The 72,089-nt window shown below is 40.1% G+C and overlaps 1 protein-coding gene across 6 annotated transcripts; it reads left to right on the top strand.

Moving 5' to 3' along the window:
* Positions 1–19,491: 19,491 nt before the first annotated feature.
* On the top strand, positions 19,492–67,667 carry LOC124118018 (E3 ubiquitin-protein ligase Midline-1-like). Of its 6 annotated transcripts, XM_046480052.2 has the most exons (11): positions 25,224–25,304; positions 28,974–29,051; positions 35,507–35,619; positions 52,759–53,385; positions 54,474–54,569; positions 55,715–55,945; positions 57,988–58,010; positions 59,660–59,787; positions 60,852–61,003; positions 63,558–63,768; positions 64,524–67,667. In XM_046480052.2, the coding sequence occupies exons 3-11, from the start codon at positions 35,518–35,520 to the stop codon at positions 64,820–64,822; spliced, it is 1,869 nt and encodes a 622-aa protein (XP_046336008.1). In that variant the 5' UTR covers positions 25,224–25,304; positions 28,974–29,051; positions 35,507–35,517; the 3' UTR covers positions 64,823–67,667. The 6 variants fall into 6 exon arrangements, with proteins under 6 accessions (XP_046336011.1, XP_046336008.1, XP_046336005.1 ...); XM_046480055.2 differs by lacking the exons at positions 25,224–25,304; positions 35,507–35,619 and adding an exon at positions 19,492–19,751; XM_046480049.2 differs by lacking the exons at positions 25,224–25,304; positions 28,974–29,051 and having other exon boundaries at positions 34,705–35,619.
* The last annotated feature ends 4,422 nt before the right edge of the window (positions 67,668–72,089 follow it).

The following is a 72,089-nucleotide window of genomic DNA, read 5'->3' as shown; positions in this document are numbered from 1 at the left end:
TTCATCGTTCCGGACTCCTATGGTGATAATATTACATAATTTCTCCGTCCGATTTTGTATAATTATATTGTATGGCGTATGAAAATAACATCATGTCGCATTAAACTGGAATATATTGATTCCATTCCTTTTCACTTCTTGTTTGGCTGAATTTGGTTAAATCAGGATACTGTACTGTTGTTGCCAGGAAATTGGTGTTAAGTTTTTGAATTTTTTCTGTGTGACAGGGCCTAGTGGTTTAAGCTTTGGCTCAATAGGCAGAACACATGGGTTTGATTGACTACATTGGTACAATGTGGCAACCCATTCATGGTGTCCCCCTGCTTTGGTACCGCTTGAATAAAGCAGTGCAGGGCCATACATACAAACTCGTTCGCACTTCGTGTTGTTTAGCGTTTCCCAACGACACTGTACTCGGCGACTTGGAAATTATTCTTTACTTTCAGGATTTATCATTTGTCTTGATGAAACCATGACTATCACTTACTTGTGGTGTTTGTGAGGTTTGATCACTTAACTGTTCGCGCAGCAACACAAAACAAGGCATACTTACACTATCATAGGTGACACAATCTGCCCATGGGCCCAATGGAAAAGATTTCCTCCCTTGCTCACAGTAACTGTTGTCTGGTGAAAGTTACAGTCTTCAGTTATGACAGGTTGGCTGAGCATACTAACACTGTGGCATCAAAGTGACCTATCGATGATGCAATTTTCTCTATTCTTGATTTCACTATCAACAAGGATCCCTGAATGGAGGTGTATGTTCAAGATCACAATCCACGTCATCACATCTTATCCCACCCCATTCCACCCAATCCATAATTTGTGTCTGGAGAGAGGTGTGATTCTGATTACTCCCCCAAATTGGTGCCGTTTTTTGTGGGATTGAACAGAATTTCCAAAATGAACATCCACATATAAGTCTGACGTCGCCTGCAGGTAAGGCTTACGTACCGCTAACACGATGACCTTCCTCTGCATCAGTCTCTCCATGGAAGTACGAATAATCGTGCAACCTGATACGTAAACATATTTGTTATATAATGGATATTAGTTTCTATTCAATAAACCAATACTGTACACTTGATATCACGACCCAATGTACATATGAGGTTACCTAGAAGCGAGGTTGATTTTCCCACTTAACTACCAAACTTGTGTGTTACGTTCCCAAAACAAGGGACGATAATGTGTATCATTCCTAAAGTTGCTTTGTATGATAAATAGGTAGGTTTACGAACTATATCATTGCATTTTTCTGAAATCAAAACTGCATTCTAAATGCAAAACTCTCTACTCCTTTCCTAGAGCTATGTTTTAAAGAAAGGCCATTGAAGAGAATGCTTCGTTTTAAAGTTCGACTAATGCAGTCAATGATACCCACAGATACACGCATATAGCTAGGTGAAATTGTTTTCAATAATACCTATGGAGCTAATTACTTAGGTAGTACCAATTGTTCCATTGTGTTCATTGTTTGCGGGGGCACGGGTGGCCCAGTCGTCTAAGGCGCCGCTGCTGTTCAGTGTTGCGTCCCTTGGGCTCGCCAGAAACCTATGATTGCTGGTTCGAATCACGGTTCGCCCCGATTATGTTTTTAGGTTTGTCAGCACCATACTCATGGGTTTCACCGAAGTGGTAAACATCTGAGACCTGCACCACTTGGGGCTTTCCTCCCACATTAAGCTGACTGGAATATAACTGGAATGCTGTTTAAAGCGGCGTTAAACCAAACTCACTCACTCACTCACTCACTCATTGTTTGCGAAGGGGTCCTTATGTCGTCACCCCCCATTAGTTAATATGTCACATACGATTTTATGTGAAGGCGTTCCAAAATGAGCAACTTAGAAAATGTCTCTACTTGAGAAACTATGTGTAATATAAAGAATAAATAACTGGCAACTCGGAATCAAGATTATCTTTCCTTCATGTAACTACTCCTCCGACTATTCATGTTACTACTCCTGCGAGTATTCATGTAAATTCTCCAGCGATTATTTATATAACTACTCCTGCGACGATTCAGGCAGCGGTCAAATTAGGGATTCTCCTCGGACATCGTGTTGATCACTAATACGTCAAATAAGAAAAAGTGTTCAACCTGTCTACGATAAAACTTTGTGAAAAGGTCAGTTTGCCTTTGAAGAACACCGACAGACAGACAGAGTTGTATGACGTTCTTTGAAATCTTCGTCAAAAGAGTAAGCTTTATTGAGCTTCAAAGATGTGATATGTACACACCAAAGGCAGGAGCTGCTAGAATAATGCTCGACATGAAGGGAAAGTTTACTATTGGAAAGTTGAAGTCATCACACTGGTCATACAGTCTTGTGAATCGGTTTCTGTCACTCTAAATATCTGTGCATATACCTAAATATGAAACAGATGAGGCGATTTCACAGGTCTCTTGGCTATTTGACCATTACTGAACGTTATGAGGTCCTCTATAGACCTAAAAGTTGCGTTAAACTTCTTTGCCAAATTTCCGTCTTTTGACTATGCCAATCCTTTTGTGTAACGAATACTTTCTGTGAATATATAAAGTGCTTTGTTCATTATGGTTAATCTTAAAGACAAGTATATGGTTGTACATGTGCTGGACTCTGAAATATGTCTCTCTTAATATGGATTGTTTTTGGAGTTTTGGAATCCAGTACAAGAAGGGTACGTCTTCAAAGTGCAGAGGCAAACCAAAAGTTCATAGTACTGATGCCTGTTTTTGATTTCATTATTTGATGTGTCACTTATAACAAGTTCTTTGAACAAACATTTAATTAATTGTGCTTGCATGTGGTGTTTATTTTTTGTGAACACATGTCAGTTGGAATAACTACAAATTGGTCTAAAAACAAGCAATACACATATAGCCAATGATACTCCTGTATCCGAAACCCGACTTTGTCTGAACTAAATTGATTGATTTGTTCTTCTGGTCTCATCACAGGTTGTCATGGCAATCATGTCGCGGTTGCTGAAAATGAATGAGAGATGTTACTGTTTTTAGTGTACAGAGTTAAACATATCGTCAAATATATATGTACTCACCAACTCCAGCTCCATGCCAATGATAAAGCACTTAGAATTAGTCATCGAGCGTCCATTTCAACTACTGCTTAATACCAAAAAGGAGACTTACTTGTGGCGGTTTCTTTGTCACAGGTTTCTTTCTACATTAGTCTTAGATGGTATTTATACCACGGGTGTCCTTTGTAGAACGAATATTCTATTGTGACGTATTTAGGCCACGTACTACAGTAAGTCCTCAAAGGGCCTTTTGGTATCACGCGATGCCTTTCCTTATATCAGCACTATGGAACAACAAAATATTCTGCTGGGTAAATTCAAATTACGTCGAGCTCACCTCAGTATTTTTCTTGATCAAAATCGTGCCGATGACCCAGTCATTATGCTGGAACGCATGCATCTTCTGGAAATTCGCCATATTGACAACAATCTGAAACAAGACAAGATGAATCAACACTTCAGTGACCTTCTGATGAGAACAAGCTCGGAGTGGCATAACTTTGTCACGTGATCGCGGGCCAGCACTATACCCGTGCTCTTGGGTTCCACCAATCGGACAAACGTCAAGGACATGCATACTCTCGGATTTCCGCCCACATTAAACTGACACGTCGTGATATATATAAAGGACCTTGAATTCATTAATCACTGATACCAGGGATATCCTTTTCAAACTTTGAATAGCTTGATGTAAAAATAAGCTGACGGTGCGGGGTGTTGACGAGGCGGAATTGGATGCAAGTTCGCACGTCCTTACCTTGTTCAGGAACCATGCGTTGTCTTCGCTACATCTGCCTGTGGCGCCAGTACCATGATAAATGAGTCAGCGCGGCAAATAAAGGCGTTGTTAATCTCTTCATACATTGAAAGTCGATCACCTCGGATTTAACTAAGTTACAGCAGTGGCTTTACTTTGCCTTCAACAATGAACCTGAATTCGGAGAAGGTTAAGACTAGACACTGTTTGAATAAGTAAGACAAGTTCTATGGATGAACAACGTCTTTATAACAATTTGTGCGACGTTTCGATGTAGATCCATCACTTGCTTGATAAAGGTGTTAGGATCTGCACCGAAACGTCGCACTAATTGTAATAAAGAAGTTGTTCATCCATAGAACTTGTTTTACTTCATCACACCAACTTTAAAATGCCACTGAAAGAAGTTACTGTTAAAGCAGTTAAGAGAAAAAAAATTTTTCATGAGAAGATCTAGCTATGCGCAAATTCGTTACATAGGATGAGTTTTGCCATATGACTGTTTGCACTGTCTATATCTACATCCTCTGATGTCATCATGTGAGGACAAAGACCTACTCGTGTTCAAACATTTGCAAAGAGACACCTCAATCTCCAAAAATATTAGTTGTTAACACATTTTAGCCACACATACTGACACACGTATACATTTAATGCTAACGTCCAACACATGGTGTGTTGAAATGATAAAACTCCAGTCAACTTAAACATCTCAACCAGGGGATTCTGAGGGCAACATTTACGTCCAGGAACCTGTAATCGACTACTATGAAAGGGTCGAGCCCCCGTGTAATACTAAATTTACAAGTAGAGACATCGAAGTGAGTTTCAAAGAAATGAGTTTAATATACAAATAATACAACTTCAAACACATTGAAAGTTCACACGGTCATCAAAAAGTTTACAAACACATCTCAAAGAACCGAAGAAAAAACAGTCAATGCTGATAATCAAATTCGACAACGAAAACATATGTTATCTTCAATAGTTTAATCAAAAACAGATATATAAATCAAAGCAGAAAAAATGACGAGATTAGTAAACATTCAAGTCCCAGGAATACATACTGTGGCGTGATTTGAATCAGGTGATTGCTGATATTATGCACTTATCTTGACACGCCCACAAAGTCGGTAGCCAATGAACGGAGAGTTCTTAGGACCTGTCAATCAATGTCAGAGGCGAGAAGAACAGCAACTGTCAGACTGTACCTAACCGTAACAAATATGTCCAGGAGAAGGCGGCTGTTTCAAATGACATGGTCAGTAACAGCCAAATTCAAACATGAGTTCCCTGAGAACCGGAAGACACATTTGGAAAAATGCAAGCAAATGAAACCCGAAGACTTGAAATTTGTGGAACCCAGACGAGCGGGAAAATCCTGGCGAGAGTCGGCCTGCACGTTTGAGTTGTTTGCTGTTTCTTTCCTTCTCTGTCTTTGGCCTCGAAGGGTGGTTGGAACGATGAATATGCATGACTTTCACATGAAGGCACGTGAATGATCACACAGGTGAGGACAATGATTACCCGGCATTCCGTAATGGTATGAGTAATCCGCTTCGGTGGGCGTGGCTTAATTTCTTACATTCATTGGGAAATTAATACAATAACACAAAACCATTTCAGGTAATCAGAATACAGGAGACCCGTGGGGATCCGGGGTAGAATAGGTCTTCAACAACCCATGCTTGCCGTAGAAGGCGCCTGTGCTTGTCGTAAGAGGCGACTAACGGGATCGGGTGGTCAGGCTCGCTGACTTAGTTGATGCATGTCATCGTATCCCAATTGCGTGGATCGATGCTCATGATGTCAATCACTAAATTATGTGGTCCAGACTCGATTATTTACAGACCGCCGTCATATGGCTGGAATATTGCTGAGTGCGGCGTTAAACAACAAACAAACAAAATACAGGAATTACAATGAACACAACAAATATTTTTACAATTTGCAAGATACACCTGCGAAACAATGCCCTGTGACGTCAGGCTATCAACAGCGTTGCTTGGGTCATCTAGTGTGCATAAGCTCCTCTCAGAGATCATCTCTGCACGCAATGTCAATCATCCTGTGTTGCCTTTTTGCTCAGGGACACTTTTGTGATTGTCTTCCAACATTGGTTTTATGCGTGTCAGGTTATCTGTCATTAAAAGTCACCGGAAAAAATCAGTAATCCTTCCAGTTGTTATGTTACAGACATGTGTTCACGAATGACTTTCAAATAGTGATGACACCAGATGTTCATGAAAATGCAAGTCCTTTATTCACCTGACAAAAACACGGTAATATATGGTACAAGTCAAAATATACGAAAGCCTAATGGTGCCATTTTGGTAGCATGTGTATTTTTTATCGAAATTTCTCGTGATTTCAATAATTGGTATGTTTTCTCGAAATTTCGTTGCTTAGAGTCTTTCTCGTAATTTCTATTATTTGCTCGTTATGTCAAATTGTTATAAAAAACACGAAATTTCGAAATTTTCTCGTTACTTCTATTACTTTCTCGCCTCTTCAGTTATTTCATCTTTATTTCAGTTATTTTCTCGTTGTTTAGAAATCGTCTCGTTTCTTCGATTTTTATGTCGTAATTTCGATTAATGTCTCGTAATTCAAAAAGAATTCGAGTGTTTCTCGTTACTTCGATAATTTTCTCGTAATTTCGATTCTTCCGAGAAAATATCAAAGTAACGGGGAAGAACTCGAAATTTCGATTGAAAGTAAATGAATTATTGCTACAAAAGTGGCAAAATTAGGCTTTCGCAAATACGGGAATTACATCAGGCAATTTTTGCCACTGTTGCGTTAAATTGTCTTCAAATGTCTACCACAAAAGGTTTTGAAAGCTTTAGTAAAGCCTTGAATGCTGTTACTTCAGAGTATATATTGTTGTAACAACACTAAATTTACAAATACAGTAATATTGCTGATATTTGCTATCTGGGAATACAAAATGTTAGACATAGTCTGTGTGATATTGCAGATATTAAGGCTAATTGTTCACTATGAAATGTCATTAAAAATGAAAAACATTATTTTCCATTGTCCATTATAATTATGCAGAATAGTGAAGTCATGACATGCATGTATTACGAAATACCCTTTTTGAAATCATTATTTGTAACAGAAAACATAAAGAATTCAGGTTAGGGAAATATTTTCATACTGTATTAATATTTGTGGTGACATAATGCAAGTGTGCTACAGCATTGTATTATAGGGATGTGGGGATTTTGGTTTATTTGGAGGGAAACAATCAACACTGATTGATTTATGGAACGTTAAAACCCTGATCAAACAACTTTTCAGCAAGAGACGTAAGAGGCCCTACGAACATTAAAAGAAAAAAAAACTTTCCAAAGCTACAAGGAATATCTCGATTGTACGGTTCCGACTATATTATAAGCTTGTACTGATGAATAACAATCACATAGTAATCATACCAGATGTTCGCGAAAAGGTGAGCGTATCCTGCCCCACCGGTGGCCCCCTGTTACAAACACATGCAAAGGCAAGCCAATGGTTCACTTGAAAAAACATACGGTACAAGTCAAAATAGGGCATTGCATCGGACACAATTTTTCTCACTTTTCTAATTTGTCCTCCACATGTCTACCATAAAGCCTTTTAAAAGCTTTACCAATTTACGGGCAAATGGCAGAGCGCAGCCCCAGAGGATGTATATATACCAGATCCCCTGCAAATGTGGCCACCAATACATTGGAAAAACCCTAAGACTCCCTTAACATCAGACTCAAAGAACATCAGACCTCTATCAACAAACTAGACCTGACAGGACGATGTGCTCGGGTCTTTGAGGAACTAATCATCTGTTAAGTTTTGGTCAATGTCTAAAGTTGAACGTGAACGGCCGCTTACGATGCTTTTTGCACATACGAATAACGATGTCATGTCTAGAATGTAATAGGCGGACTTTAAGAGCATTTTATATTGATGATCGTTGTGGCTCGATCTCAGAGTGCGTCACTGAGTCGGATCTCTTCAGTACACATAAACGGTTACGTCTATTTATCGACACCAGCATTAGGGAAGAGAATTGACATGACACGTAATGAAATGTTTTCCCTTACACTTCTGTAGCAATGATTATGTCACTGCAATAAAATCGCAAAATTTGGCTCGTTTTAATTACTGGGTGGACACATTCAACAAACGTATTAATTATACACAATATCATACAAGCACAGCTGCCAGCTTTCTCGTTGCCGGGGCGTCGGGTAGCCTAGTGGTTAAAGCGTTCGCTCGTCACGCCGAAGACCCGGCTTCGATTCCCGACATGGGAAGAATGTGTGAAGCCCATTTCTGGTGTCCCCCGCCGTGATATTGCTGGAATATTGCTAAACGTTGCGTAAAACCATACCATTATCCCGATTCCATTCTCACTCCCTTCCGCGCGCTATCAACTTATACCCTGTTTCCCTGACATTATAAAGACAGTCGGTATTAATTTGTTTATCTATTAGCAGTTGAATATTAGGTTAACCATACCATTTTCTCATTGTTCACAGAACCATAATGACGGTATAGGGGTAGGTTATTTTGAAACAGAACAATAAAAATTGCTGTATAATTAAGCATTTTTATATAATATTATATACAACACCCATGTGTAGCGAAAGCCCCTTGTGTAGTTTTCTTCAAATTGACAGAAACCTGGCCTACTGTTTACACTCATGGAGGAATGTACTTTTCAGTTTCTGAGATTGTGGATGGCGGACTTCAATAGCATAAGTTTTGATGTATGAAAATGAAATATTGGTATCTATATACTTTCATTGTGCTTTTAGATGCCTTGATAAAGATAAGATAAATCTATCAAATGTATATTAACATAGACTTAGCGACTCTATTGGATATTATAGCTAAAATGGATAGAATTATCATAAAAACGCCCGCATGTTATCAGAAATGAGCGGGCCACTGTAACTTGATAATGCCCTCATATTACTTGACGATGGGCCATTATCACGCCCGTTGTTAGGTGACGTCATAGGATAGGGATAGGTGACGTAACGTTCAATAGTGACGTCATCTGGTTTGTTCTATGACGTTTCCATATTTGTAAAAGTGGGTCAGTGACATTCGTGTTGATTGCAGTAAATGTTTCAAAATCGACATTGTTGTTTCTTTTTATTTGATAACAAATTCCATCCATTTTAGCTATAATAACGGTAACGCTATTTTTCAGGGCATTATCATTTGCAGAAGCCCTCGGTCTTTTCAACTGCCCTCCTTCGTCGGGCAGTTAATGGAAGACCTCGGGCTTCTGCAAATGATAATGCCCTGAAAAATAGCGTTTCCCTTATAATATACTATGTAGACCATGTTAAACCTTTTAGACACACAATGGATAGCACCACTTCATACTGCTCTGGAAGAAACAAAACGTTTGGCAAAATCGACAAAGGATACAGTTTCCTACGTTGGGTCCTTAAATATATTTAAATGTGATATTGCAGTATTAGGATGTTATAGACCGCTACGTGGTGTGTTCTTCCCTAAAGACCTGCATGCGACTTATTTTTTATGTTTATTGTAGCTGACCAAAACATTAATGACGATATACTTTAATAATTTCCTGAAACACTTAACAGTGTAATCGGAGTTATCTAATGCGCTTTGTTTGTATATCGGAACTATGATACCACCTGGGAACTTTTCCACGTTCTAACACAGGGATGAATAGTAAGTCGAGATATACTAACAATAAACCAGTATAATGTTTAAAATATTCAGGTAAACTGTCTTGGAATTATTACTATGATATTTTGAATGCTATCATCTCTTACCTCGTGTACCTACCAGGTGTGATCAGACCGTATCTGATATGGTACTGTATAGCTGATTTCTTGTAAGTGGTAGGAATATTATTGAAAACGTTTTGGTCAAGCACAAAAGCAAAGGAATATATAAAATGAAATTATTTTGAGCATCATAATTGTTATTATTCATATTTAATGGTAGGTCAATTATTTATAACATATTATATATTTATAACACTTCATTCATCTGCAAGTCAGAGAAGTCAGAGAAGGAAACGTTCCGTAAAGTTGAGGATTCTGTCATTCCGTTAAGCGGCATCGATCTGAACTCGTCTTCTGAACTCGTCTTCTGAACTCGTCTTCAGCAAACACACCACTATGTTTGGACGAGTTTCGCTCCGAAGAAGGCTTTCAATGGGACATTTCTCCGATTAGCAATTATCAGTACGGTCTTCTGATTTCTGATGTTGCCATTAATGCCAGAAGAAAATACGCCTCGGGCGCAAAGCGAATACTATAGTAAGAAAAGGAACATGTTTGGTGAACCGCGACATCTTTTATATAAATATTCAGTCATTAACAACAAAGCCTCGAGGGTATGCATGTTCGTGTCTTTGTTGCTGCAACAGATTCCGTGGGTCGTAATTGGAAAGATAGTGATGAAAGTTATGAGTGGATCATTCCAACTCAGTGAAGACTCCAAGTGTTCACAAGAAGGGTAAACTTGGCTTGCTCTACCGGTAGCTCTCGCAATTCACACAAGTTGTGAGTTGTGAAAACTCCAAGTAGAGGTGATAGCATGCGGCATAGCATCAGGCGACGTGTCATACTCTGAATGTCTGCCATAAACGTTCTGGAATGACGTAACCAGGTCAAATATAGACAGTGGCTGAAGACAAACTATCTATCTATCAAGACTTGGACATCGATCAGTCATCAAGTGAATGAGTAGGATATTAAGACTCTCGTCATCACACCTAGAATCTCACCATTCCACTCATACACTCGCAAGCACACCTAGACTCTAGCCATCACATCTAGACTCTCGCCACCACACCTAGACTCTCGCAATTAGACCTAGACTCTCGCCATCACACCTAGACTGTCGCCACCACACCTAGACTCTAGCCATCACACCTCGACTCTCGCCACCACACCTAGACGCTCGCCACCACACCTAGACTCTTGCCATCACACCTCGACACTCGCCATCACACCTAGACGCTCGCCACCACACCTAGACTCTTGCCATCACACCTCGACACTCGCCATCACACCTAGACTCTCGCCACCACACCTAGACGCTCGCCACCACACCTAGACTCTTGCCATCACACCTCGACACTCGCCACCACACCTAGACTCTAGCCATCACACCTCGACTCTCGCCACCACACCTAGACGCTCGCCACCACACCTAGACTCTAGCCATCACACCTCGACTCTCGCCACCACACCTAGACGCTCGCCACCACACCTAGACTCTTGCCATCACACCTCGACACTCGCCACCACACCTAGACTCTAGCCATCACACCTCGACTCTCGCCACCACACCTAGACGCTCGCCACCACACCTAGACTCTAGCCATCACACCTAGACTCTCGCCACCACACCTAGACGCTCGCCACCACACCTAGACTCTTGCCATCACACCTCGACACTCGCCATCACACCTAGACTCTCGCCATCACACACCTAGACGCTCGCCACCACACCTAGACTCTTGCCATCACACCTCGACACTCGCCACCACACCTAGACTCTAGCCATCACACCTCGACTCTCGCCATCACACCTCGACTCTCGCCACCACACCTAGACGCTCGCCACCACACCTAGACTCTTGCCATCACACCTCGACACTCGCCATCACACCTAGACTCTCGCCACCACACCTAGATTCTCGCCATCACACCTCGACACTCGCCATCACATCTAGACTCTCGCCACCACACCTAGATTCTCGCCATCACACGTTGACTCTCACCATTATACCAAGACTCCCGCCATCACACCTAGACTCTCGCCATCAAACCGAGACACTCGCCGTCAAACTGGGACACTCGCCGTCAAACCGAGACACTCGCCCTCAAACCGAGACTCTCGCCATCACACCTAGACTCCCGCCATCAAACCGAGACACTCGCCGCCACAAATAAACTCCCGTCATTACATCTAGACTCCCGCCATCAGACGTATAAGACGTACAAGGTTTTAAAACTTATTTACGAGTTACTCCGCGTATTGTACAATTTGATCACGTTGCACAATTTCTTAAGTGTTGAATTCTAAGGATATTTATCTGTTTACTTTATGTTTATAAGAACCTTTAACAAAGCAAACGTGACATATACCCAATGAATCTGTTGACCGAGCCTTATACAATTTGTCCTGATAATTCCATATTAAAAGGACGTTCTTCGCATAAAATATTTTTTAATACTAAGAAAGCATACAGAGAATAATCACATTCTAATGGAACACGTCCGTCATAATATAATATATGTGTTTGTTTTGCTTTCTGTTTGAGTATTTGATTTATGTTAAAATGTCTAACAGGTGCCCGACGATTAAAGAATGACAAATATATTTTCGGTCAATTGAGGTATGAATCGAAAACCCGATGGGCAAACTGTATGAATCCGGTATTTAATTATATTGAAATAAACAAGCTCATTTTCTATCAATTTAATGACAATATTTGCATGGTCAAATCAGTCATTTAATGCAGTAGAAAACGTTTCAACACTCTTCTACACATTTCCTATTAGCAATGTACGAAAATTAAATGAGATATAAACATTGATCAATGTAGCAATGTCGTCTTTCTTTCTCCGACGTCGTCAAACACATGAAACAAGTCATGACGTCAAACAAAATGCTCTCATTTCTTTGGCAATTCATTAAGTTGATTAAATGACCAATACTCAGTCAAGTTGGACCTACACAATCAGGTGAATACGTGAATCCAGGGACTAATATTCATGCTAGATAGATAGGGCCATCAATTTCGCTATTACTTCCTTTTATAATTGGGCCGCCTCCGTGGTCTAGTGGTAGAGCGTCCGCCCGGAGAGCGGAAGGTCCGGGGTTCGATCCCCGGCCGCGTCATACCAAAAGACGTTAAAAGATGGTACTTGATGTTACCCTGTCTGGCGCTCGGCATTAAGTGGCTGAAACAAGGACTGGTCGGGAATTCATGTTAAACTGCGGCATGGTATCTCAGTGTGCTAGCACTATAAAGCGGCATCAGTCCATACTAGTACAAGCAGCCACACACACACACACACGTGCATGCACGTCGCTATATAAGTGCAATAATCTTGGACGCCACGTTAAACCCCATTTCACTTACCTCGCCTCCTTTTGCAATGCCATTATGCTTTGTGATGGTGGCTCTAATATAAGCGTAGACGGTGTCCATATCGTTTTTTATGTTGGAATATAGTGGTTAATCGTGAACAAAGCAATACGAACATATGTTGTTATCCACCAAATTCTAACCAAATGAGTGAGTGAGTGAGTATGGTTTTACGGTGCTTTTAGCAATATTAGCAATCGAACCCGGGTCTCCGGCGTGACGAGCTTACGCTTTAACCCGACCGCCCTCTTACCAAATGAGCCAAGTTAGAATGTAATAACTGGTTTTCGTCTTTTGTGGCAAGGAATTTTTTTATATCGCGTTTCTTGACGTAAAACATAAGCATAAAATTTGACACGGTAACTGCATAAAGCTTTCGTCGTCAGCAGAGCAAAATACTCAGCGGATTTGCTGAAAATGAGTTCACGCCACTTCTAAGTCTTACAAGAACCGTTTCATAATTCGAGTAAAATTAATTTATTATTACTTTGATGACATTCACAATGTAATATAGATTTAAATGATTCATAAAATTTCATTCCGTTGAAATGTTGTAATGGCTTTACAGAAAGCATTTGAACACTTGGGCTTATTCTGACTGAATGTTACACGTCCTTGTCCATATTACCTTGGTGTAACACTTTAAGGCCTATGTATCTATAAGCCTTTACACATTCTATTGGCATATTGCTTATATGCCCAGCGTTCATACTTTGAAAGACTTCATTTTTCCAAATAATATTTTGTTTCATTTTGTCACGACTAATATCAATGCCCTATTTACTGGAATAAATATATCAGGACAATATATCTGATCGCTTTTGTGGTCGCAGTGTTGTGTGAGCAACCAAAATACGATCATCAGCAAAATGCAGTGCAATTACATTTGACATATCTTCTGTTGTAAGAGTTCTTTGATAAAGATAGAAAAAAGATGTGACTGAGTATACACCCTTGAAGGACACCGTTTAAACAGGGAAAATAGTCGGAGGGTCCTTTACCACCATCAGTAACGACTGCTGCCTTGACACTGTGACACATACTGTTAATGACATCATAAATCCTACCATGTATACCTTTTCGCAACAACAAATACAAAATATTTTTCGATTTACCATCTTAAAAACCTTTTTCAAATTAATATAATGCACAATAATACTTCTTTGTAAGAGTGGCGTGTGTTTATGTGCAATCGCCTGTAGAATACTGAACCCGCCTTGATATTCGTCAATAAAATCCATATTTCCTTCCAACTTCGTTAATCATTTATTACGAATAGTAGAGACGCAGAAGAAGCAATACGTCTCTGTTATTTTCAGGCCACTATGCTTGTCGTAAGAGGCGACTAACGGGATCGGGTGGTCAGGCTCGCTGACTTGGTTGATGCATGTGTCTCAATGATGCTCATGATGTCACCATGGCCACTCACCATATTGTCTGGTCCAGACTCGATCATATACAGACCGCCGTCATATAGCTGGGCTATTCCTGTGTGCGGCGTTAAACAAGAAACAAACAATCATGTCGAGCTAATCTGCAGGCTAAGCAAGTTTGCGATAAGTTCTTCAAGCATCACATTGGTCCCGTGTTCACTGACCTAACGCGTGATGATCACCGTGATCCCATGTACATTCTAATAATGTCTGATTCAAACTGCTATTATTTGCATCGTCGTTAATTACTAGTCGTGAACTGAAACTTGCTGACGGACCATGGGCGGTCTCACGGACACACACACACACTCACATACATACACTCACACACTGCTATTATTTGCATCGTCGTTAATTACTAGTCGTGAACTGAAACTTGCTGACGGACCATGGGCGGTCTCACGCACGCGCACACACACACACACTATTATAAACAACCAATTCGTCAAACCACACATATGCACATCGATCATGTACAGTTCACATTGAGTGAGTGAGTGAGTATGGTTTTACGACGCTTTTTGCAATATTCCAGCAATATCACGGCGGAGGTCACCAGAAATGGGCTTCACACATTGTACCCATGTCGGGAATCGAACCCGGGTCTTCGGCGTGACGAGCGAACGCTTTAACCACTAGGCTACCCGACCGCCCCCAGTTCACATTGAACAAACGATTCCGTTGCTCGTTTACCATTCAATGTACAGAGGCGGATCCAGACGGGGTCCAGGGGATCCGGACACACACACACACACACACCAACACACACACCAACACACACACACACACACACACACACACACACACACACACACACACACACACACACACACACACACACACACACACACACACACACACACACCGACACACACCGACACACACGCCACACACACACAGACACACACACACACACACCACACACACCAACACACACAGACACACACCAACACACACATACCAACACACACACTTTCTCTCCCTCACACACACACACACACACGCACGCACGCACACACACTATTATTAACAACCAATTCGTCAAACCACTCACTAGCATACATACACTCACACTTTAACACACACACACACATCAACACACACCCTCACATACATACTCACACACATACACTCACACTTTAACACACACACACACACACACACACACACACACACACACACACACACACACACACACACACACACACACACACACACACACACACACACACACACTATTATAAACAACCAATTCGTCAAACCCCACATGTGCACATCGATCATGTACAGTTCACATTGAACAAACGGTTCCGTTGCTCCCGCACACCATTCAATAAGCAGAGGCGGATGCCGAGGGGGTCCAGTGATCCGGACGCCACCCCCCTAAACAAAATGTTGTATGTTGTCATTCCGGGTTTTGGATATTTTGGACCCCTCCCTTTTAAGAGCACTGCATCTACCCATGATGTGTGCATTCACTCGATCGGGATTCCCGTCTACATATTCCGACCAGAATATCGCAGTGTACTTGGAACTTGGTCACATACTGCAGTACCGAGATGGTCTCTCTTGGAACGTATCGTTTGCTTTAATGCCTCCTCTGGTTTTTCACTAAACGCTTGACGATTTTTTCTGCTTGTCTCTCGCACATGTGAAAACAGCAACGACGCAGTGTCTCGTATTTCAAAGACATGTTTGTCACACACGTATTGCTTGGCATTCATTTGATATCTTATCATTCATCACGATCAACGTCCCCACATCGCGTGCCTCCGCCACCTTAACACTACCCATACAAAACCCCTCTGTTAGCTCACTACACTGCACGATAGGTTTCGCTAGGGTTCATTATGCTGATCGTAGTTTGTGTGAAAGCTTGCAACAAAACAACCATTTGCTATGAGATTTGAACCTCGCGAACTCAGCCAAGCCTCCGTTGTCCGTCCATTATAGCTTAACCGATCCATGCGATAGAAATTTACGATAGGCATTTATCTAGTTCGCTATAGGAGAGTAACAAGCTGATTACGTACAGTTCTGGCTCTACTGCTTGTGAGTGCACTTGGAATCAATACTAGTGGTTAAAGAGGGTTAGGTAACCTTGTTGCAAGCGTGCACGTTGTTTCACTGCAATGTCCTGGTGTCATATGAGTGCACATGCATTGGAGTACATTCCAATCTGAGAAGAAACCCGCTGCTACTGTAAGTAATTATGTATATCAGATATATAAACAGCTTTAAGGGACGAGATGCGTTGATAATGGTGTATACATGCGATTTGAGTGTCAGGCCAACTGCCCCTGAAGCGTGCCAACTGAAAAACAGAAAACCCAGTTTCCGAGGAGTTGTCCGAGGCTCATTGTCCGTGGGAGAAATGGCCGAGACATAAGTATGTGATACCACAAGGATCACCACCGGCCACTCGGATTGTTCCGTTATCTAGGAACCGCGAATCCACCCCCAGGATCCCGTGCAACACGCGCTATCCACTCTCCACCTGCTTACATACATGTGGTAAAAGGCGACAATGCTTGTCGTCAGAGGCGACTAACGGGATCGGGTGGTCAGGCTCTGCATGTCCTGTCCTACTTTGGTCACCACTTCCCACACAATTTACATAAGAAAGTGTTTGTTTGTTGCCCTACGTCATACTACAGTACTCTTGCAGAACAAACCCATCCTGTGAAGATCCGGGGTAGAACAGGTCTTCAGCAACCCATGCTTGTCGTAAAAGGCGACTATGCTTGTGGTAAGAGGCGACTAACGGGATCGGGTGCTCAGGTTCGATGACTTGGTTGATACATGTCATCATAACCCAATTGCGTAGGTCGATGCCCATGATCTCACTCACAGGATGGTCTGGCCCAGACTCGATTATTTACAGACCGACGTCTTGCAGCAGGAATATTGCTGTGCGCGCAGTTAAATAACAAACAAACAAACATGTATATCTATTAAAACAAAGAAAATTTAGCTGGATCAGTCATGTAGGTTCTGTTAGTTGTCAATGCATTAGGGTTATAACATGTGAGATTGTCTTAAATGCGATCATTTGATAAACATTGTGATTAACCTGTATTGAACTATTAACAGTGGATTTGCTACATACATATTCACGTGAGCGAACATGAATACAATTCATGCTGTTATGTCAGTCAATGTGTTATTATGCGAGTCATCGGAAGACTTGTCGAGTCTGCTTTTCCAATCAAAACATACTCTCCTTGATGTATGTGACAGCACAAAGTAAACAAGGCTGGTGTGTGTGTATCGTGATTCAGATATGCCCGGCACATTGAAGCGACTGTAAAATATATATATAAACCGCGGCATGACCTCATGTGGTTGTCAATGGGACAATCAGGCTCGATTATCCAGTGTACTATAAGCATTACTGTGAAAACAGAATGGTGGGTGAGTGAGTGAGTGAGGTGGGTTTAACATCGCTGTTAACAGTATTCCTTAGACGACTTGGCGATCGGGTATCTTAAAGGTGAATATATACACAACTTTATAACTACCCCATTCGGTTATATCCGAGCACTGGTGGCCCAGTCGTCTGAGGTGCCGCACTTCGCTGTGCAGAGTTACGTACCTTTGGCCACCAGAAACCTGCGATCACTGGTTATGTTTCTAGGTTTGTCAGCACCATACCCATGCTCGTGGGTTTCATCAAAGCGGTACACGTCTGAGACCTGCATCACTTCAGGCTGTCCTCCCACATTAAGCTAAGTGATATAACTGGAATACTGTTAAAAGCGGCGTTAAATCAAACTCACTCACTCCAGATACAGCATTCAGAGTCAGTCAAAAAGGAATGGGTTGACATTCCAACAGTTCTAGTGTTAAAGGGAGACTAAACGCGGGTCGGTCAAGGTTGAATCAGATCGTTTCTTGACACTATACCAGTTTTTTAATTAAAAAGTTAAGTTCACAACATTATGCTTTAATTCCAAGGTATTGCACAATCTACGCTGAAAATAAACACCAAGAAGTTTTTTTAAGGGGTGCTATGTTTAGAAATGATTTAAAGACGATTTATTTGATATGGCTCAGAAGACATACGCATACATGTATCACATATTTCTTTGATGTTTTTTTATCCGCATTCATTAATAGTTTCGCAATCTAGTGACTGATATTGTGTGCAATGATCTTCGCCGATATCGCTGACACGCAATCGACTATATCAAAGATCCTGACCACGTGATCCATGAAGTTCCCCTCTTACTGGGAACAGTACTAACCCAATTCTACTCCCACGAGGGATGTATCGATTAGGGGGCACGGGTGGCCAGTCGTCTAAGGCGCCGCGATTCGCTGTGCAGAGTTGCGTCCCTTTGGCGCGCCAGTAACCTATTATTGTGGGTTCGAATCCCGGTTCGCCCCGATTATGTATTAGGTTTGTCAGCTCCATACCCGTGCTCGTGTGTTACACCGAAGTGGTAAACGTCTAAGACCTGCATCACTTCGGTCTTTCCTCCCACATTAAGCTGACACGCCGCGACATAACTGGAATACTGTTAAAAGCGGCGTTAAACCCAACTCACTCACTCACATATCGACTGACTAAATAAAAGCATAGTACTTCAAACAAAAGACACGGTTGTGGCTGTCTGACGGTATCTTGTTTTCTGGGTCTTTTAGAGAGAGACGTAACTGTCAACGCCAACGAAACATTATTTATACCCTTTTTTATAGGACATTTTGACATTTTTTACTGCCCCCAATTAATTTTGTGGAACGATTCATGTCACGTGTCACGGTTGGGGATGGGGTGAAAAGGGATGCAAACCCCCTTTCAGAATCGCCCTAAACATTATTTATGGATGATCAGGTATTCTAAGTGAGTATATAACAACTTTATGCCTATCTCATTCTGTGATATATGTTCACGAAGATTACACGATTACAGCCCAACAGAGACCATAAAATAGACTTTATGGTCACTGGGCCAGGCACTGACAAATCTCAAAATGCGACCCTCCTGCCACTAATATATTCCATCTCGACGTAAAAAAGTGAAACCGTGTTTGGCACCGCAAACCCTGTGACCCGGAAGTGAAACGTAATATGTGGTAAACTTTAACATGATGGCATTTCCGGTGCTGCACAATAACAAAGTCTGGGACAAAAATAGACAATCCTCGTGCATCGCAGTATCAGAACTGCGCACCACATTGTAGATATCCATAGACAGATGGACAAGTAATAGCCAGAAGTGTGCCATACACGTGATGCTGACATCACCATGCACGTGCGGGTGGGTCACGTTTGTCAGCTAGTAGACGTTGGCACCGCCGGAGCGCAGGTTTGAGACCAGACATAACTTGGTGAATTGAAGAATTTCAAGACTATCACTCAAAGCAACAGTACACAGGCATAGGTTAGTATTTGATAGTTTGTTTTCTGTAGCACTATCGGACTAATTGGGCAGCAAGAATTTAGCAGTCGATGTATGAGCAATCAGTCAATCAGTCCAATGTTTAATTAGTCTTTATCAGATCGCTGCAACATGTGGTGGCAGTTAATGGGTTGTCATCAGCAACAACCAAATCTATCTTTACCCGGTTGTCATGTCATATGAAATGCGTAGAAATGTAAGTCTGACTCCCTACATGGCTAGTTATTTCCAAAACGAATTTTTCTTTCAGTTATGGCATTTCCTTGTTTGTTTGTTTGTTTGTTTTTTTATGCCTCATGCTGCCAATATACCATCTATATGACGGGGGTCTGTAATTAATCGAGGGGGCACGGGTGGCCCAGTCGCCTAAGGCGCCTCGATTCGCTGTGCAGAGTTGCGTCCCTTAATTGTTTCTAGGTTTGTCAGCACCATACCCGTGCTCGTGGGTTTCACCGAAGTGGTAAAGGTCTGACACCTGCATCACTTCGGGCTTTCATCCCACATTAAGCTGACACGCCGCGATATAACTGGAATACTGTTAAAAGCGGCGTTAAACCCAACTCACTCACTCACTGTAATTAATCGAGTTTGGACCAGACAATCCAGTGATTGACATCATGAGCAATCAACACAATTGGAATATGATGACATGCATCAACCAAGCCAGGGAGCTTACCCACCCAATCCTGTTAGTCGCCTCTTAAGACAAGCATAGACTGCTGGGGACCTATATTCTAATTCCCCAACCGCCAAACCAGTGATTGAAAGCATGAACAAATCACAGAGTCTGACCACTGGATTCCCATGTTAATCGGCCCGTAGTGCATGTCAGAGGTATCCAGTCAGACCCGGATTCCAACAGAGTGATGGACCTTCACCTACCCATGTAGTGTGCGTGGAGTCCCGTCACTCTCCATGCTCACAAGAAATGCCAGTTGTCAGTTTTATAACCACTTCCAATAATTTCCGAAACAATTCAAAACAAAATCCTCATTTTCTTTAAATGTGACAAACATAGTCACCTTTTACGGCAAGCATGGGTTGCTGAAAACCTATTGTCACCCAGATCTTCACGGGTCAGCAGTTCCTTGTAAACATATTAAAGGCACTGGGTTTATGATAATTAGGAACAGTCCCAGAAAGTTTGAATCAGGTCATCCGTAACCCTCTTTGTTGTTTAATATCTTGAATTGTAGGTCAATCTGTCATTGTCATTATTACACAGAGACAATGTCTTGGTGACACACATGGCACTATAGTTATTAATATGTATGGCTGAACATTGGCAATAGACTATGGAACATAAAATAATTGCACATTCATCTTTATTAGAGAAGATTAGGATGAAACAATAACATATATAGCATGTAACATGGTGTCATCACTGACTGGTTACACATGTGGAATGAGAGTGTTGTGTTGGACCAGCTGTCATTGATTGCCTGTACAGGATAGAGGGAGGAATTCCTTACATACATGTTCGTCTGGGGCTTTTCATTGAACACTTGAAGCTCTCGTAAAATCAGTCCAGCGTGCTTTGTTTTCTTGTCTCAGCATATGTCTGTAACAGCATATCAGGCCTCAGGGACGTTTTCCCACCAGGAGGAGGTGTGTGGGTGGGAACACCTGGTGCCGGGAGATAGGTGGTGCAGGGTTTGCCCTAGCCTCTTAAAAATGGGGTCATTATGACTTCTTCGCTGTCCTACAGGGAGTCATAGGTCTTTCGTAGGGTCATTTTCACAAAATATTAAAAAGAGGTTACATTTTGTTTTGTAATGAATTTAATGTTCAATCTAAAACACATTATCTTGTCTCTCTAATCCTGAAGTTTAAATCATGTTTTAGGTAGTGATCTAATCTCTACTCAGGTGTTATCTAATTAAATGGAATGTCTAATCAGAGCTACAGATAAGCTGTGTATTTGCGTAAAATACCCCCCAAAAATATTCAAAACCCAATTACTTACAATTAGCTTGCATACAGGAACGCATGTATTAAATGAATATCTCAAATGTATAAAAACAGCATGCGTAAATACCCAATGAAGCTTTTTCAGCATGCATACAATTGAGCTAATTTCCGAAACACAATTACGAGCTAATTTACTTTCAGAGTCAAGCCTATAATTAGAACCCTTATATACATCTAAAACATAATTTTATTTTATTTTAAATCTCAAAATGTTAACTTATTTTGGGAAAAAAACAATTGAGTGATAAACAGATGAGTGAAAAAATATTGGTTACCCAATGAAAAATGTAATAACCCAATTAAAATAAAAACCTTTGGGTAAAAACTCAATTGCTCAAACTGTTACCAGGAGCTATGTCCAATATTAGTTATTATGTTTGCAGATTACAGATTGCTATAGACTAATAAGGCAACTGCTATATATTATAATTCTTGACATGATGACGGATCTCAACAACATTTTTACCTGTAAGCCAGGTGCCAGGTGTACTACAGCCCCTCAATACACTCCCCGTCTGTGAGCTAGGCGCCAGGTGTACTACAGCCCCTCTATACACTCCCCGTCTGTGAGCTAGATGCCAGGTGTACTACAGCCCCTCAATACACTCCCCGACTGTGAGCTAGATGCCAGGTGTACTACAGCCCCTCAATACACTCCCCGTCTGTGAGCTAGATGCCAGGTGTACTACAGCCCCTCAATACACTCCCCGACTGTGAGCTGGGCGCCAGGTGTACTACGGCCCCTCTATACTCTCCCCGTCTGTGAGCTAGGTGCCAGGTGTACTACATCCCCTCAATACACTCCCTGACTGTGAGCTAGGTGCCAGGTGTACTACAGCCCCTCAATACACTCCCCGACTGTGAGCTAGGTGCCAGGTGTACTACAGCCCCTCAATACACTCCCTGACTGTGAGCTAGGTGTCAGGTGTACTACAGCCCCTCAATACACTCCCCGACTGTGAGCTAGGTGCCAGGTGTACTACAGCCCCTCAATACACTCCCCGTCTGTGAGCTAGGTGCCAGGTGTACTACAGCCTCTCTATACACTCCCCGACTGTGAGCTAGGTGTACCACAGCCCCTCAATACACTCCCTGACTGTGAGCTAGGTGTACTACAGCCTCTCAATACACTCCCTGACTGTGAGCTAGGTGCCAGGTGTACTACAGCCCCTCAATACACTCCCGACTGTGAGCTAGGTGCCAGGTGTACTACAGCCCCTCAATACACCCCCCGACTGTGAGCTAGGTGTCAGGTGTACTACAGCCCCTCTATACACTCCCCGACTGTGAGCTAGGTGTACTACAGCCCCTCAATACACTCCCTGATTGTGAGCTAGGTGCCAGGTGTACTACAGCCCCTCAATACACTCCCTGACTGTAAGCTAGGTGTACTACAGCCCCTCAATACACCCCCTCACTGTAAGCTAGGTGTACTACAGCCCCTCAATACACCCCCTGACTGTGAGCTAGGTGCCAGGTGTACTACAGCCCCTCAGTACACTCCACGATTGTGAGCTAGGTGTACTACAGCCTCTCAATACACTCCCTGACTGTGAGCTAGGTGTACTACAGCCCCTCTATACACTCCCCGACTGTGAGCTAGGTGCCAGGTGTACTACGGCCTCTCAATACACTCCCCGAATGTGAGCTAGGTGTACTACAGCCACTCAATACACTCCCTGACTGTGAGCTAGGTGTAAGGTGTACTACAGCCCCTAAATACACTCCCCGTCTGTGAGCTAGGTGCCAGGTGTACTACAGCCCCTCAATACACTCCCTGACTGTGAGCAAACCTCACTGAGTATAATGTTAAGTTGGACTGAGTTGACCAAGCCATGTCATGAACACTCAAAGAAAACTGGAGCATTCATATACAAATACTCAACAGTGTCTGGTGGATTCGTGTTGAGTTACAACCCCCTCTACACACTTGATGATAAACACACTACATTATTGTGTCTGGGGTGTACTTGATAGATTTATTTTTGTTGCTCAACATCTCACTCAACAATATTCTAGCTATATGACAACAGCCTGTTAATAATCATGTTTGGGTGTGATGACATGCTGTCAATCAAGTTGCCGAGTCAGACCATCCAAAGAGTGAGTGAGTGAGTATGGTTTTACGCTGCTTTTAGCAATATTCCAGCAATATCACGGCGGGGGACACCAGAAATGGGCTTCACACATTGTACCCATGTTGGGAATCGAACCCTGGTCTTCAGCGGAACGAGCGAACGCTTTAACCACTAGGCTACCCGACCACCCCCATCCAAAGACGTATATATATATACGTCTTTGGACATTCCTATCTGTTTAGTCACCTCTTTTGACATGCAGGGGGTTCTGTGGACCTATTTTAACCTAGCATCCCACAGGGAAAGGAAACATTGTTTTGGTAAAGATTTTTCATTTGTTTAGTTTAATTTACTTTTGTTTAGTTTTCCTTGATTAAAACTTGTTGTGTATTATGTCTGTCTCAAGAATTTTGTCTCCTTTGTTATCATTAATGCTAATTATAAATCTTAGAAAATATGAACTCTGGTGCAATTTGATTATACACCTTTCAAAGGTTTGGGTTAAATAAAGTTGGTTGGTTGGTTGGTTTGTTGTGTAATTCCGCACTCAGCTATATTACAGCTATATGACGGCGGTCTGTAAATAATCGAGTCTGGACCAGACAATCCAGTGATTAATATCATGAACATCGATCCACGGAATTGGGATCGATGACATGCATCAACCAAGTCAGCGAGCCTGGCCACCGGATCCCGTTAGTCGCCTTTTACGACAAGCATAGTTGCCTTTTACGGCAAGCATGGGTTGCTGAAGACCTATTCTACCCCGGAATCTTCACGGGCTAGTCTGAGGAGTGATAATATACAAGGAACATGTGATGATCCGGGTTAGAATGTGGTCTTCAGCAACCCAGACTTGTCGTAAGAGGCGACTATGCTTTTCATAAGACACGACTAATTGGATTACAACATAAATATAAAGAAATACATGAATAGATAAGACACCTCAAAGAAGAGACAAGGCTATGTCAGGTATTATAAATTCTCGTACATTAACTCCTAACTAGTCTAACATGGGGAAGTGGTACCTACGTAGTGTCTGATTACAGGTATTGAAGAACATCAATTACCAGAGCCTTGTGTGTGAAGTGTGAAGTTGCCCGGAACCAGTATTTCCTCCGACATCAAACACCTTTAATGAGAGGCTTCAGTCCTGCTCTAACAAATATTTTACTGAACCTTAAACGTCTTGGACGGCAAACAAGCAAAAACTGTCTCTTATGTGAGCATTCGGTAGCTTAAGTACATCAGGTTTCCAAGTCCAACTCACAATGGTGGCTGTTGGTCTATTGTGTAGTGCTAGCATAAATCACTTGTGTTTGGCTTTCAATGAAGGTTGTTATTTCCCGGCGAGAATGTTGATTTGTATTGCAATGTTGTGTTTATGACACTAGAGCAATAAGAACTGGGAGGTTAGTGTGGTGTATCTGCTCAGACAGGCAGTCGGAGGATTTACCTCAGCTGGACAATATCTTGTCACATAGAGGTAAGGAAACAGGGCTTTGCTTGAGGTGGTGGCTATCATGGATAGGAATGAGTTTGGTCAGATTTCCCACGGGTCAATTCATAATTACTATTTTTTGTTCCTGTAAAATTAAGCATGGACCGGTAATCCATGGGACTGGCATCCTGGACCGGCAAATATAGTACCTTTGTTGATGAACAAAACATCGGCGATATTCATATTGGTATATTTTTTTCGAACAAAGTCAGTTTGTCTGTTAACATCAGGGTTTGTTTATTTTTAATGCAAGGAAATAAAAAATTTCTTTTCTATATAATATAAATTAATATATATTTGTGGTGACTTAGTCTTGAAATATTCAAAACCAAAAGAAACTTGTGACTGAACTTTATGTGAATGAGGTGTAGATCTAAGTTACTTCAGCGATGACCTCATTGCACTGAACGTAATTTTCATGTTTTTTTATTTGTCCACCAGGACTGGGAGTTTAAAAAGCCAGCGGGAAAACTGGGTGTGCTCCTCAGATTTAGATGTACCAACAAGAAAACAACTTTTCAGTTCAGAAAAAATGTGATCTGAAATTCTGTTCAATCTGTCTTCATTGAGATATTCATTTTTTGTTTGTCAGGTTTTACTTGAGGGAGAGTACATTTGTCCCTAGTATAATGTGAGAAACATCATCACAAGGTATATTCTTTAGAACAAATGTGATTTCTTAGTGTTCCATTAAGACACTTGGACACTATGCTCATGGTGACTTCAGCAGTGGTATTGATACCCTACTGATACAAGGATACTTGTATAACTCGTGGGGCTGCAATCAGGACCCATAGTGAGTCAGTGAGTGAGTGAGTTTGATTTTATGCCGCTCTTAGCAATATTCCAGCAATATCACAGCGGGGGACACCAGAAATGGGCTTCACACATTGTACCCATGTCGGGAATCGAACCCGGGTCTTCGGCGTGACGAGTGAACGCTTTAACCACTAGGCTACCCGACCGCCCCTCAGGTTGCAGCTTGTTGTGATAAATAGATCGCGATGCAAATTTACTGCAGGCCTTAAGGACCCATTCAGATTTGGGCCCAACGCAAAGTCTACATCTTTAAATGAGTACACCATGGCACATTTGATAAAAAAAACCTCACTATTTATTTCTGTGGTAGAATAGGTCTTCAGCAACCCATACTTGCCGTAAAAGGCGACTATGCTTGTCGTAAGACGAGAGTAACATGTTTTGGTGGTCAGGCTCACTGACTTGTTTGATGCATATGTCATCGTATCCTAATTGGGTGGATCGATGCTCGTGATGTCTGTCACTGGATTGTCTGATTGACTGGATTATTTACAGCCCGCCATCATATACCTGGAATATTGCTGAGTGATGCATTAAACAACAAACAAACAAACAAATATTTTTGGATAAATCGATCATGTTTTACCCAACAGTACTTTCAGATTCAAACAGAAAATATTCAACATGTTGAGCATGTACAGGCACATGAGCAGACAAGCCTAGCAGCCTATAGAAATAGTCCTACAATGTGTCTTAATGTCAGTGTGAAAAGACCCATGTTTGTAGATTGTATGTCCAAGCATTGGATTATTTTCTTGTGTCTATTGCCTGTGGTAGGACAGAGTGAACACGCTATTCCCCTCACCCCTGATCCCATCACGTGGGTTGTATTATCACAGATTTCCCGCCTGAGCTGGGATTCACAATCATGCTTTGTCTAGTTAACAGGAAAGTAGTATATTTCATATCAAGCTGTTAGCAAATTTGTTTTGAATTATGGAAAGTCTTTTGAAAGGAACAATCACTAATCCAGTGGCAGCGGCCATTTTGAATATGTTGTGATGAGATTAAGTTGGTAGGTGTTCACTTGCAAGGCTGTAGTTAACTTGTTTTGACGGGGGGGGCAAATATTCGTAGAAGTATCACTTGTCCCCAACTTGATTCAAATAAAACTGTTTTCTATAAAAAAATTAGGGGGGGCAATGGCACTGACTTGAATGTAGTACAGGTGGACGGACATGAGATGAAATGTGGAATTCTCTCACGTACTATGACCCATACCGCCTGTGTTAAATCCTAGGACATAGGACATGTCTGTGAATATTCATGGAACTTAGATTCAGGATATTTAGAAGGTGTGGCTGATGTGTTGAACCGGTTAATTGAAGCCCTCTAACAGCTATAGATAAAAATTAACTTGCTTAATTAAAGTACTGAAAATAGTATCAAAAGGTTGCATTGAAAGAATACAAAAAGTTGAAATCTGTACGTCAGTGTAGTCCCATCTGATGCAGCAGCTTCTGCAGCGGTCGGGTAGCCTAGTGGTTAAAGCGTTCGCTCGTCACGCCAAAGACTGGGGTTCGATTCCCGACATGGGTACAATGTGTGAAGCCCATTTCTGGTGTCCCCCGCCGTGATATTGCTGGAATATTGCTAAAAACGGCATAAAACCATACTCACTCACTCACTCACTCACTCACTCACTCACTCACTCACTCACTCACTCACTCACTCACTCACTCACTCACTCACTCACTCACTCACTCACTCACTCACTCACTCACTCACTCACTCACTCACTCACTCACTCACTCACTCACTCACTCACTCACTCACTCACTCACTCACTCACTCACTCACTCACTCACTCACTCACTCACTCACTCACTCACTCACTCACTCACTCACTCACTCACTCACTCACTCACTCACTCACTCACTCACTCACTCACTCACTCACTCACTCACTCACTCACTCACTCACAGCCTATGTGCAGCCTATGTGCAGCTTTAAGATAAAATGTGACCAACCATAACATAAGGAACCTCATGGGTGAAAAATCAAATTTTGACTTTGTATTATGTTTTAAAACTAAAGTATCTTGGGGCCATCAAACATTTGGACTCATTTCCCGCAATGTCCCATTTTCAGACTTACGACTGTTTGTGTAATGAGACATTTAAATGTCTGATTACTTGAAAGAAGACATGTATGCTGAAATGCTTTGAAATTCTGTTTGTATTACATTACAAACCTTCGAGAGGAAAATTCAATATTCTTTTACAGTCTGCACACATGGCGATTTATGTGGAAGTAAGTTGACATCAAACTTCTTACTTTTTGACGTCACAGTACAATTGTGCCTTTCTTCCTGGCAAGTCACCAATGTTAAAGAATGCTGTCTGTTTTTCAGGATGATTACCATATTTGACATAATAAGCGCCCCGCTCCAATAAGCGCCCACGGTGAAATTTGTTAATATATTGGCAAGTGAACAGTCCCTATTAGCACCCCTTCCGATTGATCAATGTACACAAGACTTATTTGTTAGCATATAATATGCACTTGTGTGTTATATGCACCCTTAATTATGGGCAATTAAATTCTGGAAAAATATATTTGTCAGCAGGCTGTCAGCATAAACCACAAAATTTATCTCTCAACTGTTTTTTTTCTCACCAAATTGATATTCTTTTAAGAGCCCCCTATTTCTAATTTTGAGAGCGCCCCGGGCGATTATTATGCCGAATGCGGTAGTATGTGTTGTGTGTTTGATTGTGAAGTCTTGTATCAAGATTACTCCAATCATAGAACCTGTGACTGGAAAAGGAACAGATGAACAAATTTACTGCAGGAATTCTGGTTTTTGTATAAAATGTTTATGTTCTTTTCAGATCCTTCAGTGCTCAATGATGAAGACATACACAACAGTTCCAGGGGAGACAACTGGTTCTGATTAGGACATATTTCAGGTAGGGAAATATCTCTATGTTTGAGTTTGTGAAAATATATATGAAATTACAGGGTTTTACCTTGAACTACAAATCTAGCATTTTCCCGAGGCAAGTGAGTTAACTGACTATAAAAGTCCAGTTTCCACCCTTGCCGAACTAGGCGGGTATTGGGTATTACAGAGTTACATTTTAGCTGGACTAACGAGTCTATGCATAGCCCAATCAAAATCGCGTTACGAAATCGACAACCGGTTCGTAGACTGCCATACAGATTTCGGTCGATTGCAGGATTTGCAAAGCATGTGCACCGCTAGCTCGTCAACAGATATTTTCTAAATCTTTTCATGGTTTTGATCAAGGTGCTCACTTGATTTGATGCACTTCGCGATGTAAGACTCATTTTATCACAATATATAGATCTTGATTATCGATCAGATCGTCTGACTGGGCACTGCAGTTTTGTTTGAAGCAAAATTAATGCAAGTGATACGAGAGGTGGAATCTGATTGGTCCATGGATGAGGCATAGAAGGGACATAATTCGTTATAACCAATGGTGGCGCTACGATTGAGCCCAGGAATTCCAGCCTAGTTCGGCAAGGGTGGAAAGTGGACTCTAAAGTCAGTTAACTCTCTTGCCTCGGGAAGATCCAAATCTAGGAGTCCAGAGAACCCACGATTACTAATTTTGTGGGTCCTCCCAGGAAATATGAAGGTCATGTGATGTAATGAAATGGTACAGTGTACGCTTCTGTAAGATTTAATAAATAATAAAAAAATATTAAATAAATTGTCAAGAATTTTGTACAATGAATATTATTGTATGTCCCTCAGTAGGCAATATATATTTTTCTGCATCCATTCTATAAATTTGTGTGTACTGAACACACATTCCTGCAACATGTAAAACCTGAATTAAACCCAAAGTATGGAAAATATGCATTATTTTGTGACAGTTGGATATTTCAGGCCCATACAAATTCATTGGTAACATTATCATCATTTAGTGGTAAAATAACCAAAATTCTGTGGCTAAAATTCAAAATTCTGAGGTAAATATGGGGTAAAAACATAACAATGCCCCCTCAAAATTAATAAAAACTCATTTCACTAAATCTCGAATCCAAATCCGAAACGAAATAATTCCTCAAAATGTCATTATAAAGAGTTTTTATTTGATGAATTATGCTAATAAATATGCATAGTGTCACAAAATCACTTTCAAATTTGGTTCGTGAATCACATGTTGAGTGTCATTCAAGTTCAAAATTTGATAAATGTCCTTTGATGAGTCTTGCTGAGATTCCACTACCGACAGCTTATTTGTGTAACTGAATAAAACAACGTTCACATGTGCAGAATTTGGGAAATATGAGTTACATAGAGCTATGGTGTTACTGAAGTTTCTGGTCCATCACTTGATTGTCTGGGTTTGTACTGTTTGTTGTGTAACGCCGCACTCAGCAATGTTCCAGCAATATGACGGCGGTCTGTAAGTAATCGAGTGATTGACAACATGAGCATCGATCCACATAATTGGGATATGATGACATGCATCAAGGAAGTCAGCGAGCCTGACCACCCGATCCCGTTAGTCGCCTCTCACGACAAGCTTATCACCTTTTATGGCAAGCATGGGTTGCTGAAGACCTATTCTACCCCGGATCTTCGCAGGCTGGGTTTGTACTGCAAGAGTACTGTAGTATGACGCAAGGCAGCAAACAAACACTTTCTAATGTAAACTGTGTGAGTGGTGGTGACCGAAGTAGGACAGGACATGCAGAGCTCCAGAAAACTTTTTGAGCAATTGAGTTTTCACTTGGAGGTTTCTATTTTAATTGGGTTATTACATTTTTCATTGGGTAACTCAAAAGAATATAAAAAACACCCCACTCTTTCATATTCACTATAGTAATGTGAAACAATTTGGTGTTGTTTAACTTCTTGTGAATAGTATATTTTTATCCCACAGATGACATCCTTATTGGCTTGTTAAAAGGGTTTACCTTATTTGGTCATGTGGACTTTAGGTCTGTAAGTCTGTGGTTCAAATCCAATCACGGGACATAATATGGCTGCTACATTTGCCATAGTTTGGGGATGGTAACTTTGGTGTTCCCGCTGGTTTTTGAAACTCTAAAAATTACCAGTCCCCCCTAATTTTTGCAAGTCCCAACTTTCAACAAATAAAAAAACGTATGAAAATTATTTGGTTTTAATTCCTTCATCATCATGTTCAGTGCAAAGATGTCATCTCTGAAGGAACTTAGTTAGATCTATACGTCACTCACACAAACTTCAGTCACAATTTTCTCTTCTTTTTTAATATTTCGAGACAAAGTTGCTACAAATGGATATTTAACCTAGAAATAGACCAGGGGAAACCCTTATGGTAAAAAACAAGCTGACTTTGTTCGAAAAATGTACTTATATGAATATCACCGATGTTTTATTTAACAACAAAGATTTATAAGGTACTTTATTTGCCAGTCCACAGGGACTGCCAGTCACATGAATTACCGGTCCAAGCTTAATTTTACAGGTAATTATGGAAATGCTGAAATAACTTGCACTTTCCTCCACAGTATAGGGCTCCATTAGTTGTCTTCATATCTAGCCTAAAACAGTCACCCTTAGCCTTGCTCCAAGGCTGTACTGAAAGATAAGTCCATGGATGTGCAGTAATTCTATCCTCCTAATAGGCAAGTCTAGATACGTGGACAGTCAAAGGACTCCAGTCTCTTATAGGGACAACTTGTTTTTATTATTTACATAATCTAGAAATTATTTTGAAACTAATAATTATTGCCTTAGGGACTTGTGCAAGTCTAAGTCACCCTTCACAACATATATTCAAGAAATTGTAAGGGAGGTAACTCTGAATATCGTCTGACATTTAATGATGAACTGACTGACTTTAAATACAAGGTGTATTTTGGACTAAGAAGAATGAAAAATGATCATTAACAGTATGCTTGTCATTTTATTCCATCTATGCATAATGTGTGGTCCAGCATTCATGTTCGTGATATCACAGAGTGGTCACTAAGTGATGTATTATTTGCTTGTGGTTCATGGACAATCGTGATACATTGATAGTTCAATCAGTTTCTCGCTCATGCCTATGGCAACTGTTGCCTAAATGCAGTTTGGTTATGAAAACGTTTGTGTACTTTGCATACCTCGGACACAGATTATCATTAATCAATAAACACGGCAGTGCAGAATTTGGATTGCACCCAGATTTTATTCCAGATCGGTGGCTGTTCTTTCTTGCAAATTGCACATTAGGGATAACAGAAAATAAATATTGTTAATGTTAATCCCATATGCATCAAGGTTTGACTGCATCAATGGTGGAAATAAATATTTATGTGGAACTGGATGTCGTAAATCAAAACCAAATAACGGCTGATCAATCTTTTATTTACGATCATGGTTAAATTGTCATTTTGAATGAATAAGTTATAGTGTATGCTAAACACAAGGAGTTGTTATGCATGTATTGATCATGTGTAGCTCACAGGCAGGTTATGTTCATCAGGATTCCACATGGTTTCTTCAGTATCTACTCCCTCGGTCTTGTTTAGTGAGTGAGTGAGTTGGGATTTAATGCTGCTTTTAACAGTATTCCAGTTATATCATGCGTGTCAGCTTAATGTGAGGGGAAAGCCCGAAGTGATGCAGGTCTCAGACGTTTACCACGTCGGTGAAACCCACAAGCACGGGTATGGTGCTGATAAACCTAGAAACATAATCAGGGTGAACCGGAATTCGAACCCATAATCATAGGTTTCTGGCGTGCCCAAGGGACACAACTCTGCACTCTGTGCGCCATAATCATAGGGCACATCATAGGTTTCTGGCGTGCCCAAGGGACGCAACTCTGCACTCTGTGCGCCTTAGACGACTGGGCCACCTGTGCCCCCTTGTTTATTGGGTATATTTAGACAGTGACAAGATTTTGGAAAAATATTCAGCATTCAGTTCTGTTTCGTTCTATCCATGTGCTTCCCCAAGTGTATCACACGTCACATAAGCCAGTACTTAAGTTATCATAGATAAGTAATAGGTAATGGACACTTGGCAAACTAGAGGCCGTGGGTAATTAGCGCTGATAGGTGAAAGGATGGACATCAGCTAGGTTATTAGCACGGACAAAGATCAACACAGATCTGGTTGAAAAGATAGTTGTTTTAGTTGTAGCAAAATAACTTATATAATATGAATATCACATGCAAGTTTCGAGTTTAGGTACATTTCAATTTCTAACCAAAATTCCTTTACAAAAATGCATTCTACTCAGAACAAACTTAGCATTAAGGCTTGCAGCAAGGTTTCTTTAAAGTGAAATGTTATGCCTTGAATGTCTTTTACAAGTATTATGATGTTTTGCATGTTGTGTGCGAGTGTTTATTGATTTATGTTTGGTGTGATATCAGGCCTCAAAGTTTAATTTTTTACCAAGTAGCCATATGACTACAAGTAATTTTTTTCCAGGTAGACAGTGGTAAAATAAAAAAGTCAAGCCAATATTGTAGGTAGCCTAAAGCATTTGAAATTATCTTTTATCAAATAACTATTATATGTACAAGTCATAGCACTAGTCTTGGAATTGTATATTAGTGGAAATTATTGTCAACTAAAACAAAATGCTGATTACAATATGTATTTGTGTTCATTGTCAACTTTAGGAGGAATAATTTGTGAGTACAATTATTAGCAGATGTGTTATCTATTTTTGTGTTTAATCATAGCAGTAGAATTTAGTTGACACAAGATATTTTTCAAGGTAGTCATTTGGCTACCTCTGAATTTTAGACAGTAGACAAATTGAAATTCAGGTCGCATTGGCCACCGTTTTAGTCGCAACTTTGAGGCCTGGATATAGTTAAAGTCATGCCACGTCGGAGCTGTGAAACATTATTGAGTGTATGCAGCCAAAGGTCAGGATCACCTTGCTAACTCCTGGTGATTGCCTAACAGCAAGTCCCTGATCAAACAAGTTGATGTAGTGCTTTCAATTACCAGTAGGAGCTAAGTTCAAACTTGTCCACATCACGCTTCTCAGATCTACACAGCATGATTAATCTACTAGATTAAAAGTTGTTAAGTATGTTTTTGTGACAAAAATCATGCTTTATTTGGTGATAAAAGTGTCAAATTGTTTTGGCTAAAGGAAAGCATTAAATTTTGTGTAACATTGATTTAGATATATTATTTGCTTAGCTTAGCAAGTTATAGTATTACCTTGACCATTCAAGAATGATTAATATATTTGATTATAATTTGGCTTAGTAAAAAATAAATCATCCAGATGTTTGAAGAATTGGGATTTCAACCTAACACCATTTAATCTATAAACCACCCTGTGCCGATGGTAATTAGTCCGAGCCATTAAATATTTACATTTTAACATAGAACTTAGCAACCAATAACAATTAAGCCTGTGAACAGTGTAGTAGACCTCTTTTACTTCAAGTATTGATTTGTTCAGTCTTACCATGATAGAAAATGCTTACACACAAATAGATCTAAATGGATCAATTGATTCTGAATGGATGACAAATGTTTCCCAGGCACGACAGACTCTGCATGTGACATCGGATGTGTTATTGATTGGTTGGTGGTTGGTCCATACTTTTGCTGATGAAATGATTTGATGCCGTCCTTGTCATTAATTTTTCAATTCTCACATCTGAGGTGTAAAGGTCTGATCTGTGTGAGCTGAACAGGGTCCAATTCAAGGATTCATTGGAGTGAAGATAGATATATGTGTGGTTAAAGAACGTGTTCTGTGAGCCGAAATGTGGGATGGATTATGTTTGTGAGGATATGATTTGTGGGGATGATAAGCAATATTTGAGCTGGTTGTCCTGAGAACCTACAGATATATGGAGGTCATGACGGACTGATGCTCAGCAGGGAGTCAGCCAAGGCGGATGTGTTTGACCCTTGTTTTTAATGAATTGTGATCGATTTTGTGGAATCGGACTGTGTGTCCAATTATTGTGTGGACAGTATGCATCAATATATAGGAATCTAATATAAAACCACTTGATATTACAAAATGTATGAAATTCCCTCAGGAGATGAAGTTGTTTGCGTCACAAAGTCAGTTTAATATAACATAAATTCTGTAGATATTATCTCATTGCAGACACATTTATGTTTTTTATTGATTGCGTGGGGACACAAATATTGATCCAACAGAATCAAGTCAAGTGTTATCCTTTTCCATTAACATGACAATATGTGTAGGTTGTATTGACTTTTGATATTGATGGAACCATTTAAAGATAGCTGGAGGGCACAGCATATGTCATACCAAAGTGAACTTGTCAAGAATTGATGCTGATTGAGGCAACTACTATTAAGGTACAATGTGGATGATGCCAATATGAACTGTTAAGCTCATTAAAGATGTGTGCTGATTGAAGCAGCTGTTGTCACTGTTCCTCTGCTCCATGGCAGCGCCGACTTACATGTATCATTTATGGAAAGTGTGGCGGACTGAGGCATTGCCGTTGCAATACACAATGGACCTGCTGGACTCTCCCCACAGACACAGGTCCTCCCTCATCTCTGTAAGTATCTTCACATAGCCAGCTTCTCTTAGAGGCTTCACTGCAACAAATTTGATAACAATTGCGAAAATGCTTTTGTCAGACCTGGGGAAGTAGATCTATGCAAGCAGTATATAGAATAGGTAGTTTGTTTTATTTGTTTCCTCAGTAGTTCATGTTTTGCTACTTAACCATTTTTTAATATTTCCTTTGCAACGATTTTCATCATTTCTGATCTTTATGTGTCATGTTTTTTGTTTTTTTATGGCATATCATAACACCCCTTTGGGACTCCGAGGCAGAATTGGTCCCTTGTACCCGATTTTTGTCTCCCCATGGGAATTCCTTGGGATAGAATAGATGCCAGATTTCACCACGGTTGTCTCCCTGTGGCTTTCCCAGGATAAAATAGATCACCAGTACTCCATGCTTGCCTCCCAATAGTGACTGCAGGTGGGGTCCTTGGGTTGGTTGGTTAGATTGTTGTTTAACGCCACACTCAGCAATATTCCAGCTATATGATGGCGGTCTGTAAATAATCAAGTCTGGACCAGACAATCCAGTGATCAATATCATGAGCATCGACCCACGCAAATGGAATGGATGACATGCGTCAAGGAAGGCAGCGAACCCGACCACCCGATTCCGTTAGTCGCCGCTTACGACAAGCATAATCATGTTTTACGGCAAGCATGGGTTGCTCAAGACCAATTCTGCCCCGGGTCTTCACGGGTCCCTTATGATGGAATAGGTCACCACCACCCTATGCTTGTCTACCTTGGGGATTCCAGGGCAGAATTGGTTCCCAGTATCCTTTGCTTGTCTCCTCATGCTTGTCTCCTCATGCTTGTCTCCTCATGCTTGTCTCCTCATGCATGTCTCCTCATGCTTCTCTCCTCATGCATGTCTCCTCATGCATGTCTGTCGTGGCCAGTGAGGTTTCCCTGGGGCAGTATACATCCTCAGTGGGAGTCTGTGAGATAAGTTCTTCTGCCCTGTAGTCCCCACAGGGAGAGAATCACTGGCTACTGGGGACCTATTCTATCCTGGATTCCAACAGGGAGACAAGCATGGGGTACTGGAGACCCGTTCTAACTTGGAATGTAAACAGGAAGAGAATAAATGGGTACTTGGGGAATTATTCCAATCTGGATTCCAACAGGGAGACAAGCATTGGGGCCCCCTTCAAATCTGGAATCCAAACAGGGAGAGAATCAATGGGTACTTGGGGACCTATTCTACTCTGGATTCCCCACAGGTGAGAAGTAATGGGGGAACCTTTTCTATCCTTGAATCCCCACAGGGAGACAAGCATGGGGTACTCAGGGGACCTATTCTATCCTTTAATCCCCACAGGGAGACAAGCATGGGGTACTTCAGGACCTATTCTACTCTGGATTCCCCACAGGGTGAGAAGTAATGGGGGAACCTTTTCTATCCTTAAATCCCCACAGGGAGACAAGCATAGGGTACTGGCGACCTATTTTAGGACTTGGCATATTGTGTGTCATCATATCCATCATAGATGTTTGGGTGTTTAAAAATTTCAGTGATATTCTGGAATATTTCTGATTTCAACATTAAACACACCTCACTCACTCACTCATGGTTGTGAAATCCAGAAAGCAGTAAGCGTGTTGTTGAGGAACGTTGTCATGTGGTATATTGACTGTACACACATTGGCACATCCACTATTGTTCAGTATACCCATCAGTGGGTCATATATCATTGTGGACACAACAAGCATAAGTGTTCCTATATATTATCTGGCTGTGCACACAGACAGTAATTCGTGCCTGCTTGCTGGGGGTTCATGGCTTCGTTATTTACACTTCTTTGTTTGTGTTTCTTGAGTGATTTGCCATATGACACCCTCGACTACCATTTGTATGGTGTCACTTTTTTTATATTGACTTTTCCCACCCTTGTTATTATTCCCTGCTCAAACAAAGTTTTGCAGGGGATGAGTAGAAACAGGCTATAGTATGTCATGTCTTCAGAGCGTAACTCATTACCCATTAATATTTTGAGAAACTTTGTATACACATCAGGCTTGTGCTGAACTGGTGCATTTGTCATTCTGGAATTAACTAAATATTGCATTTTCAAGGAAACAAGTAGGACTTGGGTTCAATGAGGGTATGTTTCTAGAACAGTACAAGGGGGCACGGGTGTCCCAGTCGTCTAAGGCGCTGCGATTCGCCATGCAGAGTTGTGTCCTTGGGCACGCCAGAAACCTATGATTGCATGGTTCGAATCCCGGTTCGCCCCAATTATTTTTCTAGGTTTGTCAGCACCATACCCATGCTCGTGGGTTTCACCGAAGTGTTAAACATCTGAGACCTGCATCACTTCGGGCTTTCCTCCCACATTAAGCTGACACGCCGTGATTCAGTGGTCAGACTTGGTGAATTGGTTGATTGTATGACAGGATCGGACGTTGATGGAAATATCAATTACTTGTCTGGATCATACTCAGTTATTTTTCTAATAGCTGGAATATTGCTTAGTGCAGTGTTAATTAACAAAGACACTTAATCAGACTGGTAAGGCATATTGACAAGTTTGTTTTCATTTTCGATTACAACTCACTGATGGTCAGGAATAAGTTACAGATGAAAGTGAGTGTGGTTAATGTCACTTTGAACAGTATCACGTGTATCACTTGTATCAGTACGGTGCAGGTCTTAGACCTAGAAACATCATCAGGTTGAATCTGGGTTTCAAACCCACGACAGGTTTCTGGCACTCCTAAGGGATGTTATTATGGACAGGTTTAGCTCAGACACCTTGCTCAAGACAAGCCCATATTTCAGAAACCTTGTGCAAGAGAAGCCCTTAGTTCAGACACCTTGTGCAAGAGAAGCCCTTAGTTCAGACACCTTGTGCAAGACATGTCCCTAGTTCAGACACCTTGATCAAGACAAGCCCTTGGTTCAGACACCTTGCTCAAGACAAGCCCTTATTTCAGAAACCTTGTGCAAAACAAGCCCCTAGTTCAGACACCTTGTGCAACATAAGCCCTTAGTTCAGACGACTTGTGCAAGACAAGCCCTTAGTTCAGACACCTTGTGCAAGACAAGCCCTTAGTTCAGACACCTTGTGCAAGACAAGCCCTTAGTTCAGACACCTTGCTCAAGACAAGCCCTTAGTTCAGAAACTTAGTGGAAGAGAGGCCCTTAGCTCAGATGTCTTGCTCAAGAAAAGCCCTTAGTTTGGAAACTAACCTGAAATCAACCAGACAATATTTATCTATTTTTTATATTCCCCCCAAAACTGTGTAAACCAAGAAATTCAATTGGTCTGGCCTCATAAAAAAGATCACATGCAATTTCTGTTTGATTTGTGCAGGCTGTTCAACTTATCACTTCAAGTTGTGCAGCTTATCAGAAGCAATAAATAATCCTGACCTAATAAATATATTTCTAAACATGTCGTGCTTAAAAAACAGTGTAATCCAAATAAAAGTTCTGTCAATTCCTAGGAAGTTTGTACCAAATAAACAATTTGGGTGACCCCCAGTCGACACGCTCCTCCCTCACAGGCCCGTGTTTCCAAGTGGCTTGTTTGTGTACCTTTCCAGTTAACAATAGACCGTTATACCACCTTGGTGAAAGCCAAGAGCTTGATTACTCGGGGAGTTTTCACTGATGAGAGGCGGGTCCAGATAAACCTGTTGAGAAAGTCTGTGATCGGGTGTAATGTGTGCAGGTAGACGGTGGGCAACAGTGTAGTGTTGGACTTGATGTTCAAGTGCTGCTGTGCGGCTTTGTGTTGGAACAGCATGGTGGAGAAGTGAGGTCAGTATTGTGGAATATTTAGCAGCAGGTGGGAGTGTTAGTTTGTGATTGTGATCTGAATTCTGTGTGGATTTGTTCGGGTCATGTCACGGTAAGACTTGTCCAAGGTTGATGTGTTCTGGTATTGGTTATTAATTAGGATGTGAAACGTTTTGTGTACAGATTTATTTTCTTTCATAGGATTATTCTGAGTTTTTCGTATATGTACAACTGTCTTGGTTTAACTGTGACAGATCTAAACCTCCTAATGTGAACATTTTCTGAAGTGGAATTATACTTCACCTATCTCCATGCTTGTTAATGTGGATGTCTGGCTTATGTAGAAAAGTTTCACCTCTATACATAAAGCTGAGATGTTAGCAATGTGATTTTAAGTTTGAACTAGTTCACCTTGATACAATATATCCTGTTAGACTGGAGCCCGCTGTAGCTGTAGGTAGTCCCACCTTCCGTTGATCACGGCCTGGACCATCTATATAATTACAAATGGAAAACACTCTGTTCTGGCCCAGTAATTGGTTAATCAGGAAATACGTTAATCTGGTCGATTTTACCGAGTGTATTACCATCTAGAATTTTAACAGGGTTTCACGTTACAGAGAAAGATCAGCTATTAATCAAACACAAGGAATTATGGATTACCTGTCTGACTGAATTACATTGCTATTAGTCCTGAGTCTATGGCTAAGGACTTATATTATTTGTATTCAAGGCACAGATAATCCATTATTCTGAGATTTGACTATTTTTTCTACACTCTTGATCAGGGCTTGATTTAGCAAGATAAACCATGCACTAGTGCAACGTATTATTCAAAAATGCAACCTAATATTTATGTCTTTATGCCCCAAGTACATATAAAACATTTCAATATTTGTGTCTGACTAACACTTCCTAAATCTTGTCCACACAACATAGATCTGTGAACACACTCAGTACCTCTAGGCTCTATTTACCATACCACATCACTAATTCCTGTGTTGTGTGTAATTTATGATACATGACACAGTCATCAGAGCTCTGAGATTGTACTTACTGTATTTGACGTAATAAGCGGCCCGCTCTAATAAGCGCCCACGGCGATATTTGCTAATATATTGGCTAGTGAACAATCCCAATTGGCACCCCTTCCGATTGATCAATGTACATAAGACTTATTTTTTCGTGAATAATACGCACACGTGTGTTATATGCACCCTTAATTATAGGCAATTAAATTCTGGAAAAATATATCTGTCGTACATAAACATTTCAGGCTGTCAGCATAAACCATGCAATTTATCTTTCAACTCTGTTTTTTTTTCACCAAAATAATATTCTAATAAGAGCCCCCTATTTCTAATTTTGAGAGCGCCCTGGGCGCTTATTACGTCGAATACTGTATTAGACAAGTTTATTCTTCTATGTTTCAATTTCAAAAAATTTATGGGACCAGGGTGCAACCTGGTTTTGTGTGATTGTATCAACATGCACCTGGTGCAAGTTAAATCAAGTTCCTTAAATAGAGCCCCACTGATATAAGTTTGGTATATTGCTGACTGGCACAAAATATCATTCACTCACTCTATGAATTTACCTGCATTTAACTTCACCTTTAATATTAAGTATTAAAGCCGCTTCTCACATATTGGTCCTATTATTAGTGGAATACAAGTCAAGTCTATAAACACAGGCCACACATTTGTTATTTTTCATTTCACGGGCCCACTGCCCCTACTGAAAAGCAGCTGGTAAAGGAATAAATTTATCATAAAATTATTTTTTTTAATTATGTCTCCCACTAGTTATATAGACCCTCTAATACAATATAAAATGTTATACATAAATTCCATGTCTACATCACTATCATTGATTCAAGAAGCCAGCTGCAGTTTTAACTCCACGGCAGAATGACATTCATATAAATACATAATATGTATTTTTTTTTTTTTTTTTTTATTTCAACAGACCTTGTGTGGAAAAGCTGGAATAAATCCGTGAATCATAAAATTAAAACTGTGTGGTCTTATAACTATAATTTGAGTTGGGAATTTAATAATTTCAATTGGGGAGGTTTTACAGTCATATCTTGCTGACTTGGGCTGAAAGTCGTTCTCTGAGCAAGTCTTAGTCTAAAGCTACTTCCCTATCGCCAGTATCTCAGTGTAGATTTCCCCACTGCAGGAGTACTGGTAGGCTAGCCAGTGAGCCGCGTAATGTGCATGAACCTGTACGTAACAATCAATCACTGACTCGGCTCTGTCTTTGTGGACCTGTAAAAGTATTTACCCAGCGTTTACACTGACTGAATGAGTTCTTTTCACTACTACCCGGTCCTACTTGTAAACGGGAGATAACCAGTCAGATAAATGATCAGGGGGCATCTCAAAATGTAGGAATCCATTTATAAGTTAAAAGGTAGTTAATTCTTCTAGACATACAAAAGTGTTGATTTGTGTTATGCAATGTCTATACTTCCGAGGATATTTTGGGAGGGGGGGTGTTCAAGTTATATTTTTCTTTTGAAAAGGGAGAATTTAAATTTTAGTGGTTGTTTTTAGACGCATGGACTAGAACTTTTTATCAACAACCAATACAAAGAACTCTTCTGAATGAGAGAAGATCTTAAATCAAACTTACAATCTTACTTTTACTTATATTTTTGGTAAATGGTGAGTTGAACTGGAGATTAATGACCCATTAGAAAGTATTGCTTTATGATCACAGTGACATACATACATGTGCGCGTGTGCGTGTGTGATGAGTGAGTGAGTGAGTGAGTGAGTTTGGTTTTGCACCACTTTTAGCAATATTCCAGCAATATCACCACGGGGGACACCAGAATTGAATTTCACACATTGTACCCATGTCGGGAATCGAACCCGGATCCTCGGCTTGACAAGCGAATACTTAAGCCACAAGGCTACCCGACCACCCCCTGACAGTGTTGATCGTTGCTAATACATGTAATATCAAATACTGTATTGCTGGTCCAGATTTGATTATTTCTCAGGCACTGGAATATCTTAGAGTGTGGCGTTAAACAACAAACAAACAACAAATAGACAAACAAAGATTTCAGTTACTCATTCCACTCTGTATGTCTAGTTTCTTATCTCTGTATATAAAAGCCTTTCTTATGGAAATATAGTCATAATCTGGTTATACCCTTGATATATATATGTTGCTTTGTTTTCATCAATAGTTTATGACCATTATAATTTCTGGATGTTAACTTCTTTTTTATGAGGACTACAATGAATGATGAATGAGTAAGTAAAAACTCCTCAACATTGTGTTCCTCATATTAAAGAGGGCGGTCGGGTAGCCTAGTGGTTAAAGCGTTCACTCGTCACTCCGAAGACCCGGGTTTGATTCCCTACATGGGTACGACGTGTGAAGCCCATTTCTGGTGTCCCTCGCCGTGATATTGCTGGAATATTATTAAAAGCAGCGTAAAACCATACTCACTCACTCATATTAAAGAAACTTACATCCATAAATTATCTTCCTTATGTGTAGCACTTCTAAATCTCTTTCAAAGACTTCATGATAATTTCATTATAAAGAATCTGCAATACAGCAGCAGTCAACTGAGTAGCTGGAATCACAATCCTTTATTTTAATTTTGACAGTTATGATATGCCCCCTAGATCTGATTCCCGCCTGGAGTGTTGTATGGTAATGGTGTTACCCATGTCTGGTGTGGACTGTAATTGAGGAATTAGTTGTTAATAGGAGAGTTAAGTATGCTTGAAGCCCAGACTTTGTTATATTTGGGGTCTAGAACTCATTTACCTGAGCCTTGCCCCAGGGGGGAGGGGGGGGGGTGGGGGGGGGGGGGAGAAACAGGAGGGGGTGCAGTGCTTGAGACTTGTGTACCCAGATATTGCATTCATAGGATAAGATTATTATACAATTTACATTACAAACAAACTGAAAATATGTGATTTGAAATAAATTGTATATTAATATTTGTATATTTTGTATTGATTGTTAAATGGTTGCTCCCTCGCCAGATTGTTAAATGGTTGCTCCCTCAGCAGAGTGTTAAATGGTTGCTCCCTCACCAGATTGTTAAATGGTTGCTCCCTCACCAGTTTGTTAAATGGTTGCTCCCTTGCCAGATTGTTAAATGGATGCTCCCTCGCCAGATTGTTAAATGGTTGCTCCCTCGCCAGATTGTTTAATGGTTGCTCCCTCACCAGATTGTTAAATGATTGACCACCTATGTGGTGTAATGGAGAGTAGAAGGTCTGGTTCAAATTCCCTGGCCACTTCATTCTAAAAGGCACCAACATATGATACTTGTTGTTACCCTGCCTGATGCATGGCCTTATGGGGATAAGACAAGGACTGGTCAACTCAAGTCTGGGTGAGGTATCCCTGTAAAACTGCTGCATGGTATCTGATCTGCCTGGCACTATAAACCAGTGTAAGTTTAGACTTATATACATGCTCTCATTCACACACACATGCACATCGCAAATATAAGTACAATAATTTTTAACGCCATGTTAAACCCCATTTCACCTCACCTCACCTGATGTGATTGACAACACAGGACTATGTCAAGCTTACAGACTGTTGTACAGTACGCAGTATTAACACAGGACCAATAAACAAGCTAACAGTCTGTTGTAAATCATGTGGCATTATGTATAAGCAGTGGGACATAAACGATAAAGTAATTAATGGCTTTCTAATGAGAAAAACATATTGACACAACCAGTAGTTGTATCAATGGTGTGGAGTTTCTCAACAGTACTGGAAGACATTGAGTAAATTGTTACAGGAATCAATTGTTGTCAGTGTTGGCAGATGTGTGATGTCATGGGTATATACCCGTGAAGATCCGGGGTAGAATAGGTCTTCAGCAACCCATGCTTGCCGTAAAAGGCGACTATGCTTGTCGTAAGAGTCGACTTATGGGATCGAGTGGTCAGGCTCGCTGACTTGGTTGATGCATGTCATCCATCCCGATTGTGTGGATCGATGCTCATGGTATTCGTCACTGGATTGTCTGGTCCAGACTCGATTATTTACAGACCGCCGTCATATAGCTGGAATATTGCTGAGTGCAGCGTTAAACAACAAACAAACCAACTTTGTTTCAGTAGACAAAAATAATAGCATATAGATTAAGGAAGAGAATTTAAGGTTGTCATCTTCTTTAGTGTGAGTAACACATCGTGTCGGAGTATATACTTACTCCTTGATCAGGTGACTCTTCATCATTTAGGAGATGGAGTAAGGAGTAAGTATATACTCTGATACATTGTATCCCTCATAATAAATAAGTTGACGTCCATAAATTCTCTTCCTAATGAGTAGCACTTTTCAATGCCATTCAAAGACTCAGCATATAGAATACAGTCAAGTCCCGTTAATCCGACATCGATGGTTGCATATGATTATGTCGGATTAACGAGTATGTCGGATAAACGAAATTTAGTAGTATCAACGTTCGTGATCGAAAATCGGACAACTACACGACAGATAAGGATTCAAACACGTAATAAAAAATATAAAATAAATATTCATATTGTTATGTTACATTGTTAGCGGAATATGTTTTCTAATCATGCAACCTCTAAAGTTTAACACAAAACAACTGTTACGGACTGTATGACCGATTCAAAATACTTTAAAAAGCATTGTCTGGAATGGAAGTCGCAACTTTGAAACTGGTACCCAAAGCTTAAGAAAGCTGCTTTCTAAGTGGCTAACGTCGACTTCCTGTTGGTCACTTCATCGGTAGGTCATAGTTCGCGAAAGGTTGTTCTGACGTGACTTGTAATGGGATGTCCTCGTCGATAGCGAGAACTTGTATCTGATTATAATAAGATTGAGGCAATCTAAGCATGTGGATTATCCTGTTTTCTTTATTTAAAGCAGTAATTGTTGATTGTTAAGCAAGTTTATCTCTGCAGCCGTTGTAATATGCAGATACCAGCCGATTCGTCTCGCATCAAAACACGGGCTGTGTACTCGCGGGCAGATGACCACGGAGTACACTGATCACTGTGTCGGATTAACAAGACTGATTAATAAGTGATTTCGGTAATTTGTTGCAAATTAGGTGTGTCGGAGTCGGAGTGCGAGATTGTCGGATTAACGGGACTAAATAGCACTGATTTAATCGGTTCCCATCATTAGTGTCGGATAAAGCCGATTGTCGGATTAACGAGTGTCGGATTAACGAGACTTGACTGTAGTTATGTGATTATTAGGACAATCATTATCACTTATGACTTTTAAAAACTTCACATGTTCATAACTGCTTGATGAAAGTTTCAAAAAGTAAAATCGGTTACTTTTGTGCAAACCAGTTTTTTTTAAATGTTTTTTCTTTTTTGTACAAATGCATTATGATGTTTTCTAGAATCTCATTGAAATCAGATCTTACTTCTCCCTACCCCTAAACAAAGATCTAAGGACAACCCATTAGGGGTCACATCAGACCTAGACCATCTAGATCTTTCAAAGACCATCAAAGTATGCGCAAGATCGTTCTGACTTGACCCCTAATGTGATGTCTTCAGATCTTTGTTTAGTGGTTGCGAGAACTAAGGTGTGATTTTAATGAGATTGATCATTATCACTTATGACTTTTCAAAACTTCACATGTTCATAACTGCTTGATGAAAGTTTAAAAAAGTAAAATCGGATACTTTTGTGCAAACCGTTTTTTTTTAAATGTTTTTTTCTTTTTTGTACAAATGCATGATGATGTTTTCTACAATCTCATTGGAATCAGATCTTACTTCTCCCTACCGCTAAACAAAGATCTAAGGACATCCCATTAGGGGTCACGTCAGACCTAGACCATCTAGATCTTTCAAAGACCAATCAAAGTATGCGCAAGATCATTCTGACGTGACCCCTAATGGGATGTCTTCAGATCTTTGTTTAGTGGTTGCGAGAACTAAGGTCTGATTTTAATGAGATTGATGTTTTCTATAGACTGTGATACTAGTCTATTCAAGATTCTAATTTCTGTCAACTCAGTGAGAATTATTTTGTTCTCTGTGATGTTAAGTGTAGTGGCGTCTCACAGTAACCATCATGGAGTGAGTGAGTTCAGATATAACGTCACATCAGCATTGTTTCAGCCAAAGACAGGAACAACATATGAAATTAAACAGAACATCATCAAAAGTTCTAAACTTCAGGGCAAGAGAAAGTAACATTACCCAATGTTTGGTGGTTAAGTATGAAACATTAACCAGAAAAGTTAATACGATGGATTTGATATGGATGTATGGGCGATACTAACATGCATCATATCAGTGGCCATCTCACAACAGGTCAGCCTCGTAACATTTTCATAATGTTTGAAATTTTTGGGTCAAATACACTTTGCATGTGTACAATTTCTTTAGCCTGGCAATTTATTGTAAAGAAATTACATGACACGGAGACTTGTTATGTTACTTTTTGTGAAATGACCTCCTCCGTGGTCTAGTGGTTGAGTGTCTGCCAGGAGAGTGGAAGGTCAAGGGTTCGATCCCCGGCCGTGTCATACCAAAAGATGTTAAAAGATAGTACTTGTTGTTACCCTGTCTGGGGCTAAAACAAGGACTGCCGGCTCGGAGTCAGTATATTGTGTCTGAGTGGGGTATTCATGTTTAACCGCGGCATGGTATCTCAGTGTGCTAGCACTATCAATCAGCATCAGTCCTGACTAGTATAAGCAGCCACACACACACTTGCATGCACATTGCTAAATAAGTGCAATAATCTTGGACGCGATGTTAAACCCCATTTCACCTCTCATCACCTTTTGTGAAATGCATCAAGTTTCATTCTTAATTTTTTATCTATAATTCTAATAATGTCATTGACCAGCTGCTGTAGCATTGTATAACCTGCCGTTACAAATAAAAGAGTGGTGTGAGTTTCATTGGTAGATTACAGGTGGTGAATTAACAGTGACATGTCCTGTATAACCCAACACACACTAACGAAATGAGCAACTGTGGTGTGAGTTTCATTGGTAGATTACAGGTGGTGAATTAACAATGCTGTGTCTCCCTAGTGAATAAATAAGCTTATATCCACTCCCCAGTCATTGAGAGCAGGGTGCTGGCTTACACAGCTGAATGCATTAGCAAGAACTCCATAGAAATCACGAGACTCCATTACTCCATTGAACACATTATAATGACATTCCTACGAAGCATGTACATTTCACTACAGTGCTCGGGCAAATCCAATCTATTTCAATGAGTTCATATCGAAATCTATTCGGATTTCATGTGGTAAATTTGTCGAGTGTGATACTGGATATTATACAATGTTAATTCACTGTGATATCGGCATGGCTGAATCCCCTGTGTTGAAATGGATTACGTTTGACATGGACGGAACAGTGTTGTGGGAGGGTGACATTTGAAATTGATTACTTGAAGTGACAGGCACACAATGCTACAAATAGTGTTGAAGGTAAGATGTACACAGACACAGGACTGTTTGTGTGACGGTGTTGTACTGATACCGTTAGTTGTGGGGAGACACTGTCAGAGAGTGCTGCAATACATGTACTTAGTGTGATTGATGAAGATTATTACGTGTGTGTGTTTCTAATGGTACATATTATGATTGTGTAATACATGGAATTTTGTTGTGATACTAGATCTCAATTGTGATACATAATAATTGCAATATATTGCCATTAATATTTTTAAGAATTTTTATGTTGCTGGAAGGCAAAAACAAATGAGATATATTTGGGTGGATGATTTGCAGACAGTAACAACACCTTACTCAGCTGCTAGGGGTGAAACGGTACATCTGTGTACCGGTACATCGTGAGTTTTCATGTGACGATACGATCCATGATACATATTTCTCTGTATCGATACAAGACGGTACACTTGCTGAAATAAATTACTGACTCATTTTTGTCAGGCAGATAAAGCAAAATGTGTTGTAATTAGGGTTTCCAGTTCACTACTAAAAATTAAGCCATTACAGACATGTGTCTACAGCTTGCTAATTTCCTTTTGAAATTGCTCCGAAATATTTCTTGTCAAGACGTTTTCGGTGGTTTGACATATATATGCGTATTCCGGGGATACTTATCATCGTTACCTATGTATCGTGACCATGCTGTAATGTTTCACCCCTGAAAGCTGTCGATTGACACAGTAGTTGTGATGATGACAGGAATGTTGGGAGATGCCTGAATGTGAGTGAGGTTTTACGCCGCCTTTAGCAATATTCCAGCAATATCACAGCAGGGGACACCAGAAATGGGCTTTACACATTGTACACATGTCGGAAATCGAACCAGGGTCTTTGGTGTGACGACAAACGCTTTAACCATCTGTCTTTTGATATTAAATATATGAACACAAGTCAAAAAACATTTTAAATTTTAAACTTTTTCAGTTTAAGATCACTTATCAGTAATAAACAGTGTCTGAGGGTGTGTGAGTGGCAGAGAGATTAGTGAAGTAATTTCATTGTGATGGTACCGATGACAAAGCATTGTAGCAATATATCATGGGTTGATCCTTAAGGAGATATATCGTTGGATAATACCATTTACCTATACACCAGAGTAATCAGTATTCACAGTATTGAAAAAAACAAGACAGTGGCCATAATGTAACAAAAAAACTGATCAGAAGCAGATCCATAATTTTGAAAAAGCAGGGTTTCACATAATACATAAATTGCAGAGGCCACAGTTGACATACCATGCTGTCTGAAATCAGTTGGGTGTATTATGTGATTGTAACATCTTCATGATATAAACGAAATCGCCCAAGTTTTGGATGATAAATTAAGATCTGGTGTGTGTGTGTGTGTGTGTGTGTGTGTGCGTGTGTGTACATATTCATTCAGTTCTGACAAGTACAGATTATTCCCTTACACTAAACTATGCAAACACTTATATCCATTTTACAGAGGGTGTTTATATAAGTTATCCTAGCTGTTTGCGTCTCACACCAAAGTCCGTTGAGTTAGCTCGCCACATACGTGAAGCCCAATTTTGTCTCGCTCTTGTCATATTGGTTGAATATCGCTCAAGTCCACTTAAACTATTCTCCAGTATAACGTCTATTTTGATAGATTATATTTAGATCTTATTAGGTAGATGTTAAGAGTCTTATCAATGCATTTAGGTAGGGGGTTTAGTTAAGGTGATAAGGGTTTCAACACCTGACGTCTACAGCCATAGAGTAACACTTGACAGATTAGGACAATACCACCAGGCTTAGAGTCACAACAATCTGACGACTCCTTTGCTGGGAAATTGATACTCAAAGTATTGATACTACACCATCATAGTCGTCTCGCCATTAAGTCATGATGTGTTATTATAGAATCTTACAACTCTGTATAAAGGTTATGGGTTAATTAAGCTGGTCAGCTAGTGGCACCTGGACTGATTCGATTCACCTGAATGAACTCCTTGGTGTGATTATATGAGGCCAGACATTTTTAATGCCTGGGCGTTTATTAGAGCGGGGCGCTTATTACGTCGAATACGGTAAGTGCAATAATCTTGGATGCGACGTTAAACCCCATTTCACCTCACCTTACAGTCTTGTTTTGTTATCATGTTCGTTTGTCTTTGGCAGAATAACGCCATACATTTTTTATTTTTCATTTCACGGTCGCGCCAACCCTACTGAAAAGCAGCTGGAAAAGAGATACATTAAACATAAAAATATTTATTTTTATTATGTCTCCAAATAGTAATATAGACCTTCTTATACAATATAAGATGTCATATATAAATTCTACGTCTATATCACTATTGGTTAAAGCGTTCGCTCGTCACGCCAAAGACCCGTGTTCAATTCCCGACATTGCTACAATGTGTGAAGCCCATTTCTGGTGTCCCCCAACTGCTGGAATATTGCTAAAAGCGGCGTAAAAGTGGCAAACCTACCTCACTCACTCACTCACTCACTCACTCACACTAGCAGGGCAGAATGACATTCATATTAATAAATAAATGATTGACCATGCTATTTATTTTTATTTAAATTTCGACCGACCTTGAGTGGAAAAGCTGCAATAAATCAATGAAACATTAAATTAAAAAAGTGTGGCCAAAGATAAATAAGTGCTTTTCAGTTATGGCTGAAATACTGCTGATGTGACTATAAATCTTAACTCACTCACTCACTCGCTTTTCAGTTATTCATTTCCACGTTTCATATGTGTCAGATAATCCAGCTTGTTTACAAGTATCACCTGAGGGTTACCCACTAGTCCCTGGAGAAGCCTTGTCTAGTTGTCCTGAATGAAAAGAGCATTTGTACATTAAGTCTTGGAAGGGGGCTCATGGTATTACTTCACAAGTATGGATAATCCATTATTTCAAGATTTCAGGATCAGATCCCATTTATGCCTTTAGTAGGTTAATGCTGCATTGGATCACTCTTTAAGGAAATATTCCTAAATGCTGGTAGTCTGCGATTGTGTGGAACCCTTGTGGCATGGTTCAGTGTGCAGGCTTTCAGTAAATGGCCATCATGATATTGATAAATACTACTGAACGCAAGACTTAACAAAAGCCTCCAAAATAACACTAAATCTGTGTATTTTAAATTATTGCTTGTTTATTATGAAAGTTGTACCCATAGGGTAGGCCTACTATTCTCAGTCAACAATCCTGTGCATTTCATGAGTTTACCAGAAAGTGTCTGTCTGTCTAGATTTGAACAATTGATGACCGCAAGAGCCCACGAAATGTGCAGTGATTAACAAAATCAACTTAGCGATTCCAAAGTTAATAATAAAAAAGGAATACGCAAACTTCCTAAATTCCTAAATTATGTTTTCCCCCTAATGTGAGGGGAGACATATCATTTTTGGCTTCGTTCCCATTGCCATCGGCTTTGGTGTTCCCATCATATTCCGGGCCATGACTGAAAACAGTTCAATGTGTTTCACCAAAATTTGCCATATGCATTGCTCATCAGATTAACTAGTGCCTTTTGCAATTTTAAAATTTTCAAAATATTGTTTTTTATGTTTCCATAGAAACAATCTCGACATAGTCTCAAATGAGGGTAGGGTTCCTTTCCGAGCCATAGCTTGGAAACTTGGCATATGCATTGCTCATCTGCTTCTCTGGTGCCTTTTGCTATTTTGAAATTTTTCAAAATTATATTTTTGAATATTTCCATGAAAACAATTTTGACATTCTCAAATGAGGGTAGAGTTCATTTCCCGGCCATAACTCAATGCAGACCATCCTCCATTTTTCTATGAAACTGCACATATGCATTGGTTATCAGTTTAACTAGTGCCTTTTGCTATTTGGAAATTTGTTAAACAACATTTTTATGTTTTCATGGAAACAATTTTGACTTAATTTAGGGTTTGTTTGAGTGCCATATCTTGAAAACATCAGCTTCACTGGTGCATTTTGCTATTTTTCTAAATTTGATTTTGTTTTGTTTCCATGAAAACAATTTGGACTTAGTCTAAAGTAACTCTAGGTGTTGTTTCCAAGCCATAACTCTCAAACTTATGAATTGTTTTGTAGGAAACAATAGTAAAAACACATTCTAGTTTCAACTGCTTTTCTTGCTGACACGCTAAATTCCAAAAGGGCATGTAAAATCTGTATGGATACACCATGGTACACCCATTTATCTCCTGAATGATGATGTTTTTGAATGATGAGAATCTTGACAATGAAACTTTTTTTCTAATATACCATCTCCCAACGGAACAAGTGTATGGGCAAGATAACTTACTATTGTTTGTTTGTGTGTTGTGAATTTAGGATGCATTGGTTGGATATTTGTAAATATTGCTTAAGCAGTTATCACTCGTAGATACTTTAATTTCTTTCCTCTTGTAAATTTTCGCCGCTGTAAAATAAATAACATTGACAGGGAGACTGTCCCGGAGTTGAATGCATGACAAACTCTGTTGCCGGATACTACACAACTGATTTACTCAGGGCACGGTTCTTGCAACATTCAGAATAGTCTTGCAAGACTTATAAAAAGACCATGCTTGCCGTAAATGGCGATTATGTTTGTCGTAAATGGCGACTATGTTTGTCGTAAATGGCGACTATGTTTGTAGTAAGGGTGGTCTGTGGCTCGCTGACTTGGTTGATGCATGTCATCGTATCCCAGTTGCGTAGATTGATGCTCATGATGTCAATCACTGGATTGTCTGGTCCAGACTCCATTATTTACAGACTGCATTATATACCTGGAATATTGCTGAGTGTGGTGTTAAGCAACAAACAAACAAAACAAAAAAATAAGATGATGGGGAGCGTTTCAAACCGAGGTACACAATAAGTGAAGACACAAAACAGCTTTATTTACCAGATGCTTTTGAAGACTGCAAATGAGAAGTAATGTTTTATGTAATTTTTCTGTTTTGCAGAGGCGTCGGACCAGTGTAGGGCGAACAATGGAGGTGGACAGTGACCTACAATGTCCGATATGTCTTGAGTTGTTCAGCTATCCCATAATCCTCCCCTGCTCTCACATCCTGTGCCGATCCCCGTGTGCGGAGAATCTGTTTGACTATGACTTTATCCGCTGCCCCGTGTGTCGTGACAACTGCTACATCAGTGGAGGCATATCAAGTCTGCCAAGAGTTATCACCCTTGAGAACATCATCGACAAGTACAAGGCGGAACGCCGCAAGGATCTGGAAGAACAAGAAGCCCTTGCCATCAGCTCGGAAACTTCATCTGATGGGATTTTGTGCCAGCTGTGTGAGATTTCCCCCCGACTTGCGAAGAAGTCCTGTTTAGACTGCAATGCATCATACTGCTCAAACTGTCTCCGTTTGTCACATCCAAACCGGGAACCGTTCACAGATCATGAACTAATTGAACCAAGGAAGGAGCTTCGGTCAGCTTTAGTGTTGTGTTCTGAACATGGAGAAGCTCTGAGCTTGTTCTGTCATCAGTGTCGGCGGCCATTTTGTCTGGCATGTGATGAAGCAGAGCTTCACGTTGACCACCCTACTGTCTCCATTGAAGAGGGATACGCAAAACTGAAAGTAAGTACATCAGTGTTTTTGTACCGAGTCAGTTTGATGTTTTTAGAAAAATAATTTCTTTTGAAACAGTAAAATATTTTGAAACAAAATATCCTACTTTTCACCAACATCCCAGCACCCCCGCCCCTCCCAGGATAGTAAATGGCTAGTCCCTTAAATGTAGATCTATATGCATTAATATAACATGACCTGTGGAATTGATTTGACCAGCACATTGTCTGTGTGGAAAAGGGAGCTTGAAGCATTGTTCCATGTATGAAATATGGATATGAAGTAGGGCTGGGATGGGCCATTCAGTTACTCAGGTCAGGTGGTCCTGACCGGGTACCCGCAGTACTACCCAGACTCGTGGTTAGTCACATGATATATTGTTTAATGACAAAAACTCACTATAGATCTATGGTAATGTAGCGGCCATAACATTTTTAGTCCTGTGATGGGATTCGAACCACGGACCTTCTGATTCAAGGTAAGGATGTCATCTGTTAGATGACTCCACGCCCTGCTACATACTCCCCCGTCAACAGAAGGCACGTCCTGGGCCCCATAGTAGGGTACTGAGGCTTATTTTGCTCAAATTTAATATGAACGTGCTCAGACCCACGTTGGGCAACCAATGTAGTGGCAATAGGATTTCTGAGTCCCATGATGGGATTCGAACCACGGATATTCTGATCAGAGGTTGGACGCCTTGTCCACATGACCAAAGAGGTTAACCCTGTCAGCAAGCTGACAATGTCATCTGTGGGATGACTCCTCGCCCTGCTACAGTAACACTACAAGTTGCTAATGTCCGCATTTCTTTCTGACAATGCACGTATTCCTCTTGACTTGTACATGTTTGTCAAATTGAGTAATGATGAGGCTTCAGTCAACTTCAGTGTACGCATGATCTGAGCGTTTGATACTTGTATCTATATACTTTTTGCTAGGGTTGTGGTAAAACAATTCCTTATCAGACATTTTGTTCCCAACTCTTGAGACCTATAGTGTGTATTGGGTTGGGTCGGGTAGTAGGGGGTCAGATACCTGGGTAGTAAATTTGGTCTCGTACCAGCAATATGAAGTAATATGTTGTTGTATCTCAGCTGAACCTGAAGGAGAGTCTGGACAGACTGACCGACAGCCAGTGCAAGATGATGACCAGTCTAAAGTTGCAGCAGGATCACCTCAAGGACATGCAGGTACATTACGTATGGATCACCTCAAGGACATGCAGGTACATTATGTAAAGATCGCCTCAAGGACATGCAGATAGATACATTATGTATAGATCACCTCAAGGACATGCAGGTACATTACATATAGATAACCTCAAGGACATGCAGGTACATTACATATAGATAACCTCAAGGACATGCAGGTACATTACATATAGATCACCTCAAGGACATGCAGATACATCATATATAGATCTCAAGGACATGTAGATACATTATATATAGATCACCTCAAGGACATGCAGGTACATCATATATAGATCACCTCAAGGACATGCAGGTACATTACATATAGATCATCTCAAGGACTATATATATCTATAGGTCACCTCAATGACATGCAGGTATACGATGTATAGATCACCTCAAGGACATGCAGGTACATTGTGTATAGTTCAATCTCAAGGACATGCAGGTACATCATATATAGATCACCTCAAGGACATGCAGGTACATTATGTATAGATCATCTCAAGGACTATATATATCTATAGGTCACCTCAAGGACATGCAGGTACATCATATATTGATCACCTCAAGGACATGCAGGTACATCATATATTGATCACCTCAAGGACATGCAGGTACATAACATACAGATCACCTTGCCGAGCTAGGCTGGAATTCCTGGGCTGGATCGTAATGCCACCAGTGGCTATTACGAGTTATGTCCCTTCTATGCCTCTCCTATAGACTAATCAGATTCCACCTCTTGTATTTCTTGCATTTGCTTCAAACAAAATGGTGGCACCCAGTCCAGACAATCTGATCAATAATCAAGATCTATATTGTCTTACATCACCAAGTGCATGAAATCACTTGAACACCTTGCTTAAAGTCATGAAAAGATTTGGAAAATATCTGTTGAAATTAGTATGACAGCTTACGAACAGGATTTTGATTTGATTGTGTGATTCTGATTGGACTATGCATAGACTCGTTAGTCCAGTCAAAATCTAACTCCATAATACCAGCCTAGTGGAAACTGGACTTTTGTAGTCAGTTAACTCTCTTGCCTCAGGAAGATGCCCGATGAAAGCATTTTATGTCTGTTGACAAACAATGACACGGAACAACAAAATTAATAAAGAATTTGTTTTTGCCTCCAGCTGCTGGTGGACCGGAAGCGAGATGAGATCAACATGCAGTGTGACTCTCTGCTGGCGGAGGTAGAAAACAAGCGCAGCTTCTTCCTGGCCGACCTCGAGAACGAGGAGCGTGTCAGACAGAACACCGTGGAGGAGGTCATTAAGCTGTTTGAGAAGATCCTGGGCTCTTCCCAGAGTCTTCAGACTTACACTGAGGACATCCTGAAGCGGGACCCTGCTTCCTTCCTGGAGGTGAGACTATAGACTGACACTAATAGGGCCGTCCTCCACCTGGGTACCAGCATCGGTGCCCGCGGTATATGTCCATTCTCACCTTACATTAAAATACTAGCTTCTGGTTGGTTAAGGAGCGAGCAATTATTTTCATAACACACCTTAGGTAACTTGCTTATCTTACATAGTATTATTGAGCTGAAATGAACCGATGTTTATCCAAATGCATTGGGTAAAGGGAAGTAACTTGGTTTGTTTGCATTGTCTATAAGCTGTCAAAATGCCTGAATAAAAGCTTTTAGCTCGGTCAAATTTTGAATATATATTATGGGTCTGTATGAATGAAAGTCAGTGAGATAAATTCATTGGCAACCAATCCGTCAAGGCGTATGGTGTGATAGGTACATCGGCTCACACACAGGGTATATCACATCATATGTTCCTCTCGAGCTCAGTTGGCAACTTATAATGTCTCCATGTACCTAAATTCCTATCCCTCCTGGCAAATGTACCATAGTCCTGCGTTATGTGCCTTGCCTTCCTGGTTTCATCACATGCATCCTGCTACGGCCAATTTGATTTAGTTGCTGAAATTGTGCGGCCCTTCTTAGCCCACCTGGCACAAAAACATGGGGTCATGTTTTGAAGGCCATTTTCAATACCAAATGAACCACTTTTCTTGGAAATATTTATGGTACAGGATTCTTTTGATTAGTATCAAGATGCCCCAAGATGCACGTCAATGCTATTTCTTGCATCACGACTTTAAAGACACCGCAGTGTCCGATTGCCACACTCAATAACATTTGTTCAGAAATATGTAACCTGGATAGATATTAAGAATGTGAAGTTGAAATGGAATTTATCATTGTGTTTAATGTGCGTGTTCGTGTACAATTTTGGATCAATACCTGGTTTTATAGTGCTAGTGTTAGCAAGGATTATATTCTACCTAAATATTATCCCCGGGGAAGTGTTAATCTAGTGTTTAGTATCTATGGGATTAAACACACTAGAGTATAGTATTATAGGATTAAACACACTAGAGTATAGTATTATAAACACACAAGAGTATAGTATATATGATTAAACACACTAGAGTATAGTGTCTATAGGATTAAACACACTGGTATGGGTTCAAATTCACTAGGGAGAATCATCTTGACACTAAAGAATTTCATCCCCGGAATTAAAAATAGGGTTGGATAATATTTACTCTTACACTAGTCCACCGAGATACCATGCCACAGTTCAACATGAATACTCAACTCATCCGCAGTATGCTGACTCCAAGTCGACTGCCTTGTTTTTACCCCTTACTGCCAAGTGTCAGACAGGGTAACAACAAACACCTTTTGGTATTAAGTGGTGAGGGGATGGAACCACTGATCTTCCGTCACTGCATACCTCTATCAACTACACCAGGAAAGTGGTCAGATATTAAGAAAGGTGCACACATGGTACAAACGATGATACCCAGGTATGATGAACGAACCCATTCGTGACAATAGTTTACATCCACACTGCTCAATGCAAACAACTAGTGAAGAGACTGCATTGATTCCTTCTTACTGAATGGATTCTATTGATTCAAAGGGCAAATATTGATATTTCCCAAGTTGACATTTGAATAATAATTTTCTGAATTTGCAAAGTTTTAAACTATTACCTTCAAATAAAAGTTTTGTCGTTTATAAGAAATCAGCTTGCAGCTGATTAAATGTATTATTAAGTAGCATCATGTACATATAAGGGATTTTATTCATAGTACCATTGCTGGGTGAGATAGGTATGAAGAGTTATCTCCCTGGATGTGTTAGCATGTGATTGAGTGTGTCAAAGAGTATCTGTTCCTGAAGTGAACTTGTTCCTTAGTGCTAATTTTCTCAAGGAGAATTGTTCGCCTGCAACATTTTTTACTTGGAAGATATTTCCATGATGCATTTATGTTGGCAATATTTGTTATGGATGGAACTAATTCCACTGTGAGCTGATCATCTCTGACACTACTCCTTTTTCACATACATAAATGTCCTAAATTTCTATTGACTATTTTTCAGGTTGCTTCAGCGCTGAATGAAAGGTATGATAACTGTTAGCTGTTTAAACTTCCTATTCTCTAAGGGGCGGTGGGGTAGCCTAGTGGTTAAAGCGTTCGCTCATCACGCCGAAGACCTGGGTTCGATTCCCAACATAGGTACAATGTGTGAAGCCCATTTCTGGTGTCCCCTGCCCTGATATTGCTGGAATATTGCTAAAAGCAGCGTAAAACCATACTCACTCACTCACTCACTCCTTTTCTGTAAAGACCGATATCATGATTACAAGGACTATATGTAGTCAAGTGTCTGTAGTATGAGGGAGGCATGTGCAACTGTGGCTTACGGGTCGACACCCAGACACTCTCACCTGAGGGATATGTAGTACCAGTCTTATTTCGTTGTGGTACACTCCATCGTAAATTGTTTGATAGGCATTACTTAGAAGTTGACGGATGACAAAGTAGACACAACTTATGGATAACAACTTCTTTAATACTGTAAAGGCAACGTTTCGGTATAGTTCCTTACACCATTGTCAAGCCAATCTGGATGGTGTTGAGTGTCACGTCTCCAGCCTTGCTTGACAACGGTATAAGGATCTATACTGAAACCTCGCCTTTGCATTAATTACAGAAGTTGTTATCCATTAATTGTGTGTACTCTGTGCTCCGTCATGGCCAGGATATATAGAATACTAAACAAGTGACGAGTGAATAGTTGTGGTTACTACCACTATTCACGAGTTTCATAAAATTGGTTTTACATGGGAGCAAGTTTAGTATTTTATTTATTACTTGCCATTCATAACGTTTTTAGAATTATACTGTTGAGTATGAATAGGCTGACACCTACGCGATCCATGGCATAGTCCAATTGAGTTTAACAGAATAATACTTTAAACACGTCAAATGTTGAAACGTATGAATTTAATACCATACAACGGTCCACCTTTAGAATTCACAAATTTATCGTAGGGCTAAGACTATTGCAACTCACATACTTTAACTTAGACTAACGACTGTCGTTGCGCTACAATATGATCGTCTTGTGGAACGGGTCTTGCACCTCAAAGTTTACAAGAACGTCACAATACCCGATGACGTAATTTGTGGAATTTTGTTGCAAAATCCATCAGCGAAACAATGCCATGTGACGTCAGCCTAGCAACAAGTGATCCAGTGTGCATAAGCTCCTCTCAGTGATCTATCAACTCCACATGCAATGTCATTGAATAAGCCAAGGGATGTTCAGAGCTTTCAATATTTGTTCGTCAAACGTGTTCCGAGAGTACATAAGCACGCGTTTTGGTATTACACAATGTGTAATACAGCTGTATGTTTATTAAACGGGTGATCTCTTCACGGGCAAGTAATAAAAGGCATCTATTGAGGTGTCCCTGAGATAATGGGGTGATATTCCCCTGGCATAGTGGTGTGTGTTCACCTGGCATAGGGTGGTGTGTGTTCCCCTGGCATAGGGTGGTGTGTGATCCCCTGGCATAGGGTGGTGTGTGTTCCCCTGGAATAGGGTGGGGTGATATTCCCCTGGCATAGGGTGGTGTGTGTTCCCCTGGCATAGGGTGGTGTGTGTTCCCCTGGCATAGGGTGGTGTGTGATCCCCTGGCATAGGGTGGTGTGTGTTCCCCTGGCATAGTGGTGTTTCTCTGACTTACTGTGTTGTTTCCCTCCAGGATATCCAAGGCTGAGAGGGACTGTGAGAGTTGCCAGTACCAGCCATGTGACCTTGGTAGCCTCAAAGCCAAGATTGTAGATTTCAAGAGGGAGAAGGCAGCATTGAGAGATCTCCACTACCTCACAGGTGAGATCACATTACTAGATCAGTGAGACATGACTTACAGACAGGTGAGATCACATTACTTGATCACTGAGACATGACTTACCAGACAGGTGAGATCACATTACTAGATCAGTGAGACATGACTTACCAGACAGGTGAGATCGCATTACTAGATCACTGAGACATGACTTACCAGACAGGTGAGATCGCATTACTAGATCACTGAGACATGACTTACAGACAGGTGAGATCGCATTACTAGATCAGTGAGACATGACTTACCAGACAGGTGAGATCGCATTACTAGATCAGTGAGACATGATTTACCAGACAGGTGAGATCACATTACTAGATCAGTGAGACATGACTTACCAGACAGGTGAGATCACATTACTAGATCAGTGAGACATGACTTACCAGACAGGTGAGATCACATTACTAGATCAGTGAGACATGACTTACCAGACAGGTGAGATCACGTTACTAGATCAGTGAGACATGACTTACTTAGGTGAAATCTGGTTTATCAGACAGTTGAGAAATGATTTTCCAGAAGGGTGAAATCTGCCTTACAAGATGCCTGAGAAATGATTTACTGTAGATTGTTAAGATCTGCCTAACTGAATGCCTGAGAAATGATTTGCTACTTTGATGAGTAGTGTAGACAGTGATATGTAGCAGATGGTATTACCAAAGTTGTATTCATAATAATCAGTATTTTTTAGTACTGATCTATTGAGTTTTATTAATAATATTCAGTATTTTTAAGTATTGAAGTATTGAGTTTATTAATAATTCATATTTTTTAGTATTGTTGTATTGAGTTTTATTTATAATAAATGGTATTTTTGAGTTTTGAGGTATTGCATTTTATTGATAATAATCAGTAATTTTGAGTATTGATCTATTGAGTTTTATTCATAATAATCTGTATTCTTGAGTATTGAAGTGTTGAGTTTTGTTTATAATAATTGGTATTTTTGAGTATTGAAGTATTGAGTTTTATTAATAATAATTGGTATTTTTGAGTATTGATGTATTGAGTGTGATTCATTACCAGTATTCTTATCTCCTTGCTGCTGCAGCACCCTGCACGCCCATCATCGATGTGACTAAGTGTTCCCGCAGTGAAGATGCAGTAGCACTGGTGGTGACATCGTCCAAGACAAGCCAGGAGGTGATAGACAGCTATGAACTCCGCTACTGCTCTGAGGAACAGAAGAGTGTAGGAATAGAGGTAGGATGTTCACTGTGTGGAGTTTCTGCTGTTTATTCATAACTCTATGTCCCATGGGGACTGGGTTGTCAGCAGTTTGGTCTTAAATGCCACAATTGGCAACTGTGTCTTTTCTGCAAACCAGGGTTTTTTGGTCACAAAATTTGTGCTGACTGACCAAAAAACCATGAGGGGCTCAGCCTTTTTAATGATGTTAATAAGGTGTAAACACTTGAGAAACATTTACCCATATTTAAGTAGTGATGACTCCCTGAATACAATGCAACCTCAGCCATGTCGGACAAGTCCATTTTATAAACAGGGGGGTTACATTTGGTATTTATGGATTTCGGAAAATTAAAAAAGTCCATTATCTGTACTTTTTCTCCAAATACCAATTGTCATATCTCGCCCACTTTTTAATGCGATCACTCAGACACTTACCTCTCAAAAATGACATTGTCCATCAAGTTGCGAGCACATATTTGAATCTCCAGAAATGACATCATAATAGAACAATGTTTTATTGTGAAATAAACCACGATTCATTCTTCGATTTGTGGTGTAGGTATCTTATATAACACATTCAATGATGTTGTTTTTAGCAGAATTTATGTTGTTTTTAGCAGAATTTATGTTGTTTTTAGCAGTACTCAGATGTAAATGTGTGTGATGGGCAAGTACATGTACAAGCTACTTACAGACATCATGTTGGTGGCATCATATCCCATTTCCCTTTTTGCTTTAACAAATAAATGTTGTTATTTCTAAGTACAGAGAGGCATGGATAATGTATTGAGCTATCTGAGGTATACGTGAAGATCCGGGATAGAATAGGTCTTCAGCAACCCATCCTTGCATAAAGAGCGAATATGTTTGTTTGTTTATTTGTTGCTTAACGCTGCACTCAGCGCTGCTATATGACAAGCATATTCGCTTTTTTATGGCAAGCATGGGTTGCTGAAGACCTATTCTACCCCAGATCTTCACAGGTACCTCAGATAGATCAACACATTATCCATATCATGTTTCTCTCACCGAGTGAAAGGAGATATTATTATGATAATTCACGAGACATATGGAATATCCTATTTATTATATACTTTTTACGTAGTCCTTTACCGGAAAACTAAATTATTTCATTACAAATGTAAAACCTTGAAACGTAAATTCTCCCTACCTAACACACAGTGACGGGTCACCACCCTATGCATTATTGCGACTAAAAAAGTAGTCTTGTTTTGGAAAAATCATAAAAAAATATAAATAAAAGTAACAAAAAATATGATTATATGCAAAATCAACAATAACAAAAAATATTCTTGAAAACTTTGTGAGACTGCTGTTGGAAACAAAGAATACATGCTGGTCAAGTAACAAAAATGGCGCTTTGCGAACAACGAGTTAAATGAGAAATTTACAGTTTATAACGGAACATTTTCAAGAGAATAACAAATGCCATGAAGCCATATTAACTCCATAAATGACCATCTGTCATTATTTTGCCATGTCAATGTGGAACTAAGGTTAAAAGGAAGTCAACAGTTTGTGTACGGGCCAGAGACTTACGATAAAGGGAGACAATTTGAGGGGAAGTCACTCTTGTAAGACTATAGTTCTGTCAAAGTGTTATGTTCACTGCAATGAAAATATAACTTTTCTCAGCTTAAAAAAACTCAGTCTTTCACACTTAAGTATATAATAAACATATTTCCCCAAACCAAAGGGAATGGTAATGCTGGTATGCAGTAATTACTTCGGCCTCCTGGATGTGGTTGTGAGGGGGATGCTTCTGTTCTGTATCACTTTTCTAGTTACAGAGAGACAGTGTTTCAGGTTCACATGAGTGTCCTGACCTAGACTGGAAATGGTCAACAGTTCAATCTACTTAAAATCATATCATAGTTCTTGAAACAACTGAACATACATGTGAGGACTTCCCATTACGGGTTATGTCAGACCAATCAGAGTGTTTCTCGCCGGATCAGGGAAGTTACAGTTGAAATGTGTTTTCTAATCTTGCATCGGGGTCAATATTTGAACAAAAGACACATTGCATAACCCGTGTGAAGTACTGCCATACAATCTCGACCATGCATTAGACATTCCTGAATGTACTTTTGTTTGGTTTTCAGATTTTTAATCGAGAACTTTGTCAACATATTTTTTAAGTGTGTTCCTTTGGAACTAGTGCTGTCAAACTTAAGAAAGCTGCTTTCTTATTGGCTTTTGTAAGCTTCTTTTTAGTCATTTCATTTCACGTAAAGTCATCCTGACATGACCCTTAATGGTATGTCCTCAGATCTTTGTTTAGAGGTAACGAGAATTAAGATCTGATCTTAATGAGATTGAGAGCAGTTAAAAATATGCTTAAACATTACACAACAAGATGTTAGGCAACACAAAAGAATGGGTTTTTTTAAGTTTATTTTGTATTTGGTCACAGTTTACATGGGATAGTGATGCTATTCTTTCAAATTAGAATTATTAGAGCTGTTACTTTGTTACTCGTACTGGAAATCCCTCCTAAATGTTGTCTGTGTTCTTGTGTGAGACACCTCCTACCATGTTACAGGACACAATGACTGTGCGGAGCTGCCCGGACGACCGGCAGATCATCAAGGGTCTGAGCCAGAGCAGCAGCTGTGTGGTCCTGCTGCTGGAAAATCTGTACCGGGCCACCACCTACTACTTCTGTCTGGCCGCTGTCAACTCAGGTGGGAAGAGTGCCAACTCCGAGGTGGTGCAGTGTCGCACTCTCAGTCAGAGCGAGAGTGTAGTCCCAGGTATGTTGAGGAAGAGTGCAAGTGTTGCACCCTCAGTCAGAGCGAAAGTGTAGTCCCAGGTATGTTGAGGAAGAGTGCAAGTGTTGCACCCTCAGTCAGAGCGAGAGAGTAGTCCCAGGTATGTTGAGGAAGAGTGCAAGTGTTGCACCCTCAGTCAGAGCGAAAGTGTAGTCCCAGGTATGTTGAGGAAGAGTGCAAGTGTTGCACCCTCAGTCAGAGCGAGAGAGTAGTCCCAGGTATGTTGAGGAAGAGTGCACTTTTGGTTAGAATGAGAATGGTGTGGCATATTCTATTTTGTATAGTGCACACTTGAATATAATCCACATGACCAACTGTTGGGCACAAGTTTCAGAAAAAAATTCTACTTCATATGATTTGCACAGGCAATAACAACATCATGAGGCTTGAGGTTAACAAACACGAAATAACAAACGTGAAAGTATGAATTTTGTGATAAAAAAATTACTGGACATGATGAGCACAACCTTCTATGTGGGGCAAAATGTGTCAGAAATGAGGGGAAATGTGCCAGTGTTGCATGCTCAGTTAGAGCCAGAGTTTTGTCCGAGGTATGTGCCAGTGTCACAATTGCCAATGGAAAGACTGTAGTATATGTCAGAATACCAACTTGAAAGTCTTTGTTTTGTGCTATTTATTATTTCAAAACTGGTGCTCAACATTCTTCAAAACTCCTTGGATCAGTTGTACTTTCCACCGGTTTGCACTTTGTGATTTGAAGTTGTTGTATTTTTCAGTACCGGTGATCCTGGAGACGTTGTGCCGCCGCTTCATGTCCTCCATACAGGTCTGCAGCTCCAGCCCACTTGATGTTGCCATCGAGCAGAAGATCTCCCACTTCCTGCTGTACCGACCATCAGATCAAGGTCACCGCTGTCTCTGGAAGAGTGTGTCTTTATACGGTCGACAGGAACATCGTGTGTTTGGTTTGGAGCCAAACACAGAATATGACTTTGTGATCATGGCATGTAATCCCCGTGGGGAATGTCAGCTTTCTAACAGAGTGTCACTGCAGACAGAGCTGTCTGCCATTTGATACTGGAGAAGGCTGTGACCCGATTCATATACAGACAGAGCTGTCTGCTATTTGATACTGGAGAAGGCAGTGACGCAAATCATATACAGACAGAGCTGTCTGCTATTTGATGCTGGAGAAAGCTGTGACCCAATTTATCTACAGACAGAGCTGTCTGCTATTTGATACTGGAGAAGGCTGTGACCCAATTCATATACGGACAGAGCTGTCTGCCATTTGATGCTGGAGAAGGTTGCGAGAACAGTCTTTCTACAGATAGAACTGTCTGCCATTTGATGCTACAGAAGGTTGTGACAGCAGTCTCACTACAGATAGAACTGTCTGCCATTTGATGCTACAGAAGATTGTGACAGCAGTCTTTCTACAGATAGAACTGTCTGCCATTTGATGCTACAGAAGGTTGTGACAGCAGTTTTTCTACAGATAGAACTGTCTGCCATTTGATGCTACAGAAGGTTGTGACAGTAGTCTTTCTACAGATAGAACTGTCTGCCATTTGATGGTATAGAAGGTTGTGACAACATTCTTTCTACAGACAGCTGTCTGACATTAAGTTGTGTTAGTGGGGAAGGTTGTGACAACAGTCCCGCTGCAGACAGCTGTCTGCCATTTGATACTGTCTGTCATTAAAGCTTCACAAGGTGCGACAACAGAGCTGCCCTCATCTGCATTATGAAGAAAAGGGCCAAATACTCAATATTTGTAAGGGTATGATATGTTTGTGTGGACACTCTTCTGCTCAAGACACAAATCAATCCACACATCAATCAACAGTTCTGCTCACTACACAGATGCCATATATGTGTAAATATCTAGTAACACTGTTCATCCTATGAGTGGATATGTTATATCTAATGTCCCAACATTATCGCCCATTATCTAGAATTAGTACTTGTAAGATATTAGGCTAAAAAAATAAGAGTCTTGGTTCTCACGCACTGCCTGAATTACCTAAAGTTTGACGCACGTTTCATTTTTATTTCCATTTTTTAAAAATAACAAAAAAATCCTTAAATATTATAAGTCCAATGGTAGTCAAATACTGTACTCAAGTATTTTACTCATCAAGGAATACATTTCTGTTGGGAGGCCCTTTCCCAGGTTGATTGTACACAATTGTTTATTTGGTTACACAACTGTTTATTTGGTTGCATACTAGCTTGAGGAAAAGAGAGAAAAAAGACACCGCCTGCCCACACTTTATTTTCAAAAACAATTGCCTGAGAACAAATTCTTTTATTTTTTTTAAGCCTTAGTACCTTGTAAGAATGAGTTTGTTTGATGGAGAAAGTAGATGAATCCTGACCAGGACAGCACTGTACTGCTAGATTGAATACACCAGATGAGAGACTCGCCATTACATCTTCATGCCAGCCAAACTGTATAACCCTCATGAGTGACAGAAGTATCAATCTCATTAAAATTAGATCTAAGTTCTTGTTGACGCTAAACAAAGATCTGAGGACATCACATTACGGGTCACGTTAGAACGACCTTTCATCCGACCAATCAAAGCGTCGCTTACCAGATCAAAAAAGTGACAGGCAGAATGTGTTTTCTAATCATGGAACCTTGAAAATGTTAACATGGGGTATTCGGAACGACAGTTACTGCCTGACAACTGATTCCATCAAAATTATCGTCGAACTCTCGCTTCCGTGGGATAAACATTTGAACAGAGGAGGCGTTGCACAGTATGTGGGTTGCACTGCCATACAATCTGAACCATATATTAGACATTGCAGAATATTCGTTTGTTCAGTTTTCAAAGTCGCCAGGTTGAATCCAGTGCTGTAAAGCTCAGAAAAGCTGCTTTCTAATTGGCTGATGTCGACTTCTTGTTAGTCATTTCAGTGGTCGGTCAAAGTTTGCGAAAGGTCGTTCTGACGTGACCCGTAATTGAATGTCCTCAGATCTTTCTTTAGCGGCAGCATGAACTTAGATCAGATTTTAATGAGATTGCAGAAGTATCCACTTGTCTGGCAGATTATTTATTGCATCCAAAAGTTAAGCAGCATGCTTTTCTTGGATCAGCTTATGTATTTAAGTTAATAACCCAGGCCTAGGTGAAATGGTTAATCCCCAAGGTCTACACTACATAGGGGCCTTAGATGGTCATTGTTGGAGCAGAACTAGATTACAAACATGCTGTGTCTAAGAACAGTAGTGAGTGACTATGATTTTAGCAATATTCCAGGAATATCATGGCAGGGGACACCAGAAAGAGACTTCCTCGCAATGTACTCATGTTGAGAATCGAACCTAGGTCTTAAGCATGACGAGCAAATGCTAGTTAACCACTAGGATACCCCACCACAACAGGAACACTGTGATATGACTAGGATACTGTTAAAACCAGCATTAAACCCAACACACTCACACTAACAACAGGAGAAACATGGGAAGAGGAATTAGTTCTACTTAATAATGGTGCTGTACATGAACGTGTTATCCTCACTGCCACAGTATTATGTCCAGGGAAGAGAAAACCCTGTTGTGTAACCCTTTTTGTCAGTTCACGTTTTTAGAAAGCGACCAACCAGTTTACTTGTGGACAAAGTGATCTCTCTCAGGTTGCTGGTTAGATAACTCACTAAGGATGAATTTATTTTTCAACAGAACAGAAGGCAGATGCTTCAAAATAACCATGCAGATTACAGTTTAATTGGTTCTTAGTCAAAGGTAATTCATGTTGTTTTCCTTATGTATAGCCTATTGCATAATTATGTGGATGGTTTATGCCATCTTGTAGAACATTGTTATTTTTATCCCCCCCCCCCTGACATATAATGACGGGGGGATATAGCCATCAGTATGTCCGTCCGTCCGTAATCATTGTTTGTCCGGAGCATATTTCCTAAACCGTACAACCTAGCTTCACAAAACTTGGTACACTTAACAATCAGGCTCAGTAGTAGTGCCTTTTGCTATTTAGAGAGTTTTAAAAAATTTTATTTTTGTCGTTTCCATGGAAATATGATGAACTTAGGAAATTTGAGGGTAGTGCTCTTGTCCGGACCATATCTCCCGAATCATACAACTTAGCTTCTCAAAAGCTTTTACACCTATCAAGCAGGTTATGGTGTGGTGCCTTTGCTATTAACAGATTTTTTCTTTTTTTTTCTTTTTTCCATTTTAATTGAAAATTGATGAACTTAGGATAATGACCTCGTCTGGAGCATATCTTCTAAACCATGTGACAGAGATTCACCAAACTTTCTATGTTCACTAGTAGTGCAGTTTGTTATTTATAGATTTTAATCTTTTTAATTTGTAGCCCCTGACATTTGAGATCATCAGAAAGTGAGCTACATGAACCAATATGTAATAACCTTCATTATATTTCTGGTTTTGGCATCAAGGAAAAAGATTTCCTTGCCAATCTAAATACATTTGAAGGAACACACAGTTTACCGACATGCCGCGTCGGGGGGATATGTCATCTTCGGTTGACTCTTGTTTTAGAGCTGTGTTTGTTTTGAGGGATAGATACCTTCCCTTTTAAACAGTCTCACCCATGAGGTTGGTCTGCTAGGGGCTAGTGATGCCTTGCTCTAGTCATTAGAACATTCGTCTGTTACTGTGATACATCATATGTGATAACCACAGTGCCGCCTTAGGCTGCTTCAGCATTAACAACGTACATGCTTGTATTTAGTCAGTACAGAAATTGGAAAGAGTATTATTCTTAATATATTAATAAATATTGTTCTGTTATGGAATATTTGATCTTACAATTATCCGTCCAGCTATTTATGATGTTTATGTATTCTTTTACACTTGTTCCAAGTTGGACTAACAAGATCATGTTTACGCTTGTTTCAATAACCGTCTCTTGACCTAAATGATGTATAAGGTCACACTTCGCTCACTGTTATTCTGTGATATATATACCTGGTTCCCGCTTTTGTTCTTGAGGTACATCTTCATCAAATGTAAAACACTGACCCTATTTTGATGTCACTGAATGTGAAAAGACTGTGAGCAACAGAAAAATTATGTTAAATGGGTGTATTTTTCATGCATATCACATTGGTTGTTATATTTGAATAAAAGTATTTCATTTCATTCCGGCGTCCTTGTTGTTGCTTTAATTAAGTCTGAACTTGAGTGCTCAGGGGACATTACACCTTATAGATAGACTCCCAAGACATTAAAGGGGCACTGATCTAAAGCAATTCCAAGGGACTAGTTGTTGCCTTTGTTATTGTTTTTCGCTGTGAGTACCCGGATCATATAGCAGAATTCTAGACCAGTTCGCCACCTGTGATGCCCAATTCGAAAGTGCATTTGACTCTTTTATTGATAGTATAAGGGCATATGGTCACATTGATCAACAAAATGGGCAACACGCAGTTTGGGAAATAATAAGGAAAAATAGGTATCTTTGTGGGTAGCATTAGTAATTGTGCGATTTTCCTTTACACTATTTTAGCAGAGTAACACAAAGTAAATATTTCACCTGAGCATTGCATATTTTATCGTGTTTATTTTTTTACAGTGAAAATGTTCAAAATTTTCACTTAGAAAATTTATTAAACGCCAAAAGATTCAGTTATTTAACAAAGTGACTGAAAAAATATGTTCATCTGTATTATTATGATAACGAATTCCAAACATTTTTTTTCATGACCAAGTGACTGAAAATATTAGAATTAGAAGTACATTTGTATATTGTTTGACTTCTATTCCTTGCATAATTAATCTATTGTGATGTTTGGACCGTCTTAAAAAGTTTTAGTCAATCTTTTAAATAAATGGACAGATCTGTGAGTCAATTTGTAAAATGGATGACATATTTAGACGTTTTATAAATTGCCTGAGTGAATCACATTTTACACATTGACTGTAAGATATACACGCCTACAAAGGAAAATACTTGTGAAAACGACGTCTATCGCGCATGGAAGAACTTCCCAAGACGTAGAGGAACAAGAATGATAATGAAGAAAAACAAAATGCAGATATCATAATTACAACTTACCAAAGTAATATGTATAATTTTGGACAGCTTCCTTGCTCGAGGAATGTATCCGTGAATATCTACATAAAGGAACAATACCCTACACGTCTGCAGCTGTACAAAGAAACTTATTCGATGTCTCGTGTCTCTGTAACAATCAAATATTTTATATATATATATTATATATCGTTTCGGAATATTATAACCTGTGTACGTTTCTCAACTGATCACCTAGTTTGTTTCACACAGGAGTCAAGTCTCAAAGGTCAGCTGAGAAAGCCCAGGTGACAACTATTTTCATAATATCAACGATTCTTAAAAGAAATCCATTGAGTTAGATAACAATGAGCAATCAATAAACGTATTATCGGTTAACCCTTTGAACAAAGTATGTTGTTTTTACATCGGCACTTCATGCTACGATTTGCTTTAGTCAACCTTCACATGTAATCACTTACTCCTGACATATCCCCTGTGCAAGATGACAGTGATAGAACAATCAACGTAATTTCTGTTAATCCCTTGGTGACTAGGACTGATCCGTTGATTTACAAAAAAGTAAATCAACTGATTATTCATCTGTGGCTGGGCTGCCACTTGCATATTACATAACACACATTTCACCTCACTTCAAACCTGGATTTAGATTGAATAATTACCCCAGCCACAAGAAATGCCTAATAGGAACCTTTATCAGGTAATCTGAGTGGTGCTACCACTAATTATACCTGTAATAAATTCATTAACTGAGCATCAAGTGAATGACGCAGATACACAAGTGTAGAGTTATACCAGAAAAATGGATCACAACAAGGGTGTAGCAATCGTATTATTGAAGCAATCCGAAATCCGAAAATGCTTTCACTGCATGGATACTTTTTTATTATTAAACTATAACCACCAGGGTTTTTTTTCCATATAACGACATCCGATGAGCTTCTGCCGTTCTTTTTGTCTGATTGTTTAGGCTGAAGAAATTAATTAACATGCACCCTTTGTTGAAATCCTGACATTGTTTAGCACAATCAAGAATATGTTGGGGTTTTTTCAGGACAGAGATGAATGGATACTCCCTGGATATCCAAACATGCCCAAAGTCGTAGCTAAACAGCAAATTTTTAATACAAGATGCCCAATTTAAGTATTTCCTCTGTCATGTACATACAGAATCCGATAACAGATGTGTGTATGCAAAACACTTTGCTTGTCGTAAGAGGCGACTGGCGGGATCTGGTGGTCAGGCTCGCTGACATGGTTGCTACATGTCATCATATCTCAATTGTGTGAATCGATGTTCATGATGTCAATCACTGGATTGTGTGGTCCAGACTCGATATTTACAGACGCTGTCATATAGCTGGAATATTGCTGAGTGCGGTGTTAAATAACAAACAAACAGATAAAACACGTGACTTTCTATAATACATTTGACATAATATTTTGTATAGACTTGCTCAAATGCAACAACATTTGGCAAGCAATAACACAGAAAAAGTATAAATAGTTTTTAAATATATGTGAAATATCTATACTTTCCCGTTGAGTGTGTCCCCACAACTCACTATACATACATATATCTGTACATACTATACATCAATGTCGGTACTATTTCGTGTGAAGTATTTGAAAGGCATTATTAGCATATATATGTATTTATGGATAATCATTTTATAGCATACAGTCTATATGTGATAAGAACGTTTTGTGAGTGAGTGAGTATAGTTTTACGCCGCTTTTAGTAATATTCCAGCAATATCAGACACCACAAATTTTGTTCACACACTGTGTGCATGTCGAGAATCGAATCATGGTCTTCGGCATGACGAGCGAACGCTTTAAACATCAGGCTACCATACCGCCCTTAGAACGTTTAGAGCAGTGAATGTATGACAACCCAGCCTTGTCGCAGACTGTCATATTCAATTCTACGGGGACTTTAACGCCCGAGTCGGCTGCGGAAATCAGCCTCCTGTTTCTGTACATAATGAAGCGTACCCAAAAAATATTTCCAGATGAGCCTATGCCTTTATCTTATACCGATACATTGTACCCAAGTCGGGCCGATATTAAAGTGATAGTAGGGTTAATACATTTGGAAATTTACTTTTGAATTTTTCCTATATATTGAGATTGTAAATACTCAAAGGGCGTGTTGTCGGAGACAGTGGTGGTTCTAATACTTTATAAATTAACAGGGATGTAGTGTGATCGATTATTTCATTTCCGGTTTAACTCTTCTGTTACAAAAACAGAATATCAGTAGTCAACAGCGTTGAGACTAATCATAAGCCTGTAATCTTATAT

Source organism: Haliotis rufescens, unplaced genomic scaffold (assembly GCF_023055435.1).
Source record: "Haliotis rufescens isolate VD_foot unplaced genomic scaffold, xgHalRufe1.0.p SCAF_29, whole genome shotgun sequence".
In the NCBI taxonomy this organism is placed as follows: Eukaryota; Metazoa; Mollusca; class Gastropoda; order Lepetellida; family Haliotidae; genus Haliotis; species Haliotis rufescens.
Note: the sequence above shows the minus strand (reverse complement) of the source record. Positions and strands in the feature narration are given on the sequence as shown.

Excerpts from the sequence above, each read along its gene's own strand:
- LOC124118018 (XM_046480049.2), top strand. The coding sequence starts at position 35,500 with ATGGCAGCGCCGACTTACATGTATCATTTATGGAAAGTGTGGCGGACT. Across the intron at positions 54,570-55,714 it reads ATCACCTCAAGGACATGCAG|CTGCTGGTGGACCGGAAGCG; the intron begins GTACATTACGTA and ends TTTTGCCTCCAG. Across the intron at positions 61,004-63,557 it reads AGAAGAGTGTAGGAATAGAG|GACACAATGACTGTGCGGAG; the intron begins GTAGGATGTTCA and ends ACCATGTTACAG.